Source organism: Vigna unguiculata, chromosome 2, assembly GCF_037176805.1.
Source record: "Vigna unguiculata cultivar grain cowpea cultivar isolate G323 ecotype 2 chromosome 2, ASM3717680v1, whole genome shotgun sequence".
Classification (NCBI taxonomy): Eukaryota; Viridiplantae; Streptophyta; class Magnoliopsida; order Fabales; family Fabaceae; genus Vigna; species Vigna unguiculata.
Window position 1 is genome coordinate 9,425,512 of NC_140793.1, and position 72,089 is coordinate 9,497,600.

Below are 72,089 nucleotides of genomic sequence, written 5' to 3' on the forward strand. Positions count from 1 at the left end.
GACATTCTGACAATAAACTGAAGGACAAAGGAAAACATCTTGAAATTGGATCGTCATCACCGAATACATTGGAAAGTGGATCAATGTCAGTAGGTGCCTCTTATACTTCTGGAGAGGAAAATGCTAGTTGGACTGAAGATAATAAAGATTTGAAAGCCACTACTTCTGCCACACAAAACGTGGAACCAATTTCAGTACCTGCAAGAGGGCCTTCTATTGCTGGAGAAAATGTAAGAATTGGTGGATCTGACATGTCTGGAGGAGCTGAGTTAGTGGGGCCAGTCAAGGATTTTGTTGCTCCTTCGCAGTCTGAATTGTCTGGCTCAGAGAGAAAGGATGGAGAGTTAAAGCAAAGGAAGCTTCAACGGAACAAGCAAGTCTTAAGAGATAGGTTTGATGACTGGGAAGAAGCCTATCAACGTGAACTTGAACAGCGGAAAATAGATGAAATGTTCATGAAGGAAGCACTTTTGGAAGCTAAGAAGGCTGCTGATACATGGGAGGTCCCTGTTGGTGCTGTTCTTGTGCAGCATGGGAAAATTATTGCTCGAGGATGCAACTTGTAAGTGTTGTTGTGATATCAAAATTACTTCGTCTTTTTTGTAATTGCCTTGGTTTTTATTCTATTTCTAAATATCTGTTTCAGAGTGGAAGAATTACGGGACTCCACTGCTCATGCAGAGATGATTTGTATACGAGAAGCTTCAAACCTTCTTCGGACATGGAGATTATCTGTAAGTTTTCCTTGTAGTATATTCAGAGTTATTGTGATATTACACCCAAATTTTCGTATTCATTTTTTTGTTTCTGTATAAATTTTAAGCTCATGATTAATAAATAATGTCACCAAAAATAATGCTCTTGTTCCAATAGAGAGAAAGAGATTGTGACTGTAATTGCATGTTTAATCTCCTAAAGAAATATTTAGTACAGGGGAATTTGAGTGAAAAAAGTGATGTATTTATTCTTTTTAGACTTACCTGTGGTCCTAATAGATGAATCGTTTCCCTCCTTTCAGTTCTTCCTGACCAAATATTGCTTGAAAGTAGTAACTTAATCTTCCTTGTGCAATGTTTGATGTCTATCAGTTCTGTTATTTATACAAAATCTTGATAAATTAGTTTAAGTAAAAAATTTTGCCATTTTCAGGACACCACACTTTATGTAACGCTTGAGCCATGCCCTATGTGTGCTGGTGCTATCCTTCAGGCAAGAATAGATACTCTTGTGTGGGGTGCTCCCAATAAGCTTCTTGGAGCTGATGGTAGCTGGATTAGGTATGAAGCAAAAGTTCTTTTTTTATTGCTTATGTTACGTAGAAGGCTTTATGGTATAATAATGTTTCATTAATTTTACCTAAATTTGGCTGGATTGGTCTTACCCACATTTATTTTACCTTTAGTTTGTTAACTTTAGTTAAATTGGTCGAGACAAAAAAAAAAAAAAGAGCTTACTGGAAAATGAGGGATTGCACACATACAAATGATATTATAATAAGAACAGAAGGACCACAGCACTCTCAATCATAATGCATATCATATATTTGGTATTCAACATTTAGATGTTACTGTGAACTTTTTGTTATGTCAAATTCCTTACTTTTTTTATCTAGGCACCATTAATGAGTAAGAAAGATGAGTTTCACTTACCGAAAAAGTAAATGCAATGATTTCTATATTTTTAAAATCAGACAGTTCATTGAACCAGTCAAGGCACTGGTTCAATGGTTCAACCATGATGTAATTGGTATTCATAAAATTATCATAAGCATTAAATATTTAAACAATGGATAAAATAACATTAAAAATATTAGATCATAATTTTATGGTGCTAAAAACTAAAATAGAACAAATTATAGGTTCTTAACATTTAAAATCGATATAAAATAAAATATGCTATCATACTTAACTTGAAATCTCAATATTATTCATCATATTTATTAATATTAACAAGATTATTGCGTAATAAATATATTAGGTCACTTTTTATTTATTCTTTTTGGAAAAGAAAAGAAGTTATATTAAGTGTTTAATATTTACCTGGTTCAAACTAGTTTTTGATTGATTTTCTGGTTTATTTGAACTGTTTACTTGACTGGTTCACTGATTTTCTGTTCAAACCGACAGCATGGTTTTTAAAATAGAGACAAATAGTGTGTAAAGATTATTTCTAAATTTCATTTAATCATAAATTATCACGTGTGATTAGTTTATTGACTTTTATAGTAACTATCTTAAAATTTGTATAAGTACAAATTTCATGATGATAGTGTATGTTTATAAAACATTTCTGTATCAGCCCCGTTCTCAACATTTTATGTGAATTTTGTTCTAATTTAGTTTTCTATAAAGTCAGCTGAGTTACATTTCTTCAAACTAAAATTGAGTTCTCTTTTGAAAATTTTCATGAAAGCTCTGCACATGAAATGTTCTTGAAAGCACAGTACATCAAATATTACTTACAGCTCCTTGTTGAACCATTTTTGCAGGCTCTTCCCAGATGGAGGAGAAAATGTATCAGAAGCAAGAGGTGTGCCACCTGCCCCAGTTCATCCATTTCATCCAAAGATGAAAATAAGAAGAGGGGTCTTAGCCACAGAGTGTGCAGATGCAATGCAGCAATTCTTTCAGCTCAGAAGGAAAACGAAGAAAGAGGAAACCCCAAAGGACCCTTCTCGCCTTCCTGTTTCTCACCACCACCCTTCCAAGATACTCAACAAGATACATGACGTTTTCCACATGATGTTCTGTTTATAAAACAACCTGATGCACACATTTTTCCATGTTTTAAATGAGCTGTAAAATTTTTTTGAACTTGAATGAGTGGTCATTTGTGAAAAGTACAATGTTCGATTTATCTAGAATATTCAATCAGTTAAGCTGTCAAGAACAATAACGTTGCCAAGCCACTGTTGTCAACTTTAATTTCAAGTAATGACTTCAAACGCTTGAGATGATGACTAGAATGTAATGATATAGTAAAGCCTGTCTGTCATTGGGTAAATATTTTGAGAATACTTGCAAGAAACATAGAGATAGAGTATGTACAACGATTAAACTACTGATGAAACATCACAATCAATGTGAAATTCTAACCATCAAGTACTAACAGAAAGTGATGGAGACCTCGTACTTAGATATAGGTATGTGTAGAAAATGGTAGGTGAAATCATGTTCTCATCAACATGAAACTTTTTATTCATTCCATCCCTCCTTCCAACCCAACCTTTTGTCTAGGAAAATATGAGAAATTAGAAGCAAGTTAGGTCATGACCATGATATTATTAACTTTGAATGGTGAGGGTGTGATAGAAGTCTAAATGACTAGGACTTGGGATTTTAAGGGTCCCCCTTCATCCAAGGGAAGCTAACTTGTTAGATGATTAATGTATGAATGATGTCACAATCACATGAAGGCTACATCCTTCCTTCCACAGATAGTTCACACCATACGTTTCAACCTTGTGCTTCACAATAGGTCATATATAAGAGAACCAAACTCTCTTCATTCCAACCACATCATAACATTCAACATACAATGGCTGTGGTGTTCTGGACATTGGCTTTAGCATGTCTCTGCTTCCACCTACCTTCCAATGCCCAAGCACCTGCAACATCTCCCTCTTCTACCACACCACCGGTGGCAACACAACCACCAACAGTGGTGGCATCCCCTCCCACCACAACCACCACACCACCACCAACATCCCCACCACCTACAACTGTACCTCCTGTGACACCACCACCTGCTCCCAAGGTTGCACCAGCTTCACCACCCCAAACTCCACCACAACCACCAAAACCATCTCCTGTCTCACCTCCCACATCACCACCCCCACTACCGCCACCACCAGTTGCTACACCACCACCATTGCCACCACCAAAGGTAGCCCCAACACCAGCCATAACACCCCCAGCTCCTGCACCAGTGAAGGCAACACCAGCACCTGCACCTGCAAAGCCAGCACCAACTCCATCTCCTGTTCCTCCACCACCAACACTGGCCCCAACACCAGTAGTAGAGGCACCAGCACCGGCACCATCATCACATAAACATAGAAGGCACAGGCACAAGCACCGGAGACATCAAGCACCAGCTCCAGCACCAACCATTATCCGCAAAAGTCCCCCTGCACCACCCGATTCCACAGCTGAATCAGACACAACACCAGCACCATCACCAAGTCTGAATTTGGTAATATCTTTGTCTAGTGAAACACCAAATTGCAATCATATATGGATATTTGTCTTATTTACCGACGTGTCTTGTTAGATATATCGTGTTTTATGTTAATTAGGAAAAGTAGCGTTTTTCTATATTTAACATATCTCATCAGTATCACAGTTTTGATCACATTTGTTTTTCTTCTTTCACAGAATGCTTCTCCACCAAATCAGCAGCTAGGGAGAAATATGTGGGCAACAGCTGGAGTTGCAGTTGCTGTTTTTCTGGCTGTCACCGGCTACAGCTGCTAGCAGTCTCATGGTGACCAAGGATTCACTTTAATGAGTTATTTGGTTTGCAAAATATTAAATTTTTAATGTGCATAGATCTAAATAATGAGAATCTATACCTATCTATGATTCTTATCTTTTTTTTGTTGTGATCTTTGCTCAGAAGTATTAATGGATATGAATTTTTGAATTATTGAAATAATCAGGAAATCTAATCTTGTTTCTGAGTCTGTTTATTTTCTCCCCAACGTTATACTCTATGGTAACTCCAAGATTTTTAACTTATTTAGACATATCCTGCACAACAGGAAGGTCAAATGTCAATTACTTCTGCATAGCAAAATTTTAGAAAATATGGCTATAAAGAATAAAGTAAAGCATGAGAAAATATCATGGCCAACATCATAAGGTTTCCAAAATGAAAAGCATACTTAGCAAAAAAATTACTTTTCTTTTCTCGAAGAAAAAAAAATGATATCTCATTTTAATAACTATAGAATGAAGATGTACCAACAAAGATATACGGTCCTAGCGAATATTTCTAGGATTTTTTTTTTAAATGAAATAAATTCATAAGACCAAATTAGCTTATTCATAAATTAAAATTGACTTGTTCAAAAGCTAATTTGTATTTTTTTTTTTCATATTAACGTATAGAAATATTGTTTTTTTTTTATACTCATGTATAAATTGGTTTTTATTTATGGACAAACTTGTTTTACTTTTATCTATTGATTGTCATTTTTTTACAAGTATTTATAAATAAATTTTTTAAAACAATATTTTAATTAAAAGAAATCATTTTAGGTAAAAAAATGAATTCTTGATAATGATTAGCAGTTTTAATACTTTCAATTTATGATTAACGCTTACTTAATATTAATGGATCTAAGCAAATGATTACTGTACTCATTTTAACATAAACAATTTGATTTTCAGTCAAACATATAGATATAAAATTCATTCAAACATTTCTTTTTTAACTTCATACATCACGGAAAAGACTTCACTTAACAACTACTTCGATTATTAAGACTTCGAGTAATATAATTCTTGAAAACAAGAATTAATGAACAACAAATGTGGAGAAAAATTAAAAAGGAAGGAAAATGTTAAGTAAAAAGTGGGAAGGGATAGAAGATTAGAGATTAGTTGCAAGACAAGTCATTCCATTAATAAGCATTGTGTTGGAGTGGTATTAATGTTGGGAATAGTCCAAGTGTGAGTCAAAAAGTTCCACATTGGATAGAAAAGATAAAGTTAAATATAATATAAGAATAAACACTCATAACACCATTGCTTTAAGGTTTTGGGTTAAAGTGATGTCAAATATCTTATATGTGTAAGACTAATGTCATATAACCATATGGAACCACAATCTCTCAATAACCATGACTATAACCAAAACATATGAAGAAATATAAAACCCAACAGTGAAAAGGGTCACTCATACACCTGAAGGAAAATATATAGTGGTGTCAAATGTAAGGCCCATTAAAAATCTGTTTTCTTTTTCTGCCCTAATGTCTAAGGGCTGGCCTTAATCCGTTGGGCCTAAAGGCTGGCCCATAGGGTGCAGAGGCCCTAAAGCTGTTAGGGTTCCCCTTTCAGCCTCACTTGCAATCTGAACCTAACGCTGCCTCCTTTCCATTCCAGAGCTCTGCTAGGGTTAGCCGCCAACCCCCAAGGGAACTCCGACCAAAACTCCACTTCATGTAAGTCTTTTCTAACTCGTACCTTAGTTCCCTTTAGCCCCTTATTCGTGGTTCCAACTAGGGTCAATCAGGGTGAACTCGTTTTAATCTAGTTACATTGTTTTCCAGCTCACTAATTCGCTCTAGACGTCGTTGCATTCGTTGTTTGTGCTTAGGGATCCAACTACTAGCTTGTTTTTCAAGTAAGAGAAGCTAGAACCCTTTTTGTCTGGTGAAATGATGGTAGTTTTGATTGTGTTCTGTGATTTTTCGTGCTTGTATGTGGCTGTGGTTGTATGGCATGATTCGTGTTGTTGTTGGGGATGAACTATGTTGATAGCAGCGAGGAATAGTGGCGAAGTCTGTTAAACTCACCTAAGCGAGCCTGCCTCGCCTAGGCGAGATTAACAGGGACTCGCCTGTGTATTTCTCTACGAAGGGTCGCCTAGGCGACCCACTGCACTTTTGGGCGAGTGAACGTCTCGCTTAGGCGAGGAGGGTACCGCCTAAGCGAGAACGCGTGCAGGGTTTTAATTCTGGAGGTCGAGCTCTCGCCTAGGCGAAGGGAGCTCGCCTAAGCGAAGGTCCTTCTAGCCTGGGCGAGATCCTTCTGCCTGAGCGAGATGCTGGGCGAGAAGGGGGTTGAAATTGATATTTCCTTTGATTTCAAAAGTGGACAACATGCTTGTATGAGTATTCTTTTAAGTTTATGAATTGGATGGCCTTTGTGAATGAGGTGGTGTATGAGTTATGAATTGTGGGTTTTACATGATGTGAGCATGACAATTGTATGAGATGATTCATGAAATTGAAATGATGAGTTTGGTATGAGTTCAACATGAGATATGAAAGGGTTGGTATTAATGTGGCATGGTAATGGTATGAGACAGAGCTCCATATTCTGGGCTCGAGAACAACGAGTTGACAAGGTTTGGTTGGGAATACGAAAGATGTGGACAATGAGAAATTGTATGAAATGTATATGTATATGTATATTGTGTGTATGCATGCCGAATCTGTTCGATTGATTAAGGAAGTTTGGTCTGTGTCAGTGCGTAAGTCCTTGGGATCTCTAGGTGAGATTCCCAGGGTCGTGCTTCAATGGTCGGGACGTAATCCCATGGTCCCTGTTGGTGTCCATGGTGGTGCCCCATCTGTATAACTAGGTAAGGATTCAAGGTAAGGTTGCATCATGACACTCTAAGGGGTTAGTTAGTCTCACCTAGAGCGGACTGACTCCTGTGGTGAGAGTAGCAGGAGGCCCGAAATTTACTAAGGGCTAACCTTGTGGTAAGGGGAATTGATTCATTATAACACTTGTAACACATAGCTCGGGGGTGAGCAAAGGTATCCACCACAAGCGCAAGCATCCGCTGAATCCAACCAAGTTATATGTATCCGGATGAGTCGAGTCGAGTCGTAGTGTATTGCTTGGAAAGTCGTACCTTCTTGTTTGATGTATGTTTAAAGGATTGTGAATATGTATATATCTGACTTTATTGATGAAATGATTTTGGCTCTAGCTTACCCCTTGTTTGTTTGATTGTCTTGGGTGTGTGGCACTTCTCTTTTGCGATGATCATCAATTTATTGATGTGAGCAGAAGCGAGAGGTTCTTGCGGTCAACAGGGGAACGGTGACCTCGCTGCATAACCCATCTGGGCTGGAGCTGGTTTTTTATCTTGTTGGGTTTCTTAGGGCTACGGCCCATGTATTTCGTTGACTTGTGACCTCCTTATGTTTCCTTTAACTTTATGTCTGGTCTCCTGTGGCATCGTGGTGTGCCTTACGTTGTAAGGAGTGGGTTTAAACTCCAAGACTACGCTATGATATTATTCTAGTGTGACGCTTATTTAATTATGTTATTAATTAAATGGGGTGTTACATCAAATGCCTTATATGTGTAATACAAATGCCATATATATATATATATATATATATATATATATATATATATATATAACCACAATCTCTCAATAACCATGACTATAACAAAAACATATGAAGAAATATAAAATCCAACAATGGAAACATGAGACATGAGAACATGGATACCTTAGACTTCATACAAATGTATAGATAAAGAAAATTGTAAAACTTCAAAAAGGACTTGAAACATTCACAAAAATTCCTTTATATCGTTTACACCAACAATCAATCAATGACTTTAAAATTCTACACAAAATTTATGTTCTTGTCCAAATATTATTTTACACTTTTCTCTAAAATCTTTCTTGTGTCTATGACTTTTTCCTTCTTTTTCTAAGTGTTAACTTCTATCTATTCATACAACTTTTGTATAGATAAAGAAAGTTATAAATCTTCAAAAAGAGACTTCAAACATTCATAAAAACTCCTAAGTTCTAAGAAAAAAATATATGTTTTTGTCCTATATTTTTATACTTTTATGTAAAAAACTTCTTTTATCTATAATTTTCTTTCTTTTCTTTTCTCTAAGTGTTAGCTTCTATTCATTCGTGCAACTTTTATATAGATAAAGAAAATTGTAAATCTCTAAATATTTAAGTATAGATATTGTAACGGCAACTCACTGCCAAATTGTATCGGAAACAAAATAATAAATTCCTAAATAATAGCCATTAACATAACTGGAACATAATTGACTAATTAAAAATAAATAATTTTCTAAAATTTTGGCTAAATAGCAAGAAACAAAAACTGTTAAACAAATTTATAATGCACATTAATGCACACATTCAACACTCATCCTTCCATAAGTGATTGGTCAGTCCAAACTCTTAGTGACACAAACTTGTTTCTTGGAAGTGCTTTGGTGAAGATATTTGACAATTGATCTTTAGTCTTGAAGTACTTCAAGCATATTGCACCATCTCTCTCTACATCTCTAAAAAAATAACTTGATACTAAAAGGCTTTATTTTTCCATGAAAGACGGGATTTTTTTTAAATGGCAGTGGCCACCTGATTGTCAACCATTACTTCTATAGTCATCTCTTGCTCCAAGTGCAAATCATTTAATATTTTTCTAAGCCATAAGGCTTGATCTACAATTGTTGTGTCTGCTATGAATTTAGCTTCAATGTTGACTGTGTAACAATTTCTTGCTTTTTTGAACTCCAAAGAGAATATTTCCAATCCAAAATTGAAGCAATAGCTCGAGGTGCTCTTCATGTTATTTAAAGATCCTTCCTAACCACTTGCAAAGTAACCTTGTAACTTGAAATCTTATGATTGACAAAACTTGATGCCATAATTTAAAGTCCCCTTGACATATCTCAACACTCTCTTTGTTACTTTCAAATGAGATTCTTTGGGACAATTAAAAAATCTTGAAAGTACACCTATTGCATACAATATATTGGGTCTTGTTTTATGAGACACATTAAGCAACCAATTAAGCTTTTGTAGAGTGCTTCCTCCACTTGTTCTGAAACATCATCTCTGCATAACTTCTCCTTTTGACAAATAGGACTGTTCATATTGTTATAGTTTTCCATTCTAAACTTCTTCAGGATCTCCTTTGCATATTTTCTTTGACTAATGAAAATTTCACCATTCTTTTGCTTAACCTCCATACCAAGGAAAAATAACATTTCTCCTAAGTCTATCATCTCAAAAACCTGCAACATATCATCCTTAAACTACTGAATAAGCTCAGGGTGCTGTCAATAACTAGGAGATCATCAACATACAGAGAAATCCGAACAAAATTAGCTTGGTTATCTTTGATGTATAGAGTGGATTCACTAAGACTTTTAACAAAGCCTAGATTTGATAAGAATTCATCAATTTTGTTGTACTAGACTCTTGGGCCTATTTCAAACTATACAAAGCATTCTTTAATAGATAAACTTTGTCTTTATATATATATATATATATATATATATATATATATATATATATATATATATATATATATATATATATAACAATTACAGTTTAAAAAAATGAAGATCAATATTTATATAAAAATCAAGAAAAACAATTATAAAAAAATAAAAGTCTAACAAAAGAAACAAGTCTGTAAATCATAATGTTTAGCTCTCATATTTGTTCATCTTCATTGAAAAATTACTTCTTCTAATTCTGGTTTATCAAGAGTTAGGCTAGCAATTTGAAGAATTTCACTGTCTTCCAATGAAAAGTCAACTTCTGCAATATCCCCAATTTAGTTTCCTATTCTTTGTACTTTGAGGAGTTTCTTGAGAGAAGGATTTTCTTAAGAGAAGGCAAAGATTACTGTGGACAAATACTAAATATTTCGTCATTTTAGGTGTCATCTTATTTCTTTTCAAAGAATGTATAAAATAGTAGGTACTCTAATTCCTTTCACAACAAGAAGAAGAACAAGGTTGTCCAAGTAACTTAAGAGTTATCTTTTGAAATGTTGTGCATGAGATCCATGAACAATACACCATGATTTTGCATCCAATTTACTTCTATCCCTTATAGAGTCGCCATTTGCAAAATCTTCTCTTTCATCTGAAAAGTTTGCAAACTTTATATTTGCTTGTCTCCTTACATCCACATCATTAAAGTACCTCATAAAACATTTATTCCTTTCATGAGTATGTTCCACATCTTCATGTGGGGCACGTCCTTGTGAATCTTCACTTAACCATTCATCACTATAACATCTACAATATTAAAAAAAAACATAAGCATAAATTAACATAACATTATATATTATAAATAAGACGTATACAAAAAAAATATAATAATAAAATAATTTAATAATATAATTATCTTGGATATAAAGAATGAGCAAGAAATGAAGAGATGTGTTACTCTTAGTCCAACGATCAATTAATACTGAGTTTACTACCTCAAAAAAAGATGAATGTTCAACTTGTGCCTTTATTTCATGTTGGTATATGATCTTTCTCACATCTTCAATAATTGAATCCCACATTTCCTACACTAAATGAAGAGTAGTCATATTCGTATTTGTTTTTCTAGAACATCATAAATAGGGGCAGTAAAAGCAAGTATATAGTCAACCTTCATCCACCAATTATCATTAAATAAAGTTTCTTTCACTGTTCATGCATTATCCACATTATCCACTTTTTCATTACCAATTACCATCTCTTGGAGTCCTCTTTTCAAACTTCCAAATCTTTTGCGCATTATAATGCTTAAAGCAAATCTGGTTGGAGCAACAGAAAGAAACTTCAATGAATTGAATTTATTAAACATTGATAATCTCATAGAGTGTCCCATAATGAAGTTTTTAATAAATGTAGCACCATCAACAATTTGTGAGATCTAAGAAAATTCTTAAAGATCACTATTTCTTTCTGTATTTTTACTACACAAATATTTTTCAATGCAAGATTCAATGTGTGCACTACACAAGGAGTCTAATAGATTGAAGAAAATTATAATTCTATGATCATACATGCTGCCTTACATATTGTTGCATTGTTACTTATAATTTGTACCACATTTTTTGGTCCAACTTCCATAATTACATCTCTCATGTGTTTGGCAATAAAATCCTTATCTTTTATCCATTTATTGATTTCAAAAACATTGCTCAACTCTCATTAATAGCCATAAAATTGATAAGAGGTCTTCTTTGAGTGTCGCTCCATCCATCGCTAACAATTGTCACACATTTCTGCTTTCATGATTTTCTTATAGGTTGCATAAGATTTTCTACATGACTTCTTTCTTTCTCAAATAGAGGACCTCTCAATTTATTATATGATGGTGATACATATCCACTAAGGTTAGAAGTATTGGCAGCATAAGAAAATGCTCTCCTATAATAAGGACTTCTTGCGAGATGAAATGCTAATCCTGAAGAATAAAACATCCTTGCAATTTCACACCGAAGAGAATCTCTAGCTTGAATGTTGAAAGAAGCTTCTAAAGGACCTTTGAGTTTTTGGTGAACACCATTGCTTGTCTGCTTTCTTTCCTCAGATATAGGTGGTAGAGAGACCTTTTTCTTCTTTGAATTTTCTATTTTCAAAGTTACTTCATTGTCTAATCTTTTAAACTCAACAAGTTTTGACGCATTCAGCTTTTGACAAATTCTAACCCCTTCTCCCTTAATTTTTAAGAGATGAGTTCTCATTTGAGTGTAAGATTCATTAAATTCAAAATCACACAAACTACACTTGATCATATAATTTCCACCATCGGAAATTTTTCTTATCTTTGAAACATATCTCCAAAGAGGTTTTGTTTCATCTTCTTGTTCAATAGCTTGATTTCATCTTAATTTCCTATAATAAAACAAATTGAAAATACAAAATTTACTTAATATTTATAATTTAAAAATAAAATAAATGTATATGATTTAAATAATTTCTATACCTAATATATTTATAAAATTAAATTCAAAATATAAAACTTATATTTTTATGTTTATAATTTAAATAAAATAATGTAACACATATGTATGTATTGAAATATGAAATTAAAAACTAATAAAACATCATGTATAATGTAATAATGAATATAAAATATATGTCCTAAAATATAATTAATTATAATAAAATATATTTTTAAAATAATATTAAATTATTACATTATTTTATATTGTTTATTTTAATTTCAGTATGATTATTGTAAAAAAATAAAGAACTTAGTACCTCATGTGATACCTATTACATAAAGCAGACCTATATAATCAATAAAGTACTACAAATATGAGAGACATATAATTAAGGAAGGCAATGGATCAAATCAAGTACGGATAGTGATTATCGCAATCCAATCTGAAAAAAAAATATATATATTTTTTTAAAGAATATATTTAAAGAATACTCGTGAATTTTTTTAAAATCCACGAGAACCTGTGGATACCCGCATGCCCGCGAATATTTAAAAAAAATATATTTTATAAATTTTTTAAATAAAATAAAATATAAATTAAATTAAATTAAATTAAATTTAACCTAATAAAATATAATTTTAATTTTAATTTTAATTAAATTTAACTTAATAAAATATAAATTAAATTTAAATTTAAATTTTTTACCGGTTGCGGATATCTACGAGTACAGATAATATGATACCCACACCCGACCCATTTATAAACGGGTATTAAAATACTCGCTACCTGCTAGAAATAAATACCCGCTGGTACTAACTATCCGTCATAGATTTTATTCGTGGATACCGCGGATGCAGGTATTTTTGTCATCCCTACCTATAACCTATAACTTATTACATCAAGCAAATACATTGATTAAGCAAATACATTGATGGATAATGTAGAGAATATGAAAGTACTATTTCATTTAAAATATTAAATATTAAAAAGTCAAATTATTAACATTTAATATGGTAGAACAAAAAGAGGTGTAAAGAGTACCCTTTTCTAGACATTTCTTTCTCTTAATATTTACTTCTTTCTTCCTCTTAAAATGCCTCTATTTTCCTATTCTTTTGCTCGATGCTTCTTCCTTTTCCCTGCAAGAGACTTCTTTGCAATGGTCTTTGATGCGTCACTCACTAAACTTAGCTTCTTCCTTCTTTCTCCTATTGGCTTCTTTGCAATGGCCTCTGATGTATTGCTCATTAAACTCAACCAACAAAGTATTTTTCTTCTTTGTATCTTTTGTAAGTCTCTTTGTATATTATTTCTTAAGACTTTTATATATTGTGTATACGTTTTCTGCGATCAAAAAATGAGATATAAAGATATTCAAATAGATATATTTGAAGATTATTTCATTCACTCAATTTTGGTTCACTAATCTTGAATTTTGATTTGTTAAGATTTTGAGTTTTGATTTATTTTATCGAAAATTTGGAGTTGAGAGTATTTGTATATTTATCTTTATCTTTAATTTATTTTTTATTTAAAATAATTTATTTGAGTTTCTTTTTTTATTTAGGATGGACCGTACTGTGTTCCCAGATTTCTCGAAGTTTGATCATGTCTCCTTTGACATACCCATGAATAGAGTTGCGTATAATCTAACGAAATGTGTCAAACACCACATCGTAATATATAGTAACAAAATTTGATTTTGAAATTCAAATCTAAAAACAATATAACAATATGATAACAAAATTTAAATAAAAAATTTATAATCCAACAAAAATTGTAAAAAAATAAAACATTTTTAATGAACTATTTTAAATCCTTAATTAACCTTCAGAAATGTTTGACTTGTAGAAAATCTAAAAGATGAAAATTCCACAAATTTAATAATTTTTAAAAATTAATAATTATTATATTACATAATGATATTTAATAATAATATAGTAATACAATAACATAATAATGAAACTTAAATAATGATATAAAACAATAAATAAAGAATTAAATAATGATATTATTAATAAACTAAATAATAAATGATTATAAATAATATGGTTAAATATGTTTTTATTCCCTTAACTTTTCGTGTGAAAATTGAAATTAGTCTTTCTTCAAAACTTTAGTCCAATATAGTCCTCCAACTTTAGAAATATGTAGATTTAGTCATTTTAACCAAATGTATGAAATTTATTTAATATTTCAAACGCATCTCATAATAGCATTTAAGTTATACCGTATGACATATATCCGCTTTAATGTTAGTTAAAATATTATCTTGAAACACATTTGTAATGTCAAATAAACTTAACAAAATATAGTTAAAATGATCAAATCCATACATTTTCAAAGTTTGAGAACTAAATTAATTCAAAATTTCAATAAGGGACTAATTCTAATTTTTAGACAAAAAACATATTTAATTCTAAATAATATTTAATTTAAAATTATAATTATAACACTTAACCATTTCAATTTCAATATTTTGCTAAAACACAAATTCATATTGCCAACGAAAAATTTAAAATATATAATAATCAAATTTAAATTTAAAATTTAAAATTATAAAACATATTAATAAAATTTGCATTTAAAATTCAAAATAAAAAAAGTTATAGAATGAGGACTTTTTGATGAACTTTTTTAATATATCTAAGCTACTTTCACCTAATGAAAATAAATTTTAAAATATTAAATAAAACAGTAAATTAAATATTAACAAAATTAATAAATCAAATAATAAAATATTAAAAATAATAGTTAATGTAAAATTTAAAATTACATTCATACATGTCAAAATTAATATTTCTTATCAAACATGAACATTATTAAATTTATGACCTTTATTTTAAATTATATTTATTTTTAACTTCTTAATTTACTTATAATTATAATAAAAACTCAGTGGTCTTAAGTAAAAATAGCAGTTTTTTTTTTTAACAGTTGATTGACATGAAAGGCTTTATTCCCTGTCCTTTTTTCTCCTTGCCCAATCATGAACCTACGCAACCATTTACCATTTATTTTATAAACATGAAAATCAAGTCTACTTCAAACTCAAGTTAAGGTCATAATTATAATATGAACTTTGAATACGAGGCTTTTATAAATGTTTAAATGACCAGGACTTCTGCTTGAAACTACATGAAACCTCCACTTTTTCCATTGTAAACGTTTGTTATTAGATAGTTAATATTTAAATGAAGTCAAAATCACTTGAAGGCTACATATTTCCTTCCACAGATGGTCCACACCATACATCAACCTTCAGCTTCACCATAGCTCATATACAAGCAGCAAACACTTTCCATTCCCAATCACATCACAACATTTAACATTTTGGCTAATTCTGCTGCCAGCTAACTCCCAATGCAACACCAGCAACAATCTGAATAATGAGAATCTATAACTGATTCTTTCCTTTTTTTTGTTGTTGTGATTTTGCTCAGAAATAGTAATGGGTCTGAATTTTTTAATTATGGAAATAATAAGGTCAAATGTCTCTCTACTTTTAAAAGTTATTACATCAAACTCGATCAGTTTCTGAGTCGATGTTTGTTTTCTCCCGAAAGTCATACTCTGTGATAAGTCCAAGATTATCAACTAATTTGTGATGCCGTAGACATCCTGCACACTACCAAGATGAAATTCAAATTATTTACACAGAATAAGTGCTCGCATTATATTAAATTTGCAAAATATCTCTATAGAAAGTGAGAAAATAAAATAAGTTTTGAACAAAAAGCATACTTGGCAAAACAGGATTAAAAGGTAACCACATATTTGGCCGCAACACCATGGACACAAATTAACATTTTTAACACTTGCATTCATGATCCAATGCATTAGCCATTCCATAAGTTATTAAATGTCCAGAAAAAGCATGAAATCCAATTATTTCCTTTATATGATCAGCAACAAACACAAATTCCAGCAGAGGGTAAATGGCTGGGAATTTCATTTTGTTGTAGGAAAAATTTGGCATTCCACGTTAATAATAAGCTACGTATTAATATGCAAAATACACAAACGTGGAGTTCATATGGCACGTAGCTAAAAGCAGAGTTGGAGCTTGGCAATGCAGTTTATCTTCTTGCAGCTGAGAGAGATGCTAGCCTCGTATTGGACAAAAAGAACCTTCTATAAAGAGTGAGAGACTGAAAGTTTCAAGCCAGTAAAATATATTATAGAGGAGATTCGTCAATCAATTCTTTCTTATGGAAACGACCAAAAAGCGGGTTGCGTGTAATGGTGGGAAAGGCAGGTATGTCATAAAGAGGAAGCTTTCAAGTGGGGGTGATGAGTTCATGACTCCTCATGAGGATGGAGAGACTTTTCCCAGGAAGCCTCCACCTTACTCACTTATTTTAGTTTGCTTAGTGTTTCTCCTTTGTTTTAGTTTTCCTTGACTTATGTTGTTTCTTTCTTTTGTAGATTGCTTTTTGCACCCCCTAGTCTTATGTTCTTGTTTATTTCATGTTCTTCATGCCACTTTACTTGTTCAAGTCATTGCTATCTTGTTTTGTTAATTGAATCCTTCTCTTCTTAGAGCTTTCTTATTCACAAACACCTTAAGTGATAAAAGTAAAATGAATCCTTATCAGGGGGAGCTAGGATGTGAAACTCAATCCCCATAATCAAAGACAAGAAAATCGACTTCACTAGATTCTGAGCTACCTAAATCTTTCTTTCAACCTATTAATTAGTCTTGCCCAGGGAATAATGCTTTACCAGGAACCAGGTCTCCATCTATAAGCCTTGATATAATGGTAGTTAGTTGCTCTCAGTGACGAAGTCTAAAAACATATTCCCAACTCCATCTCTCAAATAAGAGCATCAGCATGTAAGACTATTGCCTAGAGTCACTACAGAGAGAGTTGCTTACTCGCAAGACTATCAATGCAGGAGAGATGACAAGATGTCTGACTTCAAAGGGAGTTAAACCAACCATTATCTAGAGGAGAGAAGGAAAACAAATATCGATCCTTGCTAGGCTTTCGGGCAACATAAAAGATCAAGATCAAACTTATTAACAGATAGATGTAACGGGCTTATGCCCATCTCTCTGTATTTTCTTGTTTATAAATGCATAACCCTATGTGCTTAATACACATTAAGGATTCAGTCCTATTGAAACTGGATCAAAAACCCAAAAAAAGAAAGTAAACTCAGACAAAGACTGAGGATTTCGTATAGAAGTTTCAGAAGTTTACGAAGAACACCTTTGGCACTTCGAGGATCTAGAATCCTACTATTCAATGATTCTCCAATGCCTGCAAAACCTGAAAACACACCTATACGTACAGGCTTCGCAACAACATAATCACTGACAGATTTCTCAGCAAACATAACTACTAATAACAAATTCCTCAGCTAATTGAATAAAACAATTAGTTGTATTTTCTTTCCCCTATTTCTTCTTTCATAGACCTTCGTAATAGGAGGTCATATCCTTACACAGCATATGCCTCTTTCTCTTTCATTTTAACAAACAAAACAAACCAATTGACCCAAATGGATGGGAAATCAAGAATCCAGCATTATAATGAGTTTGGCCACTTGATCATAAGGATAGTCTACAGCTGACAACTTCATTATGGGGAATTAATGGAAGAAGTGGATTGCAATACAATTCCTTGTGAGGTCGAGGTTGAGGAGTGAAAGGGATAAGCTTTGCTTTTGAAAGAAAGACAACCAATCCGCAATCAAAAAGCAGAAGAGGAAGCTACTCTTTAGCAATCTTGTAGCTTAGCATTGAATTTTGCATGAAGCATTCTGTGGCAAGAGTGAGTCTCTATGAATTCTTTCACATTATGCAGATTTGAGAAAGTAACTCCGAGAACTATATTCAACCTTAGCTTTTGGAAGAGGATAATTGCAGAACTCGTGTCCTTGGGAAGGACTTTCTCCAGGCTACTACATTGTAAGTGGTGACCAAGACTACTTTTGATCCTTAAGAGCATCATCCTTGAGGCTGAACCTAATTCTTTCCTGTGCCTTAATCAGCCTTGCAAATTTTATGATACAAGGATTTAGATTACAGTCAATCCTTGTGCGATGAAACCTCACCCATATATTTAGAGACAAAACCAAGATGGGTTGTTCCAAAACATCTCTAAAAACAGGGATAAGTTGGCAAAGCAAGTCTTATATCATCTCTGAAAACAGTTAAAAATACTAAATTAAAAGCAAATGTCAAGAAAATGAAGCTTTAGTTTGAGCAAACGGGTTACCAAGTTTTAAGCAACAAGCAATCACTAATAACTTAGTTATAGAAAACTAAGTATCTGTGCTGCAATGTATATCACACTCTCATTATCTTTACATTATAGTACGTGAAAACAAGGGGTAGAAGAGTAGAGAAAACAAAAATTATTAATGGGAAAAAGTCGCAACATATAACAATATAACCAAAACTATTAACTGGCAACTGACAACAAAGTAAAGGTGAGCAAAGGCTACATCATATTAATTATGCATAAAAAAATAATATATATTTTCTCTCCTCCATATAACAAGTATATTTGTATAAGCAAAGCTATGAACTTAGGCAACAAAGGAAAAAATAAACATGAGCTTGACTACATATGCATAACATAATTATATTTGCTCACTCTCTTTGGGCATACATATTAAGTAGAAGAAGTTTGCTATGATAGTGAGAAGATACATCTGAATTGTTGGATCATGCATATCCACAATGGTTTAGAATAAAAAATGTGAAAAATTGAATCATCCTGTTGAGAATAAAGAAAATAGGGATTGAGATTAATCTCCCTTGTGTATAAACCACACATAGGGTAATCTATTTATAATAGAGAGAGGTACAAGTAAAAAGAGTAACTGAAAATAAAAAGATTAAATAGAAGATATTGTTTGATATTGTGGTTATCAATATCTAACAATATCTTAATAATATCAAACAATATCTAACACTTCCCCTCAAGCTGGAGCATACAAATCGTATGTGCCAAGCTTGTTACAAATATAATCAATTTTAGGCCCCCCGTAAAGACTTAGTAAAAATATCTGCTAATTGATCACTTGAGTTAACAAACTCAGTCTTGATGTCTCCAGACATAACCTTTTCCCGAACGAAATAACAATCAATCTCAATGTGTTTGGTCCTCTCATGAAAGACAGGATTAGAGCTAATATGAAGAGCAGCCTGATTGTCACACACAAGTGTCATTTGAGTAACATCTCCAAATTGTAACTCTTGAAGCAATTGCTTGAGCCAAACAAGTTCACATGCAACTGAGGCCATAGCTCTATATTTTGCTTCTGCACTGGATCTTGCTACAACATTCTGTTTCGTACTTTTTCACGAGATCAAGTTACCACCAATGGAGACACAATACCCAGATGTAGATCTTCTATCAGGAGGAGATCCTGCCCAATCAGCAACTGAATAGCAAACAACTCTTGTATGGTTATTAGAACCATATAACAATCCTTTTCCAGGAGATTTTTTAATATACTTCAAGAAGCGAATGATTGCATTCCAATGATTTTCACATGTAGAATTAAGAAATTGGCTTACCACACTGACTGCAAAGGAAATGTCAGGACGAGTAACGGTAAGATAATTCAATTTCCCAACCATTTGTCTATACTGCTCAGGATCAGATATAAGCTCCCCCTGATTTGGTAGAAGTTTAGTATTGGGATCCATGGGTGTATCAACAGACTTTGAACTCATCAACCCAGTTTCCTCCAGAATATCCATGGCATAATTTCTCTGAGATATAACAATATCATCATTAGACTGTGCCACCTCAATACCCAAGAAATATCTGAGTTTGCCAAGATCTTTGGTCTGAAAATGGTGACAGATATGTTGTTTCAACTGAGAGATGCCATGGTTGTTACTTCCGGTAAGAACGATGTCATCAACATATACTATCAAGTAAACATATCCAGCACTCGAGTGTTGATAAAAGACAGAATGATCTGCTTCACACCGAGTCATACCAAATTGCTGAACAACATTGCTAAACTTTCCAAACCAAGCCCGAGGAGATTGTTTTAGGCCATATAGGGATTTGCGAAGACGACATACCATCCCAGAAGACTCTCCCTGAGCAATAAATCCAGGAGGTTGCTCCATATAGATTTCTTCTTGCAAATCACCATTGAGGAAAGCATTTTTAACATCTAGTTGATAAAGAGGTCATTGTTGAAGAGCAGCCATGGCGATAAATAAACGAATAGAAGCCATCTTTGCCACGGGGGAAAAAGTATCTCCGTAATCCAACCCAAAAATTTGAGTATAACCTTTGGCCACAAGACGAGCTTTGAGACGATCAAGTACCATCAAGTCCAACTTTGATAGCAAACACCCACCTGCAACCAGTGTTATTAAAAACCGGTTATGGCAACGTTATGGCGTAAATCGGTGGCGGTCTTTTAGCCTGCCATCATACAAATGCAGTGGCGATGCGGGTTTCTTATGGCGGCCATGGGCGACGGCTTTTTTTATAACGAGTTGTGGGTGCAGAACGGCTATGGCGAAAATGGCGGGACGGTGTGGAGAAGAAGTGGAGAAGCAGAGAAGTAGAGAAGAAGTAGCGGCAGCGACATGTTGAGAAACCTTGCTTGCCAAGAGATGCAGCTGAGCACATTGAAACCCTAATTTCAGGGTTGAATACTTCTCTTCTTTCTATATTAAGTGGGTTAAAAGCCCAACTAATGTTTTAATAAAAATTTGGGCCAGGCCCAATAAACATTTATTTTAACCTATTACTCCCACTAACCCTTTCCAAGTCTATCTTCTTCTTTTTCTTGGACTGGCCTTGCTGCTTGTTGCTGGTCGCCACAGCTCATCATCAGTAGCCGCCGTCCAACGCCGGTCGCCGCCTGTCTCCGCCACTCACTAGCAGTGGCCACCTCTCACATTCTTATAGACAAAGTATAAATTTTTTTAATTATTTATATCTATATATTATATTTCTTTCGATTCTAATATTTCCGCCATAACCCATTAAGCTTTCCGCCATAACTTTATAAAGGATTTTTAGGGTATCCGATATTTTTCGTTATCCGATATCAATAACACTGCCTGCAACAAACAACAGATTTCCCAGACGGCAACGGGACCAGTTCCCAAGTTCCACTATTATGAAGAGCACTTAATTCATTTGCCATGGCCTGACGCCAACCAGGATGGGCTAAAGCGTCACAGACAGTTTTTGGAATGGTCACAGAAGAAAGAGAGAAAAGACATGTATAAAAAGGTAATGACAATTGATGATAACTCAAAGCAATATAATGGAGAGAGGGATTATGGGTAGAACGCATACGTTTTCGGAGGGCAGTGGGAAGGTCAGACTCAGGTGTCAGAGCCGGAGGAGACAGAGTAGTTGGCACTGGAGTGAAGTCACATGGTGGTGGTTGTGATCGATTACGGCGACTATAAACCTGAAGAGGTGGTGGAGGAGCAGGTGACTGTGGAGCAGGAACCGAGGGTGAAGAAGACACAGTAAGAGGGTCATAAATAATAGGAACATTAAAGGTATTAGAAGAGTTGTCAGGATTGGATGGAGTCAGAGGTGAAGATTGACTCTTAAAATAAAGGGAGAACTCATAGGTGACATCTGCAGACACAAAATAACGGTTAAGAAAAGGAGAAAAACATTTGTATCCTCTTTGTGATCTTGTAAACCCTAAGAAAACACACTTATGTGATCTAGGAGAAAGCTTGTCAAGACCAGGACTAAAATTATGAACAAAACATGTAGACCCGAAAACTCTTAAAGATAAGGGATGAAGAGGTTCATGAGGGAATAAAATGGAATGAGGTATGTTATTCTTTAAAACCGAAGAAGGCATACGATTAATGAGATAACAGGCAGTAAGAATGGCATCACCCCAGAAATGTTCAAGAACCTCGCCATGAATTAAAAGAGAGCGAGTGGTTTCCATAAGATGTCTATTTTTACGTTCAGCTACACCATTTTGTTGACGGGTATAAGCACAAGAAATTTGATGCAGAATGCCGTGAGAAGCCATAAATTGTTTGAAAGAATGAGAAAGATATTCACGGCCATTATCACTACGCAAAACTCTAATAGAAACACCGAACTGAGTTTTAATTTCATTAAAAAAAGATTGAAAGATATGAAATAATTTCAAACGATGTTTCATTAAAAATAACCAAGTGCATCTAGAATAATCATCAATGAAAGTAACAAAGTATTGAAAACCTAAAGTAGACTTAACGCGGCTAGGACCTCAAATGTCAGAGTGAACCAAGGCAAAAGGGGACGAAGCATCACGTGTAGCACTACGAGGAAAAGAAGTACGAGTATGCTTGCCTAATTGACACGACTCACAATCCAAACGAGACAACTTGGACAAGGCAGGGACAAACTGTTGTAACTTGGCAAGGCTTGGATGACCTAACTGAGCATGAATAAGAGAGGGAGACTCCATAACTGCACCGTGTGTAGAGGGACAAAGATGATAAAGACCATGAGACTCATATCCTGTGCCAATCACTTGTTTCGAACTCCGGTCCTGTAAACAGACAGAATTATTGGTAAAAGAAACAACACAATCAAGAGAATGAGTTAGGCAACTGATGGACAACAGGTTAAAAGGAGACCCAGGGACATAAAGAACATTATTAATGGTTAAAGAAGGAAAAAGTTTAACAGTGCCAACACCATGAGATGAGACTCCAGAACCATCAGCCAGTGTAAAGGATTAGTAGAGGATAAAGAAGAGAACAAAGATTTGTTACCAGTAATATGATCAGTGGCTCCTGAATCAAAAACCCAAGGACCAGGAGAAGAAGATTGAGTCAGACCAACAAAAGATGTACCTGTGTGAGCAACAGATGCAGTGGAACTAGAAAACTGTTGATCCTTATACCATTTGAGAAATTTGTTGAACATAACAAGTATATCGGATGAAACAGAAGAGATTTCAGAACTGAAAGAGGCAGCGAAAGACGCCATGGAGGAACTGGACGAGACGCGGCTTCGAATGGCGCGTGAGGGACGATCAGAACTGTATGGTCGCCGGTCGGAACTAACACTCCGGCGACGACGACTCAGCGGCGACGGTGGTGACGGCTCCGGCAGCGGCTCCGGCGGCGGCTCCGGTAGCAGCAACGCGGTGGCGGCATAGGCGGAGGCAGCGGTAGCGAAGAAAAAAAAAAACTTAAGCTCTAGATACCATGTTGAGAATAAAGAAAATAGGGATTGAGATTAATCTCCCTTGTGTATAAACCACACATAGGGTAATCTATTTATAATAGAGAGAGGTACAAGTAAAAAGAGTAACTGAAAATAAAAAGATTAAATAGAAGATATTGTTTGATATTGTAGTTATCAATATCTAACAATATCTTAATAATATCAAACAATATCTAACACATCCAATCTCCTACCCTCTCGAACATCCCACTCAATGTGTCCTTGCTAGATCAAATTTAAGCAAACCTAACATTACCCTAATTGATTTTGTTTAAGTGTTTCACAACAAAGTACGTAAAAGAGCATTCTTTAAGTATCAGATATTGACAGATGCAGTTATTTGTTTGTTAACCACATACCAAAGAACTTGCAAATGTATCTATGTCTAATAAGTTTAAGCTTAGACAGACGATAAGATAGGTAGTTTTCAGCATTATATAGTACAAGTCAACTTATAAATGCTTATACTATATTTTTGCAAAGAATATTCTTTCATTTGACAGCCAAGAAGATCTCACAAGAAATATCAACATCAAAGATCTCTCGATGTGTGTCAAAGTTGTCAAATATCAACAACTCCTCTATAAAGACTGTTCGAGACCTTTGCAAAGATCATTCACTACATACAGTCTCGGGATTACTCAAAATTAGATAAAAGTTATCTGACCTAGGTATGATATAAGTCATGTTGTGTATCAAAGATAAGGAATAAGCTTGCATTTAAATGTTGTATAAAGAGCATTTATTGCAACTCTCACATCTACGAGGACAAACACAACTAGAAGAACAAAGAACGCTACAGGTTTACATAATCACTAGAAAGAAATTGCATGGTTATATTTCTCAAGACTTCTATAAATTGAAGACATCTTGAAGAAGGTTGACACCACATAAGAATCTTTAAGTGAAAATGCTTGCAACAATCTTACGCTCTAGCCTGTTTAATTTTCTTTTGATAGAACACTAACTTTGTATTTGTCCAAGGATGTAAACCCTCTTTTAGTTTGCATCCTCATGATCTTTTCATCACTTTCTTTGTTATTATGTTTTAGTCAGGAGTGCCCCCTTGTCCACACAATACTCAATTTAGCCAGGAGTGGTTGCACAGTGAAACTTGAATGAGTTGATAAGAAATTGGAGGCAGTCTTGCTTATACGAACCAATATAAAAAACCTATAGAGTAAATCTATCTCATCATTTAACTCTTACATTACATAATATCAAATTGGTGTCTGACATGTTAAAGAAGGAGATTTCATTTTACAAGGTTTGCAAAAATCATTTTGATAGTGAGTTTATCAACGAAAATTGCATTTCATCAATCATCAGACTTAAAAACTTCTTTTTCACCATACCAGACGTTGTTCTTGCAAATTATTGCAAAAAAAAAATTAATAGACAATTCAATCCTCCCTTCTTGTGTATTTGACTTGATTTTCACATTTCCTTATTTCTGGTTGTATGAACTCTGTCCAAAACAACATCATATATTGTATTTAACCCTTGGTCTTTTCCCCCAAGTATCAACTTCATTTCTGCCTCCAATTACTTTCATATTGACATTTATTTCCAAAACTGCAACTCTCCAGGAATATAGATATCCTCAATCTACCAATAGTTTTGCCAAATTTGTTCTAAATGCAGAAACCGTCATCTCAGAATAAAACAATAGCAAAATCCAACCGCCAAAAGTATTATGTCTCAATTTCTGAATCTTAAAACTATTTCTTATTTTCAATTGGGCACTGAAAAAAAATGAAATAACTCTTCTTCAAAAGTTATGTCTGGGATAATGCCTGGGGCCATTCATATGATATCAGACTAAGGTTCGGGCAGATCCTGCACAACCTGTATTTCCCCCCTTCCTTGTGGGGAGATCCCTGTCCCTGTCCCCAATCCCACACTTAATAATCTAGAGAACACCAATTATGAGTCATAAACATATAAAAAAATTTAATCAAATATTGGACAGTGGCCAACCATGAAAACAATATTCAAAGAAAAAAGAGAATGCCAACACCTTTTACACAAAACTGTTAAATATACAAATCATCATAAATGTTCAGAGTCAAGAAAGACTAGATACCTGAACAAAAACAGCACCCCTTTCATAAGCTAGCCGGTTCACTAGCCTCTTTGTTCTTTCACCACACACACAACATGTGAACTGTACAAGCAAACTTCTTCTTGGAAGATTCAAGTCAATACTAACACCCTACAAACGCAAAGCATGAGTATATATCAATATCAATGAACTATAGACAAAATTAATATTTGAGATTTTAGTCATGCAACATGATCTCTACCATCAAGAGAAAGATACAATCAAGACCGTACGTCCATATCAACTAATCAAAAAATAAGTTTGCCTTCAGAATATCATTATGGATGGAGTAAACTAAAATCCACTCTTCTTATTTTAGCTTTACAACTACATAATGAAGTGATAGAGAGTTAAGAACAAGGACGAGTTATTCCCTGATGGATGGGAAAAATGAACTAAGACACATAAAACAAAAACTGCCAAGCCATAGTGGAGAAAATATTTGAGGTTAGGACACAGTTAAAACAAGATAATATTTTTGTAATAATTATTGAAACATAAATTTAACAAAATATAACCAAAAATAGTCAAAATACAATCAGTCAGAAAAATAAAAAAACTAAAAACCATACAATAACTCGTTTTCTCTTCCTTTTTTATGAGTTTAATTTATATATACTTTCAACGTAACACTTTTACACAGACATTAAATAAGAATCCATCCCAGAGTTATATTATATTCAAGAGTAGGATAACATAGTAAAATGTGCAAATGTTATTATATATATATATATATATATATATATATATATACACACACTTACTACGGATTTATATTAAATTCTTTGTTGATTTACTAAAGAAAAAAAACACTATGTAATTACATTGCAAAAGCTTTTTACACTGTCCTCCAATTACATGTAAATACTGAGTTTGCTGACTTTTACGATAAGCATTTTAAAAGTGATACTTACAATAATTTCTAGTTCACAGGCATATAATAATGCTCCTTTTCTCTCAAAATGATTGTAATTTAAGGTTTCTTTTCCTGGAATTAAGAAAAACAAAAAATATATCACTTAAACTATTTTTTTTTTTAAAATAACTTCACCAAGTTATTGATATATATCCGTTAATGTAATTTTTTTGAAGACAAATTAATAATAATATTCAAATTAATATCAATGATAATAAAATTACTCACTGACCGCTTCCGAATTGGGTAATTCTGGATTTGGGGCAGTCCCAGATTCATCGCCCATCAACCCATGTACTCTAAACACCCGACGAGAAAGCGATGATGCTACCACTGTTACACAAAATCTTGACCTGAAAGAAAAATATTAGGGTTCAAACTGAAAAGAAAGAAAATGGGTTTTGAATGAAAAACTAACCTAGAGAGGCTAGTAGAAGGATTGAAGCAGATAGAGCGAACATGTTTAGGGGTTTTATGAGAGAGAGGAGGAACAAACACAGTGCCACTGTACAGTGCGCTTGCCGCCATAATTCGTTTGTATGAAACAATTCTCAGACTGAGTTTGTGAAATAGAAGATGGTACCGTGATTTTATTTTTTATTTATTTTCTTATAGATTTGAACTCTGTCTTCACACTAAAAAATATTGCATTTAAAGGTGTTATTTAGCGAAGGTTACTATAACCTTAGCAATGATTAATTTAATATTAATTTAATTGAGGTTTTTAAAATTTTCGTTAAATTTTAAAGATTTAGTGTTAAATTTCTATAAAATAATGTAAGTTTTCAAAACTTTCGTTAAATTACAAAGATTTAATTTTAAACTTCTGAAAAATAGTATAAATTTTTAAAACTTCATTTAAATTACAAAGGTTTAGTGTTAAACCTCTCAAAAATAGTATAGGTTTTTAAAATCTTTGCTAAATTATAAAAATTTAGTTTTAAACCTCTAGAAAATAGTCTAGGTTTCTTTCAAACTCCAAGTTCAAATTTCATAAAATATATATAATTATTACTTATAATATTTTTTGCCAATTTATTTCTATGAAAATATATGTAATGTTCCTTAAAAATTATTTATTAAAAAAATACATGTAAATTATCTTCTTTTTAAAAAAAAAACCTTCCACAATTAATTCACATAAATTTTGTTATATAAAATTATCCTAAATTAATTATATTTGTTATGATTTATTTTTAATAATTAAATTAAGTATCGTTATCAAATTAAAGAAAAAGTGTTTTATTTTTATGATAATTTTTATTTTAAAATATATGAAAGTAATTTTATAATAAATAAAATTAATTTGCAGCAAGATCATTTTTCAAATTATAAGACATTTCAAACATTGTCCATCTTTCTTCTTCAACTACTTCACACGACCTCGACACAGTACTTTTCGCACTTCCTAACAACAATCTTACGCATTTTGCTTTCTCATTTGCTCATGGCAACATCATTTTTCTCAGTCTTTCGCTCCTGGCACATAGGTTTGAATTTTGATATCATTGGTTCACTCTCTTATAGGCATAGTGGTTCACTGTTCTCTCGTCTCCTCTATCAACTTTCGTATTTTTCTCGTTCCACACTATTCTTTTTTTCCTAGGGTTTATCATCATCTCATTCAATTAATGCTTCGTTTCCATTTCGTTTTCGTTTTCGTTTTCAGTGTTGGCTCCTCAAATAGGGTACTTACTTCTACTAATCTTGCTTATAACCCATATTTTGAATTATTTTGAATAGACTTTTGTAAGCCCTTTCACACAACATAAGCAACGAGTGGCGGCGTTGAGAACGGTCTGGCTGAGAAGCAGGAGAGCGACCACTACAAAAAAATTATTTTTTATTAGCGGTGTAATTTTAGCATTTATATTAAACCGTTAAAAAATAAGAATGTTTCTGTCAATTATTTTACCCATCGCAAATTTTACATTAGTTAAATTTTTTTATGTTAATTATTAGGTGTGAGGTTACTCTAGTGACTTTCTGATGAGTGTGTATTTTTGCCCTCATTTAATGTTTAATTCTGGGTATTTAATTGAATTTGTGTGCTTAAGGATTGATTTAATTGGGATTTCCTATAATTGGGTTTATTGAGCATGAGATACAAAAACATGTTAAAAATAGCTTTTTAGTTGCATAAATGTTCTTTGGATATTTTGAGGTGTGTTAGTGCAGCTGCAGTTAAGTTGAGCTCATGGAGGTGTAGAAATAAATTGATTAAAGCTTCATGACACCTTAAAGATAAATCCAAGAATAAGAAATTATCAAAAGCACAAAAATCCAAGCTAAGCATTGCATGAAGACGATAAGGAAAGCTTGAAAAAGTGAAGATGTTTGGCTAAGCCAAGAAGAGAGCAACAAAAAATTGGACCTTGCGGTTTTCTTTATCTTTATGATAGAAGATAATTTGGAAAAAATATATCTTTGGATATTTTATTTGATATTTTTAAATAGTTATCTTATTTAATTATATCATAAAATATTAAAAGATATTAACTACCAAATCTTTTTAAATATGACAAGATCTTCTTGAATCTTTTTAGATCCACAACAAACAAATATATCTTGAAGATATTGGATTATTTAGAAGATAATTTGAGGAGATTGCAGAGGGTTGATTTGGAAAATTAATACAAATATTAATTGGTAATAATTTATCATATATCTTTAAGTAATTAATTTATTTAGTTATAATAGATATTGATATTATCAACCAATTATATTTGTCAAATAGTCTATATCTCTCCAAATATTTTTAAATATTTATCTTTATCTTTATTTTAAAAGATATTTGAGAGATTTTAGCAACAGAAAAGCCCAGTGCAATTCCTATATAAAGAGACCAAGGGAGAAGCATAAAAAAAAAGCTCAGGACTTCGAAGTTTAAGAACCCTTAGGGGGTCTAATTTCGTTTCCTTTCTCTCTTTATTCTTCTCTCTATTTTTATTTTATTTTGTATTTCATGGAGTGCTGAACTTCTTAGGTTGATTCCATTGTAATTTCTTAATTGGATTCTGAGGTTAGATTAATTAATTTGTTTGTTCTTTTGATTCTTGTTGAGATTTATTTTCATCTATGTCTTTTGGTTCTTAATTTAGTAAAAGTAATGATTTTTACATTGTAGCAAGTTAGCACAGTGTTAAATATGCATAACATAACAATCGTATGAGTACAAGGGTTTTTAATTTTTAATTGAGAAGTTACTTTGATTAATTTTAGAAACTTCCATATGATTGAATAAGTTTTTGCTAATAATTGAGAAGTTACTTTGATTAAAGGTGAAAACTTAGATTATAATTAATCAAGAAGTTACTTTGGTTAATTAGTTTTTACTAGATATAAGAGGTAAAAGAATGGACATGATTAGGCTTAGTAATATTTAATTGAGAAGTTACTTTGGTTAAATTTCCTAAGATTAATCTACAAAGTCTTTACTTTTGATTGAGAAGTTACTTTGGTTGAAAGTAAGGACACCAACAAATTAATTGAGAAGTTACATTGATTAATTTGAAGTCTTAAACAAGAAATCAATAACAATAATCTTTAGGAAACCAATGATGAATCCTATTTTGAAAAAGCAGTGGAATCGACCTATTTTTTCTTTACTATTGTTTCTATCTTATTTTATCTTTTTATATTTATCTTTCATATTTTTGATATTTTATTTGACTAACTCTTTTGTATAGATATTATAAGAACTAACTTGTTAAAAATCAATTCCGTGTTCGTTGGGAGACGACTTATGGTTAACTTAACCCATACTAATTTTTTGGCTACTTTCTTAACAATACTGAAGTTGTTATAGATAAGTAGTATTAATTTGATCGCTTGACGACAGCGTTATCAAATTTGGCACCGTTGCCGGGGAACACAGTTAGAATTTTTATCATTTTAGTTTTTATTTTTTTTATTTTTTATTTTTTTTCTTTTGATTTTATTTTTTATTTATCATTAACATTTTTTTTATCTCAATTTTTTTTCTTCTAACATTTATTTTATTTTCTTTAGTTATTTTTTTTAGTTACTTTATTTTATTTTTATTTTTTTAAGCATAATTTTTGTTTGAGGAATTTTGTTGGAAAATTTGTGAAACTAGTTGGGGAACACTTTGGCTAAGGAAAGACCAGGTACTTAAGTTGTCAATTAAGACGCACCTTTCTTTCCTAGAAGTCTATTCAACAGGCTTTCAACTTATTTCTTTTCAGAAAACCTCTTTAAAAAATGAAAAATAATTTTTCATGTGAAAATAATCAATAGTGTGATTTTCAAGTGAACTATAATTAATATCCACAGCAACCACATGATCCATACGATTATCAACAACAAATTGTTACACCTACTTCTGCACCTGATTTAAGTAGGTTAACTATACGTCAACTAAATGATCTATATCCTAGATCATCTTTTGTGGAATATGAGCAACCATCATACCATGAGCAACAACCATATTTTGAGTGTCCACCTCAGCCATCATATGTTCCATTTGGTTCTCAACAACAACAACATGCACCATCACAACAAGTTGCAGCAATCAATGGACCATCCTATAAGGAAGTTGTGTTATTAATGGATGGACTGAGAGAGAAATTAGACACTATAGATGAAAGGTTGCGAGCTGATCAGCGATGCAAAGATATTGAGCAAGAATGGTATAAAAATGATAAAGTATTATACAACATGATGGAGGATGCAAGTAACAACAACTTTGTAGAATTACTTTGTACTGTTAATACCACCCTCCAATGCCATCCGAGATTTCTTGAAACCCTAGAATTTAGAGCACTTCGTCATGAAATAGAAGATATGCTTCTAAAGTTGGCCATTAGAGCTGAACAAATGTCAGAAGATTTAAGTCACCTAATGAAAGACAAAGCTATGGAGGCCACCTTAGAAAAACATATGAAGACGATAATTGAGCAAAGGGATGACATGAAATTGTTAAGAAGCATGAATCAAAGGATGGAACAATTGAGCACTGATGTGAATGAGTACACGATTCAAATGTCAGATCAACCAACACCAGAATCCAATCACACTAGTATATCTACTGATAGATATAATGATGCTCATAGTAATATGTCTACTGATGGACATATCAATTTTGCTAAAAATGTTGCTGATGAAGAAATTGAAGATTCTCACACATACATATCTACTGATAGATATGTTGAGGATGCTCAATGTGAATATAAAGTTTTATCTATTGATGATGATTTAAGTATAGATGATCTTTTTGAGAAGCAAAGTTGTGAGAGCAATACAATGGAGGAACCAAGTGCAGTTGAAGAGCCAATGATATTCGAAGATGCAGCTGAAGCATCAACTATTACAATTGACTTGGTTAATGATGAAGTAGCATATTCAACTACTTCAAGTGCATATTTTTGCTCACAAGGTGAGATTATGAGGATTACTGATGATCTTGTTAACGATCTGAATGCACCTAATGATGCTCAAATTGAGTTGAAGCCACACACTCCACACATCAAGTTTATTGATGTGAATGATGCAAATAAGTTTTCAGTGGCGATTTTTGTTGACTTGACTGCGGAGAAAGAGGAAAGGTTGCTTCAAAAGGAAAAGAGGTTAGACTCATATTCTTTTGAAAACATTGTTGATAAAAAAGTTAATTTGCATGCATGTTTGTTTTTTGTTTCTGTTTTTAATATTAAAAAAATTTCAAAAATATATGTTTTTGTTTTCTATAATAAAATTATACAGGCTAACTTGTACTTTGTAAAATTAAAGAAAATAAATTTTGACATATGGCCAGATTGAGCCAGAAGTCACAAATTTTTTCGCTTCCTCCCCAAAATAAGTCCATTAAGGACATTTTTTGAAATAAGTGTGGGGAAGACAAACTGTAGCTAGGATTTTCCTTTTTCTGTTTTTTGTTTTTGTTTTCATAAAAAAAATTGTGATTTCTTTTTGAGGAAATTGTGAAAGTATTAACTTTTTACTAAGAGAAACTTTTAAACAATATATCTCATAAGAAATCCAACAAAAATATTTCCCTTCTTTTAATAAAACATATTGACATTGGATTTTTAGGATTTGATTCAGTAATTGGGATGATCATAATTCTAGAAAAATAAAAGTCATGTTGATATGAGTGGATTGTTTCTATGATTTGCTAAATGAGTTGATTTGAGAATTTCTTGATTAAATCTTTTGTGAAAGAATTTGACCTTGTGAGTCTTGAGCCTTAATGTAAAGGATGGACCGCCATGTGCCATTCCTATTTTTTCTTGAGTGACTTGCTCATGTTTGTTTATACTCAAATGTTTAACTTGACTCTTTTGTTTTGCATCTTAGGTGAATATGCATGATTTGATATGACTAAGGCATTTCTTGTTTTTAGCTACTTGGCCAAATAAGTCCACCTTGATATTAATCCATTGGTAGTCCCTTTGAGCTTTAAATCTCTTTTTCTTGTTTTAAGCCTATTGCATAACCTTGAAAAGAAAAAGACCATATTCTACCTTAGGAAGAAAGAAGGAGCTAATGGATTATGTTCAGGAATGATTGAGGAATAAAGTGTGTGGGTGAGTACCTCACCCACAAATTAATAAAAATGGCAAAAGGAAAAATTGTTGATGAAAATGTTGAAAGGAAAAAAATAATTGCTTTCAAAAAAAAGAGAGAGCAACAAAGCAATCAACGAAAAAGAGTTATTTTTGAAATTATGCTCCATTATTCTTCCTACATTACTATTTCAAAAACTCAAAAATCCTAAATTTTTTCCTACCTTTGGCCCCATTATAACCTGTAAAAAAGTCCTCGTGATCTTTGAATGCATGTTTTCTGAAAGTTTGTGAATATTAGAGTCTTGTTAAGTATTACGAGTTTTTACTTGCATGAGTATTTTGAGTGAAAACACAAACCAAAACACTTGAGTGAATTTTGGTGAGAAAATACACATCTAACTTGAGTGTTTTCTTTCATAATTGATTGTCTTGTGAATTCAAAAGATTAACTCCTGTGTGAAAAATAGAATCTTTCCATTTGTTTATGCATGGTAACTTAATTTATAGAATATTGATTTGTCTCAAGTAAGGTTCATTCCTTTGATCTAGTGTTGATATGAAGTAAAATACATCAGAACAAAGTTTTGAAATTGCTCAATTTTGCCCAGGAGTGTAAGAGGATAAGTGTGTGGTTATGATGAGTGCGTATTTTTGCCCTCATTTAATGTTTAATTATGGGTATTTAATTGAATTTATGTGCTTAAGGATTGATTTAATTGGGATTTCCTATAATTGGGTTTATTGAGCATGAGATACAAAAACATGTCAAAAATAGCTTTTTAGTTGCATAAATGTTCTTTGGATATTTTGAGGTGTGTTAGTGCAGCTACAACTAAGTTGAGCTCATGGAGGTGTGGAAATAAATTGATTAAAGCTTCATGACACCTTAAAGATAAATCCAAGAATAAGAAATTATCAAAAACACAAAAATCCAAGCCAAGTGATAACGCTGTCGTTGACGCGATCAAATTAATACTACTTATCTATAACAACTTTAGTATTGTTAAGAAAGTAGTCAACAAAATAGAAAGGGTAAAGTAACCCAAAGTCGTCTCCCAACGAACACGGAATTGATTTTTAACAAATTAGTTCTTATAAATTCTATACAAAAGAGTTAGTCAAATAAAATAATAAAAATATGGGGATTAAGATAAACAAAGATAGAAATAAAATTTAAAAGATAAAAAGAAATAAAAACAATAGTAAAGAAAATAGATTGATTCTATTGCTTTTTCAAAATAGATTCATCATTGGTTATCTAAAGATTATTGCTCAATTAATTATTGTTATAGATTTACAAATTAATCAATGTAAAGTCTCAATTAATTTGTTGGCGTTCTCACTTTTAACCAAAGTACAGTCTCAATCAAAAGTGAGAACTTTTAGATTATCCACAGTAAATTCAACCAAAGTACAGTCTCAATCAAATTTTACTATGCCTAATCATGTCTATTCTTTTATCTTCTCACCAAATAAAAAGCTTAACTAATCAAAGTAAAGTCTCAATTAATTGTAGTTAGAGTAAATACCTTTAACCAAAGTAAAGTCTCAATTATTGGTAAAAACTCATTTAATCATATGAAAGTTTATAAATAAAATCAAAGTAAAGTCTCAATTAAATTTAAAAACCCTTGAACTCATATGATCAACATGCATATAGATTTAAAATCATTACTTTTTACGTGATTCAAAGATAAAAGACATAGATGAATTAAAACCTCAACAATAATAAAAAGAACAAAGAAATTAATTCATTCTAACCTCAGAATCCATAATGAAATTACAATGGAATAAACCCAAGAAGTTTAGCACTCCATGAAATACAAAATAGAAATAAAAGAAGAATAGAGAGAGAAAGGAAACGAAATTAGGCCCCCTTGAGGGTTCCTAAACTCTGAAGTCCCGAGCTTGTCCTTTTTTTGCTTCTCCCTTGGTCTCTTTATATAGGATTTGGACTGGGCTTTCTGTTGATGAAACCTCTCAAATATCTTTTAAAATAAAGATAAAGATAAATATTCAAAGATATTTGGAGAGATTTAAACTATTTGACAAATATAGTTTGGTTAATAATTTATGATATAAATAAATAAATAATTTAAAGATATCTAATAAATTATTAACAAATAATATTTGCATTAATTTTCTCAATAAGCCATTTTTAATCCTGTAGTCCAAATTTGCAGAGACATCCAAAAATATCAATATTTGCAGTTAAACCCCTCTTGTTTGACCAGTCTTTGACCAGATTTGAATATTTGACTAGAGTTGACTGTTTGACCAAGTTTGACCAGTTTGACTGTACAATAGCAGACTAACACATGGCAGCTTCTTCTTTCTCCAGAATTAGGGTTTCTTCCTCCTTCCTCCTTCCTCCACCATGGTTTCTGCCGCAAGGACGTTTTCCGGCAAGGCTGCTGCGGTCCATTTTCCGGCAACGCTGTTGTGAGGGATGCGCTGCTTGCTCGAGAGGGAGTGGTGCTACCATGGCTTCCGAATGGTGGTTCTGGTGAGGTGCGTTGTTGTGGTGGTGATTCCATGGTTCACGACGTTTTTGTTGATTTCTTTGACGACCTGATGTAGATGTGTTTGCAAGGATTAATGCCACGTGACTTGTTCTGGTTGGCTAATTTTAAAAGTTGAGGATTGCCACATGGCAACATCTGAGTGAATGGAGTTTAAGTGGTAGGAGGGGTGAAAATAGACAAAGGTAGGGGTGTAGAAGTAGGTTTTGTGAGACCCTTTTTGGAAAAGGGGAGTGTATAAGTAATGTATGGGATACAAAAGTGATTTTTCCAGAACTTGCTTATTTTAGCCTTATTTAAAGGTGTTTTGTAATTTCAATCAATTTATTTTTCCACCTTTAGATAAGCTTAATCTTAACTTCAGCTGCATCAATAAACGTTTAAAATATCCAAAAATAATTTATGCAGCTAAAAATCACTTTTTAGCACATTTTTATCACACAAGCTCAAATAGCCTAATTATCATAATTATCAATTAAATCACTCTTTAAGCACATAAATTCAATTAAATACTCTGAATTAAACACTGAATGAGGGCAAAAATACGCACTCATCATACCCACACACTTATCCTTTTGCACTCCTTGGCAAAATCAAGCAATTTCAAAACTTCTTCTGAGGTATTTTATTTCACATACACACTAGATTAAAGGAATAAACCTTACTTGAGACAAATGAATATTCTAGAAATCAAGTTATCATGCATAAACAAACGGAAAAATTCTATTTTTCACACATGAGTTAATCTTTTGAATTCACAAGACAATCAATTATGAAAGAAAACATTCACATTAAATGTGTATTTTATCACCAAAATTCGCTCAAGTATTTTGACTTGTGTTTTAGCTCAAAATACTCATGTAAGTAAACTCTCATAATACTTAACAAGACTCTAATATTCACAAACTCTCAGAAAATATGCATTCAAAAATCATGAGGACTTTTCACAGGTTATAACGGTGCCAAGGCAAAGGTAGGAAAAATTTCAGGACTCTTGGGTTTTTGAAATAGTAATGTAGGAAGAATAATGGAGCATAATTTCAAAAACAATCTTTTTCGTTTATTGCTCTTTGTTGCTCTCTATTTTTTTTTAGAAAGCAATTTTTTTTTTCATTTCAACACTTTTTCATTAACAATTTTTCCTTTTGCCATTTTTATTAATTTGTGGGTGAGGTACTCACCCACACACTTTATTCCTCAACCATTCCTGAACACAATCCATTAGCTCCTTCTTTTTTCCGAAGGTAGAATATAGTCTTTTTCTTTTCAAGGTTATGCAATAGGCTTAAAACAAGAAAAAGAGGTTTAAAAGCTCAAAGGGGCTACCAATGGATTAATATCAAGGTGGGCTTATTTGGCCAAGTAGCTAAAAATAAAAAATGCCTCAGTCATATCAAATCATGCATATTCACCTAAGATTCACAACAAAAGAACCAAGCTAAACATTTGAGTATAAACAAAACATGAGCAAGTCGCTCAAGAAAAAATAGGAATGACACATGGCAGTTCATCCTTTACATTAAGGCTCAAGACTCACAAGGTCAAATTCTTTCATAAAAGATTTAATCAAGAAATTCTCAAATCAACTCAATTAGCAATTCAAAGAAACAAACCACTTATATCAACATGACTTTTATTTTTCCAGAATTATGATCATCCCATTTACTGGATCAAATCCCAAAAATCCAATGTCAATATGTTTTATTGAAAGCAGGGAAATATTTTTGGTGGATTTCTTATGAGACATATTGTTTAAAAGTTTCACTTAGTAAAAAGTTAATACTTTCACAATTTTCTCAAAAAGAAATCACAATTGTTTTATAAAAACAAAAACAAAAAATTGAAAAACACAAAAAAGAAAAAATCCTACCTACAGTTTGTCTCCCCCTCACTTATTTCAAAAAAATGTCCTTGATGGACTTATTTTGGGGAGGAAACGAAAAAATTTGTGACTTCTAGCTCAATCTGGCCATATGTCAAAATTTAGTTTCTTTAATTTTACAAAGTACAAATCAGCTTGTACCATTTTTTTAATTTTTACTTTTTGAAGTTTATGAAAACTAAAAACAAAAAAACATATTTTTGAAATTTTTTTATATTTTTTATTAAAATAAAAAACAAAAAACAAATATGCATGCAATTTAACTTTTCTATCAACAATGATTTCAAAAGAATTTGAATCTAAACTTTTTACCTGTAGCAGCAACCTTTCTTCTTTTTCTGCAGCCATGTCAACAAAGATAACCACTGAAAACTTATTTGCATCATTCACATCAACAAACTTGATGTGTGGAGTGTGTGGCTTCAACTCAACTTGAGCATCATCAGGTGCATTCAGATGGTTAAGCGGATCATCAGTAATCCTCATAATCTCATCTTCTGAGCAAAAATTTTCACCTAGTGTCGTTGACTCTACTGCTTCATCATTAACCAAGTCAGTTGCAATAGTAGATGCTTCAACTGCATCTTCGAATACTGTAGGCTCTTCAACTGCACTTGATTCCTCCATTATATTGTTCTCACAACTTTGCTCTTGAAAATGATCATCAAGATGTACAACTTTATATTCACATTGAGCATCGTCAACATATCCATCAGTAGATATGTTTATGTGAGAATCTTTAATTTCTTCATCAACAACATCTTTAGCAAAATTGATATGTCCATTAGTAGACATATTACTATGATGTGATTCCGCTAATGGTTTTTCAGACTAACTCTACAAGCTTTGTGTGGCGGCATTCATTATCTCTTTCTGATCTGTCTGATTCATCTTCATCATTTCAGTCATCATATTCATCATATCTTCCAAAGTGACCTTTCTAACTGTATCATTCATTAGCTGAGTCAAATCTTCAGACATTTGTTCAGCTCTGATGGCCAACTTCAGAAGCACATCTTTGATTTCATGACAAAGTTCGTTAAAATCTGGATTTTCAGGAAATCTCTGATGGGATTGAGGGGTGGTATTAACAGTTACAAGTAATTCTATGAAGTTGTTCTTACATGCATCCCTCAACATATCAGACAGTATTTACTTATTTTCATACCACTCTTGCTCAATATTTCTGCATCGTTGATCAACTCGCAACCTTTCATCCATGGACTCTAATTTCTCTATAACTTCACCCATTAATATCATAACTTCCTTGTAGCATGGTCCATTGGTTGCTTCAACTTGTTGTGGTGGTACATATTGTTGCTGAAAACTATTTGGAATATATGGTTGCTGAGGTGGACACTCAGAATATGGTTGTTGCTCATATCCCAAAAAAGATGATCTAGGATATAAATCATTAAATTGTCGTAAAGTTAATCCATTTATATCAGGTGTAGAAGTAGGTGTGACAATTTGTTGCTGAAAATCACGTGGTTGCTGTGGATAGCAATTGTAATCCATTTGAAAACTACAATGTTGATTACTTTCGTATGAAAAATTATTTTGCATTTTTGAAAGAGGTTTTCTGAAAAGAAATAAGTTGAAAGCTTGTTGAGTAGACTTCAAGGAAAGAGAGCTGCATCTCAATGGACAACTTAAGTACCTTATCTTTCCTTAGCCAAAGTGTTTCCCAACTAGTTTCACAAATTTCCTAACAAAATTCCTCAAACAAAAATTATGCTTAAAAAAATAAAGTAACTAAAAAAAATAAAATAACTAAAGAAAATAAAATAAATTTTAGGAAAAAAATGTTAGTGATAAAATAATAATAATAATAAAAATAATAAAAATAAAAATAAAAAATAAAATGAAAAGAATAAAAATAAGAACTAAAATGATAAAAATTCTAACCGTGTTCCCCGGCAACGGCGCCAAATTTGATAACGCTGTCGTTGACGCGATCAAATTAATACTACTTATCTATAACAACTTCAGTATTATTAAGAAAGTAGTCAACAAAATAGAAAGGGTAAAGTAACCTAAAGTCGTCTCCCAACGAACACGAAATTGATTTTTAACAAATTAGTTCTTATAAATTCTATACAAAAGAGTTAGTCAAATAAAATAATAAAAATATGGGGATTAAGATAAACAAAGATAGAAATAAAATTTAAAACATAAAAAGAAATAAAAACAATAGTAAAGAAAATAGATTGATTCCATTGCTTTTTCAAAATAGATTCATCATCGGTTATCTAAAGATTATTGCTCAATTAATTATTGTTATAGATTTACAAATTAATCAATGTAAAGTCTCAATTAATTTGTTGGCGTTCTCACTTTTAACCAAAGTACAGTCTCAATCAAAAGTGAGAACTTTTAGATTATCCACAGTAAATTCAACCAAAGTACAGTCTCAATCAAATTTTACTATGCCTAATCATGTCTATTCTTTTATCTTCTCACCAAATAAAAAGCTTAACTAATCAAAGTAAAGTCTCAATTAATTGTAGTTAGAGTAAATACCTTTAACCAAAGTAAAGTCTCAATTATTGGTAAAAACTCATTTAATCATATGAAAGTTTATAAATAAAATCAAAGTAAAGTCTCAATTAAATTTAAAAACCCTTGAACTCATATGATCAACATGCATATAGATTTAAAATCATTACTTTTTACGTGATTCAAAGATAAAAGACATAGATGAATTAAAACCTCAACAATAATAAAAAGAACAAAGAAATTAATTCATTCTAACCTCAGAATCCATAATGAAATTACAATGAAATCAACCCAAGAAGTTTAGCACTCCATGAAATACAAAATAGAAATAAAAGAAGAATAGAGAGAGAAAGGAAATGAAATTAGCCCCCCCTGAGGGTTCCTAAACTCCGAAGTCCCGAGCTTGTCCTTTTTTTGCTTCTCCCTTGGTCTCTTTATATAGGATTTGGACTGGGCTTTTCGGTTGATAAAACCTCTCAAATATCTTTTAAAATAAAAATAAAGTTAAATATTCAAAGATATTTGGAGAGATCTAAACTATTTGACAAATATAGTTTGGTTAATAATTTATGATATAAATAAATAAATAAATAATTTAAAGATATCTAATAAATTATTAACAAATAATATTTGCATTAATTTTCTCAATAAGCCATTTTTAATCCTGTAGTCCAAATTTGCAGAGACATCCAAAAATATCAATATTTGCAGTTAAACCCCTCTTGTTTGACTAGTCTTTGACCAGATTTGAATATTTGACTAGAGTTGACTGTTTGACCAGGTTTGACCAGTTTGACTGTACAATAGCAGACTAACACATGGCAGCTTCTTCTCTCTCCAGAATTAGGGTTTCTTCCTCCTTCCTCCTTCCTCCACCATGGTTTCTGCCGCAGGGACGTTTTCCGGCAAGGCTGCTGCGTTGCATTTTCCGGCAACGCTGTTGTGAGGGATGCGCTGCTTGCTCGAGAGGGAGTGGTGCTACCATGGCTTCCGAATGGTGGTTCTGGTGAGGTGCGTTGTTGTGGTGGTGATTCCATGGTTCACGACGTTTCTGTTGATTTTTTTGACGACCTGATGTAGATGTGTTTGCAAGGATTAATGCCACGTGACTTATTCTGGTTGGCTAATTTTAAAAGTTGAGGATTGCCACATGGCAACATCTGAGTGAATGGAGTTTAAGTGGTAGGAGGGGTGAAAATAGACAAAGGTAGGGGTGTAGAAGTAGGTTTTGTGAGACCCTTTTTAGAAAAGGGGAGTGTATAAGTAATGTATGGGGTACAAAAGTGATTTTTCCAGAACTTGCTGATTTTAGCCTTATTTAAAGGTGTTTTGTAATTTCAATCAATTTATTTTTCCACCTTTAGATAAGCTTAATCTTAACTTCAGCTGCATCAATAAATGTTTAAAATATCCAAAAATAATTTATGCAGCTAAAAATCACTTTTTAGCACATTTTTATCACACAAGCTCAAATAGCCTAATTATCAGAATTATCAATTAAATCATTCTTTAAGCACATAAATTCAATTAAATACTCAGAATTAAACACTGAATGAGAGCAAAAATACGCACTCATCACCAAGCATTGCATGAAGACAATAAGAAAAGCTTGAAAAAGTGAAGATGTTTGGCTAAGCCAAGAAGAGAGCAACAAAAAATTGGACCTTGCGGTTTTCTTTATCTTTATGATAGAATATAATTTGGGAAAAATATATCTTTAAATATTGTATTTGATATTTTTAAATAGTTATCTTATTTAATTATATCATAAAATATTAAAAGATATTAACTACCAAATCTTTTTAAATATGACAAGATCTTATTAAATCTTTTTAGATCCACAACAAACAAATATATCTTGAAGATATTGGATTATTTAGAAGATAATTTGAGGAGATTGCAAAGGGTTGATTTGGAAAATTAATACAAATATTAATTGGTAATAATTTATCATATATCTTTAAGTAATTAATTTATTTAGTTATAATAGATATTGATATTATCAACCAATTATATTTGTCAAATATTCTATATCTCTCCAAATATTTTTAAATATTTATCTTTATCTTTATTTTAAAAGATATTTGAGAGATTTTAGCAACAGAAAAGCCCAGTGCAATTCCTATATAAAGAGACGAAGGGAGAAGCAGAAAAAAAAAAGCTCAGGACTTCGAAGTTTAGGAACCCTTAGGGGGTCTAATTTCGTTTCCTTTCTCTCTCTATTCTTCTCTCTATTTTTATTTTATTTTGTATTTCATGGAGTGCTAAACTTCTTGGGTTGATTCCATTGTAATTTCTTAATTGGATTCTGAGGTTAGATCAATTAATTTGTTTGTTCTTTTGATTCTTGTTGAGATTTATGTTCATCTATGTATTTTGGTTCTTAATTTAGTAAAAGTAATGATTTTTACATTGTAGCAAGTTAGCACGGTGTTAAATCTGCATAACATAACAATCGTATGAGTCCAAGGGTTTTTAAATTTTAATTGAGAAGTTACTTTGATTAATTTTAGAAACTTTCATGTGATTGAATAAGTTTTTGCTAATAATTGAGAAGTTACTTTGATTAAAGGTGAACACTTAGATTATAAGTAATCAAGAAGTTACTTTGGTTAATTAGCTTTTTACTAGATATAAGAGGTAAAAGAATGGACATGATTAGGCTTAGTAATATTTAATTGAGAAGTTACTTTGGTTAAATTTCCTAAGATTAATCTACAAAGTCTTTACTTTTGATTGAGAAGTTACTTTGGTTGAAAGTAAAAACACCAACAAATTAATTGAGAAGTTACATTGATTAATTTGAAGTCTTAAACAAGAAATCAATAACAATAATCTTTAGGAAACCAATGATGAATCCTATTTTGAAAAAGCAGTGGAATCGACCTATTTTTTCTTTACTATTGTTTCTATCTTATTTTATCTTTTTATATTTATCTTTCATATTTTTGATATTTTATTTGACTAACTCTTTTGTATAGATATTATAAGAACTAACTTGTTAAAAATCAATTCCGTGTTCGTTGGGAGACGACTTAGGGTTAACTTAACCCATACTAATTTTTTGGCTACTTTCTTAACAATACTGAAGTTGTTATAGATAAGTAGTATTAATTTGATCGCTTGATGACAGCGTTATCAAATTTGATTAATTTTAGAAACTTTCATATGATTGAATAAGTTTTTGCTAATAATTGAGAAGTTACTTTGATTAAAGGTGAAAACTTAGATTATAATTAATCACTTTGCTTCTGGATGTCTTTCAAATAGGTTTGGGAATTTCGACGAGGGAATGTGATTTCTTATCGCTCAATGTTGCAAACATTGATTTCTTATCAAACCAAAATTCAAATTAGTCATAGAGTACTTATTGCACAACAATTTAGTGGTTTGTAAGTTTTTTCATGTTTTTCTCTTTAGGCATTTTTTGTTCTTCTTTTCTTCTGATCTTTGTTCTCTCTAGTTTTTAATTTTCAGGGTTGTTCTCGTCTTCTTAGTTTGCTTCTTTATTTTCGCTCTCAAATTTCACTTACAATTTTCATTTTTAGATTTCATACAATTATCAATATAATTTTGATCTCTTTTCCGGTCTCCTTTTTTCTTAAAGCAGTGTGGTCTTTCTTCTTCTCAGTAAAACGGTAGGAGTATTTTCCAATCAAACTTTGATTTATAGGTTATAGCTTGTTATTCTATTGATTTTCCATATTTTTTCCACCCAAACCTTAACAATTATTAGGTGTAGTTATGATTAAAATGAAAGAGTTCTTTAAGTATAATTTATGGTAGAAGGTACTCCTCACACTTTAGGAGAAAATTTTTTGTTTATTATATTTTTCTCTTATTCTGTTGTTTGATATAGTTACTATTCTTTTCAATATTATTTGGTTCAATTTTGATTTCTGGTATAGATAATCTTGATTTTTGAAAAGTATACGTGTGTGTATATATTGTTTTCTTTTTTTATCTCTCAGGTAGTCAAATTTTACAGAATTGTTACCATTTTAGTTGAAAAGAATTCTAGGATTTCTGCATCTATGATTTCAAGCTTCACAACTGAATCCTTAAAGGAAGAAGTTGGCTCTGGCTCAGGATGGAGTTGGATTAGTGAACCCGTTGGCATTTCAAAGGATGATTCATTCTCCAAATTTGGATTATTGGAGCAAATAAATACAATCGCTGATAAAAGTGATTATTTGTGGTACTCGTTAAGGTATAGAATATGCCTTTAAGGCTAAGGAGTCTTTCTTCAGACTTGTCTTTCACTATAACACGTAACACATCAATATTTTTCTGCAGTATTGGTATTGAAGATGATGCTGGTTCTCAAACTGTCCTTCACATTGAGTCCCTTGGTCATGCTCTACATGCTTTAATAAATGGAAAGTGTAAGACCTGTAGGATTTAATTAATTAATTAAATAATTAATTAATAAATGCAGGTGGGGAAATGATTATGACATTAAATTATGGTTGGCATGACGTGGAAAAGTGCTAGCTCATGTGGTTGAGAGTACTTGGTTTGTGTGAGAGGACTTGGGTTCGAGTCCGTATGCTAACTTTTGGGTGTTATTGTTTTATTATTTAATTCTATGTAATCATGTTTTGGTATAATATGATAATTGAATTATGATTGTTAGCAAGAAACATGAATTGGAATGATGGTTTGGCATTGATTTGACAATTGCATGGTTATGGGTTCAAGCCTTAGAGAACTTACATTACACTTTATATTTTTTGGTATTTTTGGTTTTAGCTTGAATATGGAAAGGTGGAAGGAAAACCCTAAGTGAATGGGCGGTCAAAGGAGGCTGGATAGGCAGCCGTGGGTGAGTTAATAGAACATTACATCCTATTCAATGCCATTTTCGTTTTGGGATTAATCACCTAGCTTTAGGCATCTTTTAAATGGTGAAATTAGGTTAATAACTAAAGTTTGGCAAGCTGGAAAATATACAGAGAGAGAGAGAGAGCACAAAAATTTGAGAGTTTGTGAGGTTTGAGTGAGAGTTGAGGTACTGATTAGTGAGGAATTAAGGAAGGTGGGTGATCAAAGGAGAACTTCCCAAATTGCCAAAGTTTAAGCTAAAGGATCCAGGTTAGGGGAGCTGGACTCTGTTGCTTTAGTGTTTTATTAAATTCCACGAACTATATGATGATATGAATGCATGATTCTTGTTTTGGTTCTGAAATTCTAATTTTTGGAAATTTTCCAGAAACCGCCTGGCGGGCTATACATAGCCGCCAGACGGCTCATGCCAATTGTGTGTGTTTGGGGTGTTTCTGGGGGCAGCGCCTGGCGGTGGAACCCTGTACCGCCAGGCGACGCAAATGGATGATTAGATTCTGGGCTTATTTTTATGATCTGCCTGGCGGTGATGAATTTCCGCTAGGCGACGCTAGTCTGTTGACTCGATTTTCTGGTTCTGTGCTTTCTGGGAGAATTCTAATCGGGGAAAAAGGTGGGGATTGGTAGTTATAAGATAATGGAGGTGGTATTTTGTTAATTTTCGACTTGAAGGATCTGTATAAGTAATGGAACAGTGTTAGGGTTGGAGGTAAAGGGGACTTTACTATTAAACCAGTTGATGTTGAAATCGTAAGGGAGAAAGTGGTATAGATTGAGGGGAGGATTACACATGGGTCTATATACGAGTGAGTGGGAGTGTGAATTAAGGGAATATTTGACAGGAAACGCAGCAAGAGAATGGGGGAAAATGTGATGGGTCGTGACTGAACCTGGATTTTTTCCAGGTCTGGTGTACCGCCTAGCGGACTAGAGGATACCGCCAGGCGACAGCGAGGAGATTAGAGGCTTGTGGCAAAGTTTGGAGTGCGTTTGGTTCGGGTTAGATGCGATGATAATCTAGTCATGAAATAATAAAGGGTAATTCAATGAAAATGTTCCTATTGGATATATATTTTGAGTGGGATAACAAGTCATGAAGGATAAAGGATGGAGAATCTTAAGTGGGTCGTGAGGTTGGAAAATAGGCTTTAAGTAGGAATAGAGTATAAGTCACAACTAAAGTTGGATGGGTATGAACCTGAGCCAGTCCGAGTATAGGATAATTGATTGAGATTGTTAATCACATGTCAATAGAACCAATGGTATATGTATCAGGTATAAATTTTCTGTTTTGTGTGGGTATGAGTGGGTTAACTATGATTATGCTAGGTAATATTTACCTTAATATTAAACTTGGGGGTGGAGTAAGGGATGGAGAGGGCCGTGGAAGGGAATGAAGGATCATTAGAGGTACCAAAATATGTTAAACTAGAAACAAGTTGTTCTGGTATAGCGCCTGGCGGGAGAGAGCGACTCCGCCAGGCGATAGAGAACGACTCCGCCAGGCGATAGAGAGAGAACCAGAGAGAACCTGATAGTGTAGCGCCTGGCGGTCAGTCCGTGGCGCCAGGCGATATAGGTGCAACAATGAGCCACTACTACGTAGGCGCCTGGCGGTGAGAGTAATACCGCCAGGCGGTGAGAGTAATACCGCCAGGCGGTGAGAGTAATACCGCCAGGCGGTACCTGTAGTGAGGGGAAATTTTGAGGCGTTGTGCGCCTGGCAGTACCTGCCAGGCGGTCTGGGAGCTGGCAGCGCTTGGCGGCACATGTCCCCCGCCAAGCGATTTGAACTGCTGCAGCTTGGAATTATGGTTTTGTACTTGTGATCTACAACGCGACTAGTGGTGCTTTAAAGGTGGGATTGCTGGTGTTCCTTGAGTTGTGGTTCGGAACGTATCCCTTGAGTTGTGGCTCGGGATAGGGGTTAAGCACGTGATATTCCTTGAGTTGTGGCTCAGAATAGCATCTCTTGAGTTGTGGCTCGGGATGGCGGATGGACACGAGTAACCCTTGAGTTGTGGCTCGGGTTGGCGAGTGTTGCCGGTGTGAGTGTGCTGGTTGTGGCCAGTAGGGATGGGTCTAGTTCGATTGCCCGCCTCAGTTGTTGGCTGACGAGTTTGGTAGTCTTGGGACGATACAGACTATGTTCGTATATGGGAACTCTACCTGGCGTTACGGTGTATGATCCGTAGCATGTTTTCCCACACATGCTCTATCGGTTGTGGCCGATAGGTATGGCAGCAGGTCACCTTGAAGTAATTCATTAAACGATGTAGAACACGAATAATTTGATTGGGGGTCAGATGGTAGAAATTAAAGAATGGAACAATGTGAGATGTTTAAGTTATGTATAGTTACATGTGGTTGTATGATTATATACCTGTAAGCTTTATGTATATGTGTTATCTGTTATGCTCATCCTATCTGCGTGTGTTTGGCGATGATCGTGTACGCGGTACACGGGAGTAGATGTTGTTGATGCAGGTGGCTCAGGTGAAGCTTAGCTACGAAGAGCGGATATCCGGGGCATTTTATATACTTGTATTTTCTGTTTTTGGAAATGAAATGTAAGCTCATTTGAGATTTTTATTAAGGATTATGACATTTGGCAAATGTTAAAGTTCAGTTTCTATTATATATCTATGTGAAAGTTTCACTTTTCCCTCGTTTGGGAAAGAGAAGTATTATTAAATGCTTTGCTATTTATTTATTTTCTTTATTTTATTATAAACTCGTAATATCCTGATGGGATGTTACAGAAAGCTTGTAGGTAAAATAAAATTAAAAGTAACGACATCTGATGACAATGTTTTTATTTCACTACATCGCAAAATATTATATGTGACATTATGGACAACTTTTCAGGGAGTGGAACTGGCAACAATAACAAAGCTAAGGTTGGAGTAGACATCCCCATCAAACTAGTGACTAGGAAGAACATAATTGATCTCCTGAGCTTAACAGTGGGATTTCAGGTTTGGCTTTACTTCTTATGTTGTATATAAGAATAGAAGGCTGAGGCAATATTGGTTTATATATGCATTGGCTTGTTAATCCCTCCTCATATCCTTTTACTTTATCATCAAACATGTTCTCTTACTACATCAAATAATGCAAACCTTTCGTGCTTCAAAACTATGGAGCTTTTTTTGACACATGGGGTGCTGGGATCATTGGTCCAATGATATTGAAAGGTTTGAAGAATGGAAGCATAGTTGATCTCTCCTTCCAACAATGGACATATCAAGTTAGTCTCAAATTAACTAAAGCCAGTTATTTTCTTTTCCATGTTGTGTTTTGTTCAATTAACTGAACAAATACAACTGAACTAGTAAATTGGACTTCAGTTTTCCTTTCTTTAATGAAGTCATGCATAAACAAAATACACTATCTTTATTTTTGTAAATTCAGGTTGGCCTTAAATATGAAGATTTAGGTCCATCAAGTGGAAGTTCTGGACAGTGAAATTCACAATCTAATTTACCAATAAATCAACCCTTGACTTGGTACAAGGTAATGTAACATCTTTAAGGAATATTACTGATAATAAAAAAATAAAAATTCGAAATCCAACAAGTGTCGCATTTAATAAAAACTATTTTTCCAAAAACGCGGGAAATTTAAAACTTTACAAAATTAAAATCCATAAATCCAAGAGTCAATAATTCATAAAACCGAATCACAAGTCAAAGACTTCCAAAGGGTTTACATAGTATTCTCAAAGATAAAATAATAACCATATACATATATATCTACAAAAAAATCCCATGCTAGCCCTCGCTCCGAGTCTAAGCATCTCCTGGCCCACCTGTCACATCATCTGCTCCCAGATAACAAGTTATCCGATCATCGCCACACACACACACACAAAGGGTGAGCTATGCACAATATGTATAAACAAAACATGAATATAAATATGTTTCGCAACCCAAAATAACATGTTTAAATTCATAATTTCCAAATCACCCAAACCATGACCTCATAGTCCTTCATGAGTCATATGCATGAACTAGGTCTTGGGACTTCCCTGTGCTCCCACGAAACTAACTCATTCGTGGTCCAACCCTATGAGCTTATCCCGCTCATAGTCCTGCCCTACAGACTCCTCGTCTGTAGTAAAACATCCAAGTCTCACACTTGGACCCTGGCACGCACGCATTCACCATACTATGGACTCCTCGCCCAATAGTAGCAGACGGGAACATAGCAGTTCCTTGCCCATCGTGCGCCCGACACATGCAAGCACCATACTAAGGACTCATCACCCATTAGTAACCGACAGGAACTCAACTAGTTCCATGCCCATCATGTGTCCAACCACCGTGCACATCCCAGACCCTTATTGGACTTAGTCCTTCAAGCCCAAACATCACACCACATGCATATACAATCCATCCTTATGATAAACAACCAAAACACACACTCACAAACACATGAAACATAGTAACTCGCATAAATTCACTTAAGCTAGGGACCTCTCGCCCAAGCTAAGCCCTCAGCCTCGCTTAGGGTAACTCACCTCGCCTGAGCGAGCTTAAAGCATCAACAACATCAAGTTATCTCGCTTAGGCGAGATCCACTCGCCTAGGCGAGATCATCTCTCGCCCAAACACCCATATCAAATTCACCTGGGCTAAAAGGCAAACAAAGCATAAAACATAACCACGACATCTCGCTTAGGCGAGGCCGTCTCGCCTAAGCGAGACCATGATTCGCCCAAAACCCACAAAACCCTCGCCTGGACGAGAAGTTGCGCTCAAAACACGCAACTCCATCACTATCTCGCTTAGGCAAACCTCACTCGCCTGAGCGAGTGTTTGTGTCGCCCAAACTCAACACTCTTCGCCTGAGCGAGAACCGCGAGAAAGGTAAGAATATGAATCCATGCATGTCTCTCCTAGGCGAGTCCCACCCGCCTGAGCGAGAATTGCAGGTTCTACATTGTTTTACGCACACGAGCACTGCATCAGTGAACCCAAAACGCTCCCAAAATACACCAATTCAATTTGCCAACATTACACTTGCAATACAGCAAGGTACAAACGCCATACAAACTCCCACTATCACTTTTCATACCATAATAGTATACACAATACATAATAGCCATCATGAACACCAATTCACAGGTAATTTTCAATACAACAGTACCCAATTACCCCACCCCGAATTCACCCCACAAACAACTCAAATTTCACTGGCAATAAATCATCAATCTCATACAATCAGACCAATAATTTACAACAAGGGTTCAACTCCCCTAACCTGGAATATGTGATCAAAAATTGTAAAGACAAGACCCCTTGATTCACGATTTCCCCCTTGCTTCGGCCCTTGCACACCCAACTCAACCTCTCACTCTCCAATTTCGTTCTCCTCTCAAGCTGCCACAGAACAATTGCATAAACCCTTCTTTTTACCTAAACTTTGCCTTTTATAGGTGTCTTAAAAATGGGTTTTAAAAATAAAACGAAATTGTACTTTATTATGGTTTTCCCGACCCTTTTAGGAGCCCCATTCTGCTAGGTTGCCTCGGTGGTAGTCAGGGCAAAGACTCTGCCCACTGCCCTAGCTCGCTCTGCTGGCAATGTGACTGATTTCTTCGTGCTAAGGCTCTTCTTCGCTGGACAATTGTTGGCGAAGTGTCCTGGTTTGTCGCATATAAAACACTTGCGATGGTCGCCTGACCCTCCTACTCCACCTGCCAGCTGTGGACAATTCCTTTTCAGGTGGGGTCCGCCACACTGGTAGCAACTGGACCCTGAGATGTCTGTGGTCGATTGTATGACTTTTTCATCTGCCTAGCCTCCACAACATTCTTATGATGTCGGCTCACAATAGGACCAGGGCCCTTCTCAAGACTCTCAGCACTCTTGGCCTGCTCCACCAAGATGGGAAATCTCCTCTCTCTCAGAAGGGTTACCACCCTCTTCAGCTCAAGTCTGAGACCTCGCTCAAACTTTAAACACTTCCACTCTTCCGTGATGTTCTATGAAGAATACCTCGCCAAGTGCTCGAATCTATTCACATACTCCTGCATTGTCATGTCTCCCTGCTGCAATGCTAGGAATTCAGCCTCTTTGTCCTGTCTCGCCGTATCTGGAAAGTACTTCTCCAGGAAACGAGCTCTAAAGTTGGCCCAAGTCACTGGCTCTTCACTATTCTCCATCTGTTGTTGCATGCCTGCCCACCAGTATTCAGCATCCCCATTCAGCAGGTACGCAGCGAACAACAATTTCTGTTCATCTTCGCAGTTCATCACTTTGAAGATTTTCTCACACTTGCGGAGCCATGCATCCGCTTCATCGGGGGAAGCCTTGCCAATGAACTCAGCTGGCTGGTGGCGTAGAAAATCCTCCACAGTTGGCACCCTAACTGGTGCGACCACCGTCCTAGGTTGTGCCGCTACAGGTGGCTGCATCGCATCCACCATCCAGTGAATCGCCTCCGCGATGTCATCAACACCACCACTCCTTCTCCTTCTGTTAGCAGTCATAGCCTGGATACGCCACATCACAACTGTTATAAATCAATCACTTAGTCAACAAAACCACACACATCTTCCCATTCAACACACAACATGCACAAACAAACACATCGATAAGCTCACTCCCCACTAGCCCCAAAATATTTTCAAAACTTTTGCTCTTATACCAATTGTAACATCCCTAAGGAATATTAATGATAATAAATAAATAAAAATTTGAAATCCAACAAGTGTCGCATTTAATAAAAACCATTTTCCAAAAACGTGGGAAATTTAAAACTTTACAAAATTAAAATCCATAAATCTAGGAGTCAATAATTCATAAAACCGAATTACAAGTCAAAGACTCCCAAAGGGTTTACATACTATTCTCAAAGATAAAATAATAACCATATACATATATATCCACAAAAATATCCCATGCTAGCCCTCGCTTCGAGTCTAAGCATCTCCTGGCCCACCTGTCACATCGTTTGCTCCCAGATAACAAGTTATCCGATCATCACCACACACACACAGAAAGGGTGAGCTATGCACAATATGTATAAACAAAACATGAATATAAATATGTTTCGCAACCCAAAATAACACATTTAAATTCATAATTTCCAAATCACCCAAACCATGACCTTATAGTCCTTCATGAGTCATATGCATGAACTAGGTCTTGGGACTTCCCTGTGCTCCCACGAAACTAACTCATTCGTGATCCAACCCTATGAGCCTATCCCGCTCATAGTCCTGCCCTACAGACTCCTCGTTTGTAGTAAAACATCCAAGTCTCACACTTGGACCCTAGCACGCACGTAATCACCAAACTATGGACTCCTCGCCAAATAGTAGCCAACGGGAACATAGCAGTTCCTTGCCCATCGTGCGCCCGACACATGCAATCACCATACTAAGGACTCCTCGCCCATTAGTAGCCGACAAGAACTCAACCAGTTCCATGCCCATCATGTGTCAAACCACCGAGCACATCCCAGACCCCTATTGGACATAGTCCTTTAAGCCCAAACATCACACCACATGCATATACAATCCATCCTTATGATAAACAACTAAAACACACACTCACAAACACATGAAACATAGTAATTGATAAAAGATTGACCCCAACCAAGGATGGAGGCACATGCTTAAGAAGACTAAGCATGTTTAGAAAGGAAGTTCACTAATGCTTCATCTCTTTCATTTGTGTTTGTTATTTTTGATTCCCAAAGTTGACTTAGTTGAATGAACTTTAGTTGACTTATTGACTTTTGACTAGGTTTGACTTGTTGACTATAGTTGACTTAACTTAAGCCAACATGCTAATCTATGTTTATTTGCTTTGTAGGTTAATTAGGAGTAAGAAAGCAATGCTATGTGGTGCCTGGTGATTGGGGAGCATAAATGATGTAGAGGAGAGAGTAAAGCAAAGACATAAAGCATAAAGTAAAAGGCATAAAACAAGTGTACCTATGTACCTTTGGTCTCCTTTGTTTTTAGCACACTTTGGCACTTTTTGGAGACATATGAGACACATTCTTTGTCTCCTTTTGTGCTAGAACGAAATTAGCCTTGCATACACCATAGTTAGCTCTTTGGTGTCTTATTTTTGTAACCTTATTTGACCTAGTTTCTAGAAGCTAGGGTTAGGTTTTTGTAGAGACATCCTTAGGTATCTTTTATTTGCTTAGAGGCCCCTAAACTCTTCTATATAAGGGGTGCTCCTAGACATGTAAAAGGGTTGAACATTTTGAAGTAAAAACACTCTTGTGTCTCAACCATTTGTGAGAGTTTCCTCCCTTGGGAGTGAATACTTTTAAGCCTTATCTTGCATAGCAAGTGGCGGCACACATCCACTCATCTTCAAGGTTGCCATGGCTTCTAGCCTAGCCTTGTAGTGGCGTGCTTCTCACATTTTTACCATTTCTTTCCTTTCCATTTTATGTTTTCTTCTTCCTTTAATTGTTCTTGGTTTTCTATGGTTTATGTGCTTTCCATTTCCTTTTCATTTTGAATCAATCCATCATCTTCTTCTCTTGAGCTTTGTGAAAGGAACCTTCACATCTAGATAGCTTTCTATCTTAATGTCCAGTGGGGATTTCGCTTAGCTTTCTTAATCAACTCACACCATATTCATTAATCTTAAAAAGGAACAAGATAATCCTTCATCAGTAACTTGCATAAATTCGCTTAAGCTAGGGACCTCTCGCCCAAGCTAAGCCCTCAGCCTCGCTTAGGCTAACTCACCTCGCTTGAGCGAGCTTAAAACATCAACAACATCAAGTTATCTCGCTTAGGCGAGATCCACTCGCCTAGGCGAGATCATCTCTCGCCTAAACACCCATATCAAACTCGCTTGGGCTAAAAGGCAAACAAAGCATAAAACACAACCACGACATCTCGCTTAGGCGAGGCCGTCTCGCCTGAGCGAGTGTTTGTGTCGCCCAAACTCAACACTCTTCGCCTGAGCGAGAACCGTGAGAAAGGTAAGAATATGAATCCATGCATGTCTCTCCTAGGCGAGTCCCACCCGCCTGAGCGAGAATTGCAGGTTCTACATTGTTTTACGCACACGAGCACTGCATCAGTGAACCCAAAACGCTCCCAAAATACACCAATTCAATTTGCCAACATTACACTTGCAATACAGCAAGGTACAAACGCCATACAGACTCCCACTATCACTTTTCATACCATAATAGTATACACAATACAAAATAGCCATCATTGTTGGTATCGCGCAGCGGAATGACTAAACAATGGTCAAAAATCAAGAGGGGGGGTGAATTGGATTTTTAAAAATCTTAACAGTTTTTAAAATTTTTCTCAAAAATTAATTAACTTAAAGTAAAAGTTACTTTAAATGCAAGTGCAGATAAATAAGGAGTTTAAGGGAAGAGGAGCACACTGATATTTATACTGGTTCGGATCAAAAGACCCTACGTCTAGTTGTTAATCTCTTAAACAAGGAGATTAACTCAATCACTATAATAATCAAAATTACAACAGATTATATGAGAGAAAAGATTAGAAAACACCTCTCTTGAACAACCACAAGAGATGAACAAAACTCCCCCTGAATCTCACAGAGGATGACCAGCTTTCCTAGCAACAGCACAGCACTCAATCTTCTAAGAACACACTTAGAAAAAGTTATCGCTCACTCACACTAGGTTTTTCAAGTTTTCTTTAAGAATCTCACAGAGCCACACTTTGCAGTCACAGCCAAAGAACTCTGAATCTTAAAAAGGTGTTTTTGAAGTTGAACTGCAGTTCCTTAAATAGAGTTCTCGAAAATTAGGTTTAAGAATAGAGCCGTTATGTTCCAACTGCCAAGGATAATCGATTATCACTAAGGATAATCGATTATTCCAGTAGGTTTTCGAAATTTAAGTTAAAAACTGAATCTTTATGTTTCAACTGCCAAGGATAATCGATTATCACTAAGGATAATCGATTATTCCAGTAGGTTTCCTGAAAAGTAAATTTTGAACAGGATAATCGATTATTTCAGGAGATAATCGATTATTCCAGTAGGTTTTCGAAAAATACAAGTTCTGCACAGATAATCGATTATCAATAGTGATAATCGATTATCACTGTAGTTTATCTAAAAATAAGAAACCTTCTAGAAAGACGAATGCCATGCTGCTGATTCTAAGTTTAATTAAACTATTCTACAATACACTTATTTTATTTTACAAGATAACATTTGCATAATTGAACACTTTGTCTTCATCTTGATCATCATTCAAAATCACTTGACTTCCTTCTTTTTGCCAACAATCTCCCCCTTTTTGATGATGATCAAAAATATGTTTAAGGACTTGTTGCAACCTGCAATTTAGAGACTTACAAAGAGAATGGTTAAAATAAAATAGTGTGTATTGAGCATTTTAAACTTATTCTCCCCCTTTTTTGATCATATGAGAAAAGGGTAGAGCTTCCCCTTAAATGAAATAATGCTTGAGGGCACACAGCAGGAAATAAAATACTTAATCATTTATTGATTCAGAAAAGAAAAAGAGATTACAAACAGTGGTAAAACATATGTTAGAGAATTCTCCCCCTAAAATTCTGCACTCATGTCATCATCATGAGTGAATTCCTCGTCAAACCTATTTTCTAAGTTGGAAATTCTAGTATCAATCCCCCTAATGAGTCCGACAACTTCTTCATGACGAGAGGTAGACAGAAGAAATAATTCTTCTAGTCTTTTGTTCATGTTGGCTATGTTGTCTTCTATAGAGAAAGATGAGCCAGCACCACTTGAAGAGCCAACATTTTGAGTGGCAGGAGGTATGGGATCAGTAGGAGGAAGTTCTTCATCTTCAGCGTCATAGTTGGGCATATCATCACGATGGACATAAGTATCGCCAAGAGGAACAAGTTTTAGCTGTTTGAGAGAGCTTTCAGCAATTTCATTGGCACGTAAGGTACTTGAACAAAGCTCCCCGGTGACATCAACTCCTTTGTATTCGCAAATCCTGGAGATTAAAAGGGAATATGGGAGAGGATATTGTGGATACCTCTTTGCTTTGAGCATAGTGTCTAGGATTAAACTAGACCATTTTATCGGAACGCGATTTAGAATCGCATACATGATGAGAAGGTCAGCCTCTGAGCACTGAGCATGGTTGGTTCCTCTAGGACACAAAATCCAGACAATTAAGTAATGGATGAGTCTTTCATCCATTTTTAGTCCTCCAGCCAATAATTGTCTCCCAACATCCTGTGCTGGGTTGCGTAAGAAGGATTGATAGGCCAAGATTCGATTGAAGCCAGCAATCCCATGGAGAATTGATTCTGCAGCATCATTGATGGGAAATTTGGCCACATTTTCCCAAATATCATTGTCGATGATGATGTCCACTCCCTTCACCTTTGATAGAGCAACTTCATCTCTGATCTTGAGATTATAGTAGAACACTCGTACAAGATCAGGATAGTAGGTTCCATGCATTTCCACAAATGGTCTGATGCCTTGAAAATTAAAGAGAGCAGGAAACTCAAAACCTGCAGTTGTGAATTTTCGAAGAGTAATGTACTTTGGAGAGATGAGTGCTTTGTTTTTCCAAATCTGAACGAATTCATCTCTTCGATCTTCATCCGAGATCCAACCTTCTATGGATGCTGATCTGATGCAAGGTTGAGTTGGACGTGGAGCAGTTCGTCTACGTGTAGGGATCTTTCTGCGAGATGATTCTGCCATGATGCTGATTGCAAGAGCAAAGGATGACACGTTTTAGGGTTTTGTTAGAAGAGAAAGGGGGTAAATGATGAGAGGAGTTCGTTTCTGCGTGAATAGTTGAAAATTGGACTCAGAATTTATAAAGAGAAGGCTCCCAACGGCTAAAATGCAAAAATCAAAGCAAATCTAGCCGTTACAACGGCTATTTTTTTCGAAAATTTTGACATAACGTCGTGCAATAATCGATTATCCTGAGTGATAATCGATTATTGTTTCATAATATGAATTCCAGAAGTGATTGGTATGAGCAGATAATCGATTATTGTAAGTAATAATCGATTATTCCAGAACGATTTTGAGTATTTTGATCAGGGTCATGATAATCGATTATTCTGCTTGATAATCGATTATTCCAGGAATTTAGAACTTATTTTGGGAGAAGATAATCGATTATCATGAGTGATAATCGATTATTGAGTGTTGATTTACGAAAAAATCTCTCCTAAGCTCTTTCAAGAGACTTCTAATTTCCCTAAATCTCTCCTAAGCTCATAAAATCTATCTTTGGCTAAAGGCTTTGTGAAGATGTCTGCCAATTGATGCTTGGTGTCCACATAGTCTATCACACAATTTCCTTTACTTATGTGATCCCTTAAGAAGTGGTGTCTAATTTCTATGTGTTTTGTCCTAGAATGCATTATTGGATTCTTAGTTAAGTTTATGGCACTAGTATTGTCGCATTTTAGAGGTATATGATTTAGATAGATACTGTAATCCTCTAATTGTTGCTTCATCCATAGGATTTGAGCACAACAATTGCCAGCAGCAATGTATTCAGCCTCTGTAGTTGACAAAGCCACACAGGCTTGTTTTTTGGAGTGCCAAGAAACTAATGAGCTTCCTAAGAGATGACAAGTACCACTGGTACTTTTTCTATCTATTTTACAGCCACCATAATCAGCATCAGAGTACCCTATTAAACTAAGTGATGCCCCAGAAGGATACCAAAGTCCAAAAGATATAGTTCCTTTAAGATATTTTAAAATTCTTTTTACTGCTATAAGATGTGATTCCTTAGGATTAGCTTGATATCTAGCACAAACGCATACAGATTGCATAATATCAGGTCTACTTGCAGTAAGATATAAGAGAGATCCTATCATACCTCTAAACATGGTTTGATTTACCTCAATACCTGATTCATCTTTATCCAAATAGCAGGAAGTTGCCATAGGAGTACTTGCTGCTTTAGCGCTATCCATTTCAAATTTTTTAAGTAATTCCTTACAATATTTAGATTGAGATATGAATGTCCCTTCATCCATTTGTTTAATTTGTAAACCAAGGAAGAAGTTTAATTCTCCCATCATTGACATTTCAAACTCACCCTGCATTATGCTTGCAAAACCTTCACATAGAGATTTATCAGTTGATCCAAAAATTATATCGTCAACATACACTTGAACTAATAAAATGTGTTTATCTACTCTTTTAATAAACAAAGTTGAGTCTATTTTACCTCTTTCAAAATCATTTTCGAGCAAAAATGTGCTTAAGCGTTCATACCAAGATCTAGGTGCTTGTTTCAAACCGTAAAGTGCCTTTTTCAATTTATAAATATGATTTGGAAATTTGTAATCCTCAAAACCAGGTGGTTGTTCAACGTACACATCTTCTTTGATAAAACCATTTAGGAAAGCACTTTTGACATCCATTTGATATAATTTAAATTTCATAATAGAGGCATAAGCAAGAAGTAAGCGTATAGCTTCTAACCTCGCAACAGGGGCGTATGTTTCATCATAATCTATACCTTCTTCTTGTCGATATCCCTTTGCCACAAGTCTAGCTTTGTTCTTAGTAATATTTCCATCTTCATCCATCTTATTTCTGAAAACCCATCTTGTTCCAATCACTTGAAGTGATTCATCTCTTGGAATCAATTCCCATACTTTATTTCTTTCAAATTGATTGAGCTCTTCTTGCATTGCAATGCACCATTGATTATCTTGAAGAGCTTCTTGAACATTCTTTGGTTCAATTTGCGAGACAAAAGCAATACAAAAATTGTTCATATTTCTAGTGATTACCCCTTTTGAAATATCACCAATGATGTTGTCTAGAGATAGTCCTCTTGGTGACTTCCAGCATTTTTCAAGATCTTCAGATTGATAAGGTGGATTCTCATTTAAATACATCTCATCAAGGGCTTCCTGAATATATTCTTCATCACCTGTAATTTGCTTATTTGACTCAAGAGGGTTCACCTCAAGGTCCACAATTTCATCAAAGACAACATGCATGGATTCTTCAACATTCAAAGTTCTTCGATTAAAGACTCTATATGCTTTACTAGTAAGAGAATATCCTAGGAATATTGCTTCATCAGCTTTAGAATCAAATTTTCCTAAATTTTCTTTTCCATTATTTAAAACAAAGCACGTGCATCCAAAAATTTTAAGATGAGCAATATTTGGCTTTCTACCTTTAAATAATTCATAAGGAGTAATTTTTAAAATAGGCCTAATAAGCATTCTATTTAAAACATAACATGCAGTACTCACAGCATCAGCCCAAAAGTATTTAGGAACATTATATTCATTTAGCATTGTTCTAGCTAGTTCCTCTAAGGATCTATTTTTCCTCTCTACAACTCCATTCTGTTGAGGTGTCCTAGGTGCAGAGAAATTATGCAAAATTCCATTTTTATCACAAAATTTTTCAAATGACTCATTTTGAAATTCCCCACCATGATCACTTCTTATAATCTTAATTTTCAAATCTTTTTCATTTTGAACTAATTTTGCAAATTTTTTAAAAGCTTTAAAGGCTTCACTTTTTAAGGTAAGAAAGAAGGTCCAAGTAAACCTAGAGTAGTCATCCACAATAACAAAAGCATAATAATTTCCTCCATAACTCTTAATCCTAGAGGGACCAAATAAATCCATATGCAATAGCTCTAAAGGCTTTGAAGTAGATAAAATATTTTTTGAATGAAAAGATGATTTTACTTGTTTTCCTTTTTGACAAGCAGCACATATTTTATCTTTTTCAAATTTTATTTTTGGTAAACCGATCACTAACTCCTTAGACATCAACTTATTCAACTGTTTCATGTGAATATGAGCAGCCCTTTTATGCCACAACCAAGGATTTTCTTCCTTTGCAACTAGACATGTTATATCACTAGATGATGCACAATCAAGATCAATTAAATAGATATTGTTGTGTCTCATACCTTTCAAAGCAATTTCATTAGAATCCTTTTGGTGGATAGTGCAGTAATCACTTTCAAAGATAACTTTGAGACCTTTGTCGCATAGTTGACTAATATTGAGAAGATTGTGCTTCAGTCCTTCTACAAGTAGCACATCCTTGATCTCCAGGGTATCTCCTCCACCAACATCTCCAATTCCAATTATTTTCCCTTTGTTGTTATCTCCATATGTAACAAATCCTTGATCCTTTCTTTTGAGATTCTTGATCTTCCTTTTATCACCCGTCATGTGTCTTGAGCATCCACTGTCAAGGTACCACAATGATTTTCTAGCTTTGGAAGTTAACTACAAAATAAAAAGATAATTTCTTTAGGTCCCCATTAACTTTATTGGGTCCTTGGGGTTAGAGAGATATAAGAATTATCTAGCAATAGGCATCCAAGTATACTTTCCATTTGGAACATCATAGTGTTTAATATTACATTTATTTGATGTATGCCCCTTTTTCATGCAATAAAAACAAGTAGCTAAACAAGTATTTCTATAGTGAGCAGTTCCTTTTTCTACCCACACTCTGCGAGTCTTTTTATTTTTAGGAACATATTTATTTCTACTTAGATTCTTCTTCTCAAAAGCATGTTTTTCAAAAGATTTATTTTCTAAAGCATCTTTAAGTTGTTTTTCTAAAATCATTAACTCAAACATATAGCTTTTGCAAGATTCACATTCAACTGCCTCAATTTCTCTATTTTCTAAACTTAAGATTTTATTTTTCAAAACATTTTCTTCTTCTAGAGATTTTTCAAGATTGTCTTGTAATTCTTTAAAATCCTTTTTCAATTTTTTGTGAGCAATATCTAATTTACTGGATTTAGCAAGCAATTCTTGAAAAGCATCATAAAGAGAATCATAATCATTTTCATTGTCAGAAGAGCTTACCTCACTGTCAGAGTGATCATCATTGGCCATTAAGCAAAAGTTTGCCTCTTCCTCATTGGATCCTTCAGAGTTGGATGAACTTGAGGCATTATCTTCCCACGCTATGTATGCCTTTTTCTTAAAAAATTTCTTGCTTTTCTTTTCATCACTCCTTTTTGAATTTGGGCAGTCTGCTTTTACATGACCAGTTTCTCCACATCCATAGCATTTAAAGTTTGAGGAGCTTCCTTGATTCTCCTTCTTATTACTCTTGAATTGATTTCTTCCTTTAGACTTCATGAACTTTGTGAATTTCTTTATCATTAGACTGAGATTCTCATCATCATCAGAATCTTCTTCCTCTTTTTTCTTTTTGCCTTTGACAACCTCGGTTTTGAATGCAATATTTTTCTTTCTTCCTTGATCTTCTTCATCATTCAATCTTCCCAGCTCAAGCTCGTGCTCTCTCAGTTTTCCAAACAGAGCCGCCATGGTCATTGTTGCAAGATTCTGTGACTCCGTGATAGCTGTCACCTTTGGCTGCCAAGTCCTATTCAAAGATTTAAGAATTTTTATGTTAAGTTCATCAGTATCAAATGTTTTACCTAGCCCATTGAGATGGTTGACAATGTGTGTGAACCGCTTCTGCACATCGTAGATGGTTTCTCCCTGCTGCATTCGAAACATCTCATATTCTTGTATCAAGGAGTTCTTTCTAGCTCGTTTAACATCGTCAGTTCCTTCATGAGTCACTCGAAGGATTTCCCACATCTCGCGTGCAGTGGTGCAAATAGAAATTCTGTAGAACTCATCAAGAGTTAGAGCAGATGATATAATGTTTCTGGCTTTAACGTCATATTGAGCTCGCCTGTTTTCATCAGCAGTCCATTGAGCAAAAGGCTTTGGTTCCTGCACTTCATTAACAACGTTAACAGGCACAAATGGTCCATTAAAAACAGCATCCCAAATACCCCTATCAACTGATTCTAAAAATATTTGCATTCTGACTTTCCAAAAAGGATAGTTTTCACCTGTGAAAAGTGGAGGTCTATTGATAGACGCACCTTCAGCAAAAGTTTGATTTGACCCTACCATTTTCGAAAAATTTGAATGACTATCAAAGCAAGCTCTGATACCAATTGTTGGTATCGCGCAGCGGAATGACTAAACAATGGTCAAAAATCAAGAGGGGGGGTGAATTGGATTTTTAAAAATCTTAACAGTTTTTAAAATTTTTCTCAAAAATTAATTAACTTAAAGTAAAAGTTACTTTAAATGCAAGTGCAGATAAATAAGGAGTTTAAGGGAAGAGGAGCACACTGATATTTATACTGGTTCGGATCAAAAGACCCTACGTCCAGTTGTTAATCTCTTAAACAAGGAGATTAACTCAATCACTATAATAATCAAAATTACAACAGATTATATGAGAGAAAAGATTAGAAAACACCTCTCTTGAACAACCACAAGAGATGAACAAAACTCCCCCTGAATCTCACAGAGGATGACCAGCTTTCCTAGCAACAGCACAGCACTCAATCTTCTAAGAACACACTTAGAAAAAGTTATCGCTCACTCACACTAGGTTTTTCAAGCTTTCTTTAAGAATCTCACAGAGCCACACTTTGCAGTCACAGCCAAAGAACTCTGAATCTTAAAAAGGTGTTTTTGAAGTTGAACTGCAGTTCCTTAAATAGAGTTCTCGAAAATTAGGTTTAAGAATAGAGCCGTTATGTTCCAACTACCAAGGATAATCGATTATCACTAAGGATAATCGATTATTCCAGTAGGTTTTCGAAATTTAAGTTAAAAACTGAATCTTTATGTTTCAACTACCAAGGATAATCGATTATCACTAAGGATAATCGATTATTCCAGTAGGTTTCCTGAAAAGTAAATTTTGAACAGGATAATCGATTATTTCAGGAGATAATCGATTATTCCAGTAGGTTTTCGAAAAATACAAGTTCTGCACAGATAATCGATTATCAATAGTGATAATCGATTATCACTGTAGTTTATCTAAAAATAAGAAACCTTCTAGAAAGACGAATGCCATGCTGCTGATTCTAAGTTTAATTAAACTATTCTACAATACACTTATTTTATTTTACAAGATAACATTTGCATAATTGAACACTTTGTCTTCATCTTGATCATCATTCAAAATCACTTGACTTCCTTCTTTTTGCCAACAATCATGAACACCAATTCACAAGTAATTTTCAATACAACAGTACCCAATTACCCCACCCCGAATTCACCCCACAAACAACTCAAATTTCACTGGCAATAAATTATCAATCTCATACAATCAGACCCCCTTGCTTCGGCCCTTGCACACCTAACTCAACCTCTCACTCTCCAATTTCGTTCTCCTCTCAAGCTTCCATAGAACAATTGCAGAAACCCTTCTTTTTACCTAAACTTTGCATTTTATAGGTGTCTTAAAAATGAGTTTTAAAAATAAAACGAAATTGGACTTTATTATGGTTTTCCAGACCCTTTTAGGAGCCCCTAGGTTGTCTCTACCTTTCCACATTCATACCACAACTATTAGTTAGCAAAAATAAAGCTTATTCTTTGCCCACCAAAGTTTTGAACCCGTGACCTTCCACTTATAAAGTCAAAGCACAACCACTATGCCAATTCACTTTTGGTGTTACACACAAATCAACATAAGTTTACAATACCAATTCACATCATCATACATATCTTTAAAACCAATAATAAAACATCAACACATAATTTGACATACATAGGACTCAAACCCAAGTCCTCTCACACAAACCAAGTACTCTCAACCACTTGAGCTAATACTTTTCCACGTCATATTAAACAACAATTAATGTCATAAAGATGCCTTCCTCCCGCATTTATTAATTAATTAATTATTTAATTAATTAATTTTCCCGGGTCTTACAGGTAATCCTTATATGAATATAGCATCCATTGAAATTTTCAAGTTTTCCTAAATTATGCTTTCACTGCTATAACTGCATTAGCTGATAAAGTATCATTGCATTTATTTGATTTCCTTGGTTTATGGACAATCCAATGCCCTGTTTACTCAACCATGTTTGCATATGATATCTTCACAATGTAGGGAAGATAATGGCTATAATATTAGGAGGGGCAATTGGAGTGGCTTTTGTGATTGCATGCTTGCTATTTTGCTAGGAGTTTGAAGAAGAAACATGGTGGTATGTGTTAAACATCATTGTATGGAATGGATGGTTTTTAATATTACTAGGTTCAGTTTGTAGTTTGACTTATATATTTCTATATTTTGTTTCTGTCATCTTACAACATCATTTTCCTACACAAATTATTGACAATCGAACAATTGGTGGTGGAGTAAATCAGAAATGATAATTTTCTCATTTTTTTCAATCTCTTCACAATTCATCTATTTTTTCACCCAAAATACTGATGTTGCTCTCACTGTCTGTATTATTGGAGGCGTGGGTCCACTTTCCCTTTCCTCTATGCTTTCCAGGTATAATGTTTCCTACATTGGTAACGTGATGATAGTGTTAAAATGTTTTGCAAAATCAATATTGAAATGGATAAATGTCTACATATTTTGAAATATATTATTAGTTCTCCATCAGCATCTGCTGTTTTTAGAATCAGTCAATGCTTTTTGGCTTTCGAGAAGGGAGATAAATGATGGAAAGAAAAAGAAAACATAGTTTTTTGGAATATACTAGGTGCTACTAACACCTATGCTTTTCAAGCACTGCGGTTTTAAAAATGAACAAATTTACTGTTCATAACTATTTGTTATTGATTAACAATGAAATCATTTATAGACATTGAAAAATGTGGATCCTAAAAGAGTAGATTATACTATATTTCCTTCTAAAAGCTATGATAAGAGGTAAGTGCCACACACAATTTCATTTGGCTTATCGGTATATGACATAGTTAAACATTTTTTTAAGAGAAACTCAATGATTGAGCATTGCATAACCCCTAAGGTTCTTGGCTTGTTTTTGGTTCACATATTATATTGTGACGCTTGCCATGATCTCATTCCTGCTGAAACCTAAATGTGATATGCTAAAATATGTGTGTGCAGATTGTGCAATGGAGTGTGATGCATGGAAATAGGGAATGATCTATGTTGTTCCAACGAAGAAGAGAAGTGCAAGAAACAGAAAAGTAAGCATGCTTCTCTCTTTCCATTTGGACTAGGTATACAAAATGCAAGGTGATGTTTTAAACCTAGAAATGTTATATCACTATGTAAACCTAGAAAACAAGCTAAAACTAATAAAAACAGGACATGAAATTTACTAATCCTAAAAGTAGCCATTAAAAACCAACTAAACTAATTCCTACAAGTTTTAAACAACGAAAAGAGACTAGAATAAAAAAAAAAACTAATGAAAATTATGCAGATTTCAAAAATTAACCTATGCACTAAAATTTGTCTAACTCTAGAATCCTAATACGAACAAGCTATTAAAACAACTAAATCTACTTCTTTGTGCCATAAAATTAAAGTATTTACCTAACAAATCCAAAACAGTAAAAAAATGGAAAACTCAATTTCTAAAACATGCACTTTAACTAAAAATCCTATTAATAAAATCTGTAACAAACCACCAAAACAACATACAATCAAAGATTACTAATGTTAAACATAGAAATCCTAATTTGACACTACTCATGCAAGTTTAAAACAATTAAAGGAAGTTAAAATCCATGATGAAAACTAAAAATATCAAAGAAAAAGATTTGGTTAGTGATGAAGTCAGTAATCTTGTTTTAGTGGCTTATTGATATTCCATTACAGAGCTTTGCTTCTAGACTCATATTTCACTTTTATTGCTATTATCTTTTCAAGATGTATTTCTGATGGTGATCTTGACTTTTATACAATTAAAGGTGAAAAGGATATTTCTAAATGGTTAAAAGAAACCATAAAGTGCTGAAGGATGGTTAAAATAATTTGTCATGTCATACTATTGTTTATAGCAAAGTCCTTTAATTCAGTTGCCCCCTTTATTATATATAACTTAAGAATTTAAGATCAGAGTCTTGTAACTTATGTTGGGTTTATTGTATAACTATACAGACACAATCCGTTGATATGTTAATTTTATATTTTTATAAATATTAACTATTTTTTTAAATTGTGATAAGATATCCTAATATAGGCAAGAAATGAAACCTTGTCATTGTAGACCAATCTCAAAAGCTTGTGTGGGCCTTGAATTAAACCACAACAATAAAATAATAGTTGTTCAGCTTTTGGATTCTGAAATCAACGTTGGAAATCTATGGATTATTTGTTTACTGTCTTTGGATAATTGGTTTTGAATGGAGGATTCTAGATTCTTTGGAATTTGGGTGTTAAAAAGTGCACAAGAAAATCCTTGAGTATTGCCATGATTTTGACATGTATCCTTTTATTGAATCAGAATCCTAAGGATGCATGCGGGAGAGCACCATCTGCATGTAATTGTTTCATTTGAAGTCAATGCATTTCACGGTTGATTCAAAGGACAACCAAGATGTCATCTGCCTTCAGTGGTAATCACATTTTATCTCTTAAATCTAATCAATAGTGTAATGAATAATATTCTTGTGCATGAATGAATGGCTTGACATTTGATATGTTGCATTTGATCTTTTGGTGTCCTAAGATTTGGCTGTGCCGTGAAAGTTGAATATTATTGGACACCATTAATGTTGTTATTGTGTTGCTTTGGATTGTTTTCTATAAGTAGGAGTAAGAAATGTAATATATTTTTTGTTGATAAATTGAGTGTTTTATAATGTTTATGTGTTTTTTACGATTTTAATAATAGATTGTGTTATAATATAGGTCACTACATTAAAGTCACAATTGGATGAACAAAATAAACGAAATGAAGAACGTGACAAAAGACTTGATGCAATCATGAACTTCTTTTCTCAAAATTATCAAGGTCAATTGCCTCCTGAGTTGACTATGTTCAATCCTGCACTGGTAATGTTTAAGACTGCATAACTTCTTTTATTTTTCAGAGTTTACATTTGTAATTATGATTCACATTTATATTGTAGGTTTCTGATCAAGGAAGTGTGCCAACTAATACAACAAGTTTTGAAAATGAGGAAAATCATATGTGATAGTTGAAGAATATAATATAATGTGGAAGTTAATTGAATCATTTTATATTTTGAGAACCATTGCAGTACTTCATGATAGTTTTTTTGACTATTATTGTACTTGAATTTGAATTTGAATTCGTATCTGTTATACTTTGATATACATTTAGTCATCTATAAATAATTTGTCAATTTGATGAGTTTATGTCTATTTATGTATACTTTCATTAAATATAGATTTACAAAAATAGAATAAATGTAAATAATTATGATTGAAAAATATATATGAATACATAAATGATAAATGAGTAAAAAAATATAATAATAATAACTTAAAAGTCTATGGTACTTTATGGAGGTTTTGAAACCTATAGTATTTTACGGAGGTTTTGAAGCCCAAGGTATTTTAGGGGTTTTGAAACCCATGGTATTTTATGGGGGTTCTGAAACCTATGTTATTTTATGGAGGTTCTAAAATTCATAGTATTTTATGGAGGTTTCAAAATCCACGATATTTTACAAAAGTTTCAAAATTCATGATAATTAACCAGGGTTTTAAACCCACAAAACTTAACTGAGGTTTTAAAACCCATGTTAAATACAAGAGGATAAAAAACCTCCGTGATTGATTGGTGCTTCCTAGGGTTCGTAAAAACTCCGGCTAACACATTCTCTAGGGATGGTTTAGCGGGGGAAATCGAAACCCTGGATAAAGAACTTAATAGAGGTTTTAACCCTGGATAATGTAAAAATAAACCTCCGTTAAAAATATTTTTTCTTGTAGTGTCATTTTGTCTTTTGTTTTAAATTTTAATTCGATTTTACTATTTCTTAAACCAAATATTAATTCTTAAAATTATTAATTGTAAATATAATTTATGTGTTTAAAACATTCGTTATTAATTTTAATTATATAGCAATAAACATTTATTTTTTAATTTAAAACTTTCACTGTTCATATATTTTTAAAATAAAATAATATTTTCAAATTACACAAAAAAAAAATACAAAAATATATAAAAGTGTGTCTGTTTCAAATAAATACTATTAAGTAAAAACTCCTTGAAAATTAAGAAGTTTTGAATTTATAAAAGAAACGAAAAATAAATGATTGGTTCAACACAATAAATATTGATATATTTTATTTTTAATTTAACTAGGTTTTGATTTGTTCATACGAACGGATTTTTATTTTATTTTTAGATATTTATTTTATAGTAGATATTTTGTTAATTTTTATTATTGTGTCGTTAGGTTTCTTTAGTATTCTTTAGTTACTTTAGTACTGTATAAGGTAAAACTAATAAAACAAATGTAAAACCAATATGAAACCAATATGCTTTTCAAGATCAGAATCAAATATTTGGTGTACAGAACTTTGTTTTTTTTTCGGTTAACTTTGCAATGTTCAATCTCAATTACCAAAGTCGCTTTCAGAACTTAGATTGTTCTATATTATTAGTAGTATTTGTAGTTTTGAATAGGCTTTGTTTGAAAACTAAATTTGGCTAGAGCATTTCATTATGCATAGGAAGATGTCATCTTCTCCTAGTCCAAGATATAGCTTCAAGAATCTCTTCTAAAACTCTATTTACTTATTATATCCCAGTGAGATAAATACAACAAAAAATTGAAATAAATATGACGGTTCTAGAAAACTGCCATAATTTACTTTATTATATGATAGTTTTGTACCTGTCACATTTTGTATGCAAATTATGGTATTTACAAATGCTACTATCATATATTATATTATTGTTCCAATTTTTTCCATCCCGCGCCCATCTTTCCTTAGTTTTCATCTTTCCCTCTCATATTTGTTAAAGTTTTTTTGTCAATTATTATTTTTTTATGAAAATAAAAAAATCCCCTAGTTAACATGATGATTTACCCTAAGTGAAACACGAGCATTTCACTCTCAAGTCAGCCCCCGAACTCCTTGCCGTCTGGAACACAACCACCATAGTACTTGTGAGATCCAGGAAATTCATAAAAATTAATAATTAATAGAGTATAAGAAATGAGGGGTTGAGACTACCATAAGAGAGTTCTTTGATAAATTCTAGACAAGAAACAATGTTAACCTAAGTGGTTTAGAGCATTTGATTATGTTGAGGGGACTTGGGTTCAAGTCCTGAGTATGTCATTAGTAGATTTATTTAATTCTATTTTATTTTGTAATTATATCGTTAACATGAAAGCATGAATTAGGTTCATATGAATGTGTGAATTAATAGGAATCATGTGATAGTTTGTTGGTGTGCATGTGTTTGATGGGTAGGAAGGATATGGGTTCTAATCTTGGCTAGAGTGAATATTATCCTTATGTTTTACTATTTTGCTAAGTGGTTAAATGATCTAGAAACTGTAGAAATTCTCTAGAAATCAAAAAGGTAGCAGTTTAGGTGTAGTAATGGCTATTAAAACTTTAAATTTAAATTAATTTTCGTTTTTATAATTTTTTTATTTATTTTGGGCTGAATTGGTGAGAGGGGGAGGAGTGAGTGAGAAAACAAAGAGTCATATTGTGTGGCTAGAGAGTTTTGAGAAATTGCAATCCAGAGAGGGAATTAGAGTGGAGGCAAGGAGGGGAGTTTTGGGAAACAAGGAAGAATTCATTTGGAATTGTTGAAGCTAAAACACCAGGTAAGGGGGGCTAAACCTTCTTTTTGTTATTGCTTGAGTGTGTTCAAATCAAGATTTCAAGTGATTATGAGATGGTGAAATTGTGAAATTTACTTTTGTGTTAAATTATTTGTGTAAGGGGAGCTAACTAGATGTTTTTTTTTCTTCTTCCTCTTTTCGGGATATGAATGGGCTTGTGATTTTGATAAGAATTTATAAAAAAAAAATTATTATTTGGATTAGAATGAATACGAAATAACATCAATGTATACAATGGTATATATGTGATTCAGATTCTCAATATTCGTGGTGTTGATTATTATCCTAAAGGTATTGTGGAAATTGTATTATCTTAAGTCTTGGATCGTTGTATGGGTGATGCAGAAGTGAATTAAAACATTTTCGGCTCTGTGATTGTGTTCGATGTGTGGTTTGTGTAAATTCTTTATTTGGTTCTGTTTTCGTGCGGTGTGCTATGAAGGTGTAGATACTGGTAAAGTTGTTTAATGTTATTAGATTGTTTCGGTCTTTGATTCATCATGAATTTCATAGCTTTATGATGGGATTGATTGGGTACGTGAACAAGGTGGGATGGATATGGTTACTGTAGGAGTATAGGGGCATATGATAAAATATATATATATATATATATATATATATATATATATATATATAAAAGTATAAAAGAAAAAATTGCGTGTACTTTTCAAACGATCTTTCTTTTTGCTATACTTGAAATTATAAGGCACGTAGTGGGGAAAAGTATATGATAATTAGATAACATATTATATTAAAATATATATCATGATATGGCATAGTAGTTGTCAGGAGTAAAATGTTATGAATGAGTAAAGAGAATTATGGTATTATTTTAGTTTTGGTTTCAAAAGTGAGATTTACAAACAAGGAAGGGGTTCTCTTAAATTTTCCGAATGAGTTATAAGTGTTTGGATTCAGATTTTCTTCTTTTATGTGGAATAAGCAATTTTTAGGATGCATTTTCAGTTTTATAAACACAAATACAGGATGGGGTATTTTGTTTTAGAATATATATATATATATATATATATATATATATATATATATATATATATATATATATATATATATATATATATATATATACATTAATGTTATACGAGATAATTTGTTTAAAGTTGTATAAAGAAGCATGTATGGTATAATGTATCTGGGAGTCTGGTATATGGCCACATGAAAATTATATCATATTTTTAACTTGTTGGAAGTTTGAATAATATATATTTATTTTACAATTCATAAGTTATACGCATTAATTTTCTTTTAAATGTATAATTCAATTGAATAATATTATTTTATTCCTAACACCTAATTATATTATTTTAACTATTTAATGTTAATACATGGTTGTTATAATTGTGGTTTTGTGTACTAATCTCTTGTTTAAGTCAAGTTGCTATTGATGTGAGTTTATGTATGGAAGCATGATGATGTAGAATGTTAAATATTGGTTTTGTTGTGTGTTTGTGATGATTAATGTGTTAGGATCAATTATGTAGTGCCTAAATCAGTAGAATTCATTTTACTGGTGTGGCACCTGGCAGCAGATATGCTTCTGCTAGGTGATAAGCCACAAATATAAGGGCCACTAGCGCATGGCGTTTGGCGGCTTAGGATTATTGCCAGGAGTTTAGAGCACCATTTCGCTTAGGCAACGCCAAGCGATAGTGCAGGGGCATGGGTCCTTTGCAGGTGGATTTGCAAGGATGGGCTTGATGACTTGGTCAGGGATATGCTAGATTAGTTACGAGCGGGGAGATTCGTAACGGAGATTGGAGATGCGTGATTGATGCGGGCGGGTAGGTCCGTATCTGTTGTACTCTTGTGTGGGGATACGAGCGGGGAGGTTCGTATGTTCCGTGCTCACACTTGAGGCTGCTATGAGCAAGGAGGTTCATAGTAGGTGTTCACGAATGTTGGACTACGAGCGGGCAGGTTCGTAGAGTTGGACTACGGGCGGGGAGGTCCGTAGAGTTGGGCCACGAGCGGGCAGGTTCGTGGGAGCATGATAATCCCTAAGGACCAAGGTTGTGCATGGATCTTTCTCATATAGGTTATGAGATTGGGGTATAATGTTATAAAAAGGTCGATAAACTAAAATTGACTAAGTTAGATTGGGTGAGGGTCAATTCTTATTATCTTATTATTTGTATAATTTTCCTTTCTCAGCTCACCCTTGCTTGTTTGTGTGTTTGTGTTTGGCGATGATCACGTGACTTGTTACGTGGGAGCAGACGTGAATTTAGGTGATCATGCTGATGCTTAGCAACTGAACGGGGCTACCGATGGGGGATTTTCTTTATGCTATGCTTTCCTACCTTTTGTAATAAACATTATGATGTTTTATCCATTATGAGCTTGTAATAAAGATGAGACAATACGAATGGATTATAGCGAGACAAGTTTGAAATTTCCCGCGCTTGGGAATTTATTGAAATGACTGATTTTCTTAAAGTATATTTTGTGAAAAATCAATTTTATCTAGTAATATCCATTTGGGGTGTTACAGTACTCATCGAAGATCTTTCTGAAGCTTGCTAGACCGTTACGGCTACCGGAGCAACACTCGTCGGAGATCGCATTTCTCCATCACGCCAGGTCGTA

At 33.7% G+C, this 72,089-nt stretch overlaps 5 protein-coding genes and 1 pseudogene across 6 annotated transcripts in view; 2 read left to right on the plus strand and 4 right to left on the minus strand.

The window, feature by feature from the left end:
- The window catches only part of TADA (tRNA arginine adenosine deaminase), a 7,294-nt gene extending 4,399 nt beyond the window's left edge, over positions 1–2,895 (plus strand). For both annotated transcript variants that reach the window (XM_028058686.2, XM_028058685.2), the window contains exons 2-5: positions 1–562; positions 647–734; positions 1,150–1,277; positions 2,489–2,895. The exon at positions 1–562 is cut by the window's left edge and continues 3,075 nt beyond it. In XM_028058686.2, coding sequence (XP_027914487.1) covers positions 1–562; positions 647–734; positions 1,150–1,277; positions 2,489–2,756 — 1,046 coding nt within the window. In that variant the 3' untranslated portion in view covers positions 2,757–2,895. The remainder of the gene's footprint in view (positions 563–646; positions 735–1,149; positions 1,278–2,488) is intronic.
- Positions 2,896–3,344: 449 nt separating this feature from the next.
- AGP19 (arabinogalactan protein 19) lies at positions 3,345–4,684 on the plus strand. The gene is made up of 2 exons (XM_028058687.2): positions 3,345–4,194; positions 4,377–4,684. Exons 1-2 carry the CDS (start codon positions 3,538–3,540, stop codon positions 4,473–4,475), a joined length of 756 nt encoding a protein of 251 aa, XP_027914488.1. The 5' UTR covers positions 3,345–3,537; the 3' UTR covers positions 4,476–4,684.
- Positions 4,685–11,336: 6,652 nt separating this feature from the next.
- Positions 11,337–12,349, minus strand: LOC146888313 (uncharacterized; annotated as a pseudogene).
- Positions 12,350–15,540: 3,191 nt separating this feature from the next.
- LOC114170081 (Zim17-type zinc finger protein) lies at positions 15,541–27,250 on the minus strand. The gene is made up of 4 exons (XM_028055565.2): positions 27,052–27,250; positions 26,866–26,986; positions 25,700–25,828; positions 15,541–16,046 (listed from the first exon to the last, which is right to left on the minus strand). Exons 1-4 carry the CDS (start codon positions 27,159–27,161, stop codon positions 15,939–15,941), a joined length of 468 nt encoding a protein of 155 aa, XP_027911366.1. The 5' UTR covers positions 27,162–27,250; the 3' UTR covers positions 15,541–15,938.
- A 23,386-nt stretch (positions 27,251–50,636) lies between these two features.
- Positions 50,637–51,407, minus strand: LOC114174436 (uncharacterized). The gene is made up of 2 exons (XM_028059278.1): positions 50,914–51,407; positions 50,637–50,853 (listed from the first exon to the last, which is right to left on the minus strand). The coding sequence occupies exons 1-2, from the start codon at positions 51,405–51,407 to the stop codon at positions 50,637–50,639; spliced, it is 711 nt and encodes a 236-aa protein (XP_027915079.1).
- An 8,803-nt stretch (positions 51,408–60,210) lies between these two features.
- LOC146888314 (uncharacterized) lies at positions 60,211–61,924 on the minus strand. Its single transcript, XM_085669420.1, has one exon. The coding sequence runs from the start codon at positions 61,809–61,811 to the stop codon at positions 60,219–60,221; it is 1,593 nt and encodes a 530-aa protein (XP_085525546.1). The 5' UTR covers positions 61,812–61,924; the 3' UTR covers positions 60,211–60,218.
- Positions 61,925–72,089: the final 10,165 nt, after the last annotated feature.

Excerpts from the sequence above, each read along its gene's own strand:
- AGP19 (XM_028058687.2), top strand. The coding sequence starts at position 3,538 with ATGGCTGTGGTGTTCTGGACATTGGCTTTAGCATGTCTCTGCTTCCAC. Across the intron at positions 4,195-4,376 it reads CATCACCAAGTCTGAATTTG|AATGCTTCTCCACCAAATCA; the intron begins GTAATATCTTTG and ends CTTCTTTCACAG.
- LOC114170081 (XM_028055565.2), bottom strand. The coding sequence starts at position 27,161 with ATGGCGGCAAGCGCACTGTACAGTGGCACTGTGTTTGTTCCTCCTCTC. Across the intron at positions 26,987-27,051 it reads CCTTCTACTAGCCTCTCTAG|GTCAAGATTTTGTGTAACAG; the intron begins GTTAGTTTTTCA and ends TTTTTCTTTCAG. Across the intron at positions 25,829-26,865 it reads AATTACCCAATTCGGAAGCG|GGTGTTAGTATTGACTTGAA; the intron begins GTCAGTGAGTAA and ends TTGCGTTTGTAG.
- LOC114174436 (XM_028059278.1), bottom strand. The coding sequence starts at position 51,407 with ATGACTGCTAACAGAAGGAGAAGGAGTGGTGGTGTTGATGACATCGCG. Across the intron at positions 50,854-50,913 it reads AGATTCGAGCACTTGGCGAG|ACTTGAGCTGAAGAGGGTGG; the intron begins GTATTCTTCATA and ends GCGAGGTCTCAG.
- LOC146888314 (XM_085669420.1), bottom strand. The coding sequence starts at position 61,811 with ATGGTAGGGTCAAATCAAACTTTTGCTGAAGGTGCGTCTATCAATAGA.